The sequence below is a fragment of the Psittacula echo genome, assembly GCF_963264785.1.
Source record: "Psittacula echo genome assembly, chromosome: 3".
NCBI classification, from domain to species: domain Eukaryota; kingdom Metazoa; phylum Chordata; class Aves; order Psittaciformes; family Psittacidae; genus Psittacula; species Psittacula echo.
In genome coordinates, this window is record NC_137736.1 from 100,333,649 (window position 1) to 100,405,645 (window position 71,997).

The 71,997-nt window shown below is 44.0% G+C and overlaps 2 protein-coding genes across 2 annotated transcripts; both read right to left on the minus strand.

The window, feature by feature from the left end:
* Positions 1-306: 306 nt before the first annotated feature.
* Positions 307-32,410, minus strand: DHRS12 (dehydrogenase/reductase 12; the record flags this gene model as incomplete). Its single annotated transcript, XM_080613552.1, is given in 14 exon segments — positions 307-336; positions 338-435; positions 3,074-3,173; positions 3,276-3,331; positions 8,633-8,717; positions 9,272-9,319; positions 9,323-9,382; positions 10,102-10,134; positions 19,838-19,918; positions 27,841-27,884; positions 31,839-31,919; positions 31,922-31,988; positions 32,193-32,267; positions 32,372-32,410. Coding segments are annotated over 14 exon segments (897 nt in total).
* Positions 32,411-43,394: 10,984 nt separating this feature from the next.
* On the minus strand, positions 43,395-64,536 carry TMEM272 (transmembrane protein 272; the record flags this gene model as incomplete). The annotated part of the gene is made up of 4 exons (XM_080613553.1): positions 43,395-43,757; positions 47,786-47,868; positions 57,009-57,068; positions 64,479-64,536. 4 exons carry the CDS (start codon positions 64,534-64,536, stop codon positions 43,395-43,397), a joined length of 564 nt encoding a protein of 187 aa, XP_080469679.1.
* Positions 64,537-71,997: the final 7,461 nt, after the last annotated feature.

The window sequence follows — 71,997 nt, forward strand, 5'->3', positions numbered from 1 at the left end:
CTACTGAGGGAATGCTCCTCTGTATTTCTCTGAGTGTTTTAAATGTTTTTGGGTAACTTCCCAAAGCTTTGATTTTACTCTAAAGCCTCCCCATTTTTCTACCAACTCAAAGAACACAAGTTTATCGTGTCTTGAGACAGCAGGTGCATAGTCACAATGGGAGAGACTCTGCACCACTCTCCCCCATGATGAGAACACCTGAACGCAATTTCTTTTTAACATTCTGATGGCATCCTTCTTCCCCTCAATAGCAAGAACACTGCAGTACTGTGCAATTAGCAGCTTTGCAATGCGTTGGCAATGACACTAAGTTCTTGCACGAGTGGATTTAAACTTTCTGGGAGAACTGTTCCAGCACCTCCATTAGCTTCTCCTTGTCCTCCAGTGGACTGTGGGTACTTGCCAGGGGTAAGTGTGTAGGGATTGGTTGCCTGGCTGGAAGACAAAAAATAAAAGCCCTTATGGATACATTTAACTACATCTTCTATCACAAAGGAGATATATTCCTCAAGACACTATACTGCCCAAATATACCTCATGGTGTTAAAGCTAGGAAACGTATCCTCTAGGGATCTGAAAACACTGTTAGTTAAACATATCTTCCAAAACAGAAATCAAGTTAATTTAAATTGTATTCTGGGAATAGAGTACTTGTCCTTTAGCATGGTATGACTTAGGCTGGGGAGCAAGAGCTCGGTTGTAGCTCAGGGCAGTACAGATAAAGGAAGGCCTTACTGTGGCATTATGCCTCCTGCTCCCCGTCACTAGTGCAACTCCTGCAGACCAATAACTTGAATTTATTGTTACAGGCAGAGGTTGTTTTTGCAGCATGAGACAGGATTTTTCCTTGCTTCCTGAATAATGTTTTTAGTGCTACACAAATTCCCCAACTGGGACCTTGTAGTTTGGATTATTTTCAGTCTTATAATGCTTACTTTCATGCTTAAAAGTAGTGGTTAAATTCTAAATGCTAAAGAACTTCAGCTAATTGCACAATCACCAGAAGTAACATGTATTCAACATAAAGATGTCTGACCATATTTTCTCAATTTGACGCTTTGCTTGGTTTTCCAAATCTCATACTCTTCACTCACTCTGGAAATATAGCTATATCACCATCCATTCCAAGGGATTTTTCTCTAAGGGCATGCTGTCTAGAGCCTGGGAACCTTGTGACAATGCTCTCAGATGTCTGTGCAACAACAGTCAGAGCAGCACTGTTAGTCTGTTTAGTAAGTCCAACTTCTGCAGTAGCCAGCTGAGACCAAAAGAATAAGCTGTTGCAATACTGAGCAGCAGATTTCTCTGAAAACCTATCAGGCTTCCCAGGGGAGCAGAGATGTTTGCTCTCTTAAGAGCAAATGTTGTAACTGGCTGCACACACCACATAACCTCTTTTCATTCAAAACTGAGGAGGGAGAGAAATATGCAAAGGAACATTCCTTTCTCCATCACTGAACATGAACTGCTTCCTACCTAGCCATAGTGCTTCCAGTAGTCTGTGCTAAAGTTTGGAAACTATGTGTGAAAGCCAAGTTCAGCATCATGGAGAAGATGCTTCTAGTCTTTGGAAAGCTGGATTGTGTCAAACACTTCTTATTTATGTTGGCAAATGCAGTGAATCCTGGTTGTAGAAGTCTCTCTTCCTTTCATTTATTTAAAATATTTATTTTAATTTTTAATTAAATTAATTTTATTAATTTATTTTTTTATTTTAAATTTTATTTAAAAATAAAAAAGTTGACTTCGTTTTGCACTCAAAGGGAGCAGAATGAAAGAGAACAGAGGAAACGGAGGGAAGGTGTGACTGATTCAGGAAAAGGCTGTCTAGGGCCAGATGAGCAAAGGGACAAGATGAGGGTCTGTGGCAAGTGCTCCTGCACACAAAGCCCTTTACTGGAAAGGCCTGAAGAGGGTACATACTAAGCTGTGGTTTTCAAAGAGAGAGGGAAATAACTGACTTCATCACTATTTGATAAGCACAGGACACAGACGCAGGATTTCTCTTGCAGCCTTAAGAGCAGTCGTGCCAAGACCAAAGCTCTCAAAAGCCTTAGCTATAGCTGAAGAGCCAAGGTGTGTCCTCTGTTTACTAAAGCTGGGGGTAGAAAAAGGCTAAAGGCAAGAGCCTGGTGGAATTACGGTCCTAGAGAAAGAACAACTGAGCAGAAGCATTAGGACCAGAAGGTGATAGGAGTACAAAAACTGCAAAGTCTGGTTCTACAAAGAAGACTGACGAGCTCAGATGTGGGGTTTCTGCATGCCCCAGATGACAACATAAAAGAGGTCTGGTTAAATACCTGTCAACCAACCTTGGGACAAAGTCAACCCAAATCCAGAAAAGTCTGAACTTCCTGCATGTTCCACCTAGAAATTCAATGAATCAGGATTTGGAAGCCACATCCAACAAAAGTATTGGGCTTGTGTAAGTAATTACCCTGAGCTTTACCCTTCTCCTTCTGCACTGACCTGCATCACCATTAAGACATCTATGCTTCCAACTGCTCCTACTAAGATGCCCGTCGTTTGTCTGGGAGAAAAGAAAGGCTCTGCCCTATTTTTCCATTTGCTATGCTTATAGTGCCAAAAATGCCACTGTGCTCAATCTCCCAGTGTTAGAGAAAGGGGAATTGGCAGTTTTAACTACCATGGAATGGCAAGAAAAGCCTATCAAAGCAAAGCCAATCCCCAGTGCTCTATGAGAAGGATGCTAATTTCTCAGCATCCTAAAAGATGGTATTTGACAGCTGCAATTCACCTTCTCTTGGCACAGTCCTGCTTACAGCTATTTTCATTTTAAAATTCCCAACCCTCCCTAAAGAAAAGCTTTTAAGTATTTATCAGCTACCTTAGAAGAAAAAACCAGGGACATAACAACTTAACACAGTTGCTCTCTGGTTGCACAATGCTCACTTGAACTTTTAAGCTTGGAACGATCTTGAGAAAAACTTTGTCCTTTGAACACCACTTGCCTGGTCTGGCCTTTATCCCCTGCCAAACCAGATGGGGATCCTACAGTTCAGGCAACTTAGGGATCTCCACTGCTATGCAAAGTAAGACACTGCTGCCTTACCTTGGAAGAACAATCCGCTCAGTAAACTCATTGCTTCAGATGATACTGCCATCCACACAAAAGCTCTCTGGGCCTCTGTGCACAGGATATTCTTCATATTCTAATAGAAATGGCTGGACTGTGCAAAGACATCAGATGTGGGAGAAACAGAAATACCCAAACTCAGGTATTCTAACAGGATTTTTAGCTCTTATTTTCTCACCATTTTTACAAAACCAGTTGCAGCACTGCATTTTAAAACTGTGTAGTCATCAGTACCTAAACCAACTACATAATTCATGTTTAAACCCTGGTTTCCCTTTATTTTGTCAAACAGCTAATGACTGAAGGCCCATCCCTCATGGCTGTTTATTCTTGGGGCTTCCAGAGTCCTTGAACTTTAAAGGTGGGATAACTTCTTCAGGCTTGAAATCCACAAAGTCTATGCAACAATAAATGTATTTTAAAGACAAATATGTTTTGTTGGAAAGGGCAGCTTTCAAGTGTAAAGTATATGGGGTAAATGCTTCTGTCATCAGAAGTCAGCTGATCGGAGCTAGCACAGCTAGAGCCGGAGCCGGCACGCTTCAGAGACCACGAGGTTCAGCAGAGATTAGGAAAATCAGAAGGGACAGCGCAGAGACATCGCGATTCCCGACATCTCCCGATCCCCAAAGCCCCAGCAGCCCTTGCGAGAGAGCGGCTGACGTGGCAGGGGGCGTTCCCGCGGTAACGGCGACCGCACCCCTGCCCCTTGCCTTGAAAGAGCCTCTGAAAGGGCAGCGACCGCTGCCCACCAAGCGCGAGGAGGAACAAGCAGGTCGTGTTGTGAACCCTGTTGCTGGTGTCTCAGACTGCTGACCAATATGGTCGCCTCCAGAAAGAGAGCTTGCACTAAGGAGACTGTAGCAACTCAGACAGAGACCCTGCCCCAAACCGTGGCTGTTCAGGTCTCTGGCTGCAGGGAGTGCCAGAGCCTGCTGCTGCTGAGGGAGGGAGGCCAGCATTCCACCTGTGTGAGGTGTGAGCAGGTAGAAGATCTGCTTAGCTTGGTGGCAGAACTTAAAGAGGAGGTCGAGACGCTGAGGACCATCAGGGAGTGTGAAAGGGAGATCGACTGGTGGAGTAACTCCCTGGTGTGCCAGCCAGAACGGTTCCAGGGAGATACCCCCCAAAAGGGGATGGACCCCCTGTCCTCTCAGACAGAGGGGGATGGCCCGAGACAGCCCCTGCCCTGTAGCTGTCGCGCAGAGGTAAGGGACCAAAAAGACAATGAGGGCTGGAAGCAAGTTCCAGTTCGGAACCGTGAGCAACCTTCCTCCCTTCCTGCCCTGCTTCTCCAGGTGCCCCTCCGTAATAGGTTTGAGGCCCTGGATCTTGAAGGAGAGGTAGGTGAGGATGTGGTGCAAGGCCAGCCTACAAGGTCACATAGGAAAAGGCGGTCGAGTTCACACCTCAAGACTGCCTCTGATAAGAAAGAAAGAAAGGTCATTGTTGTAGGCGATTCCCTTCTGAGAGGAACAGAGGGCCCGATATGCAGAGTTGACCCTCATCATAGGGAAGTGTGTAGTCTGCCTGGAGCCCGGATCAGGGATATCACCAGGGCGCTCCCCAGCCTGGTGCACCCGACAGACTACTACCCGCTGCTGGTCTTCCAGACAGGTGGGGGGGAAGCTGCTTCCCGCAGTCTGAGGGGGATGAAGAAAGACTACAGGGCCTTGGGGCGGATGGTGAAAGAGTCTGGAGCTCAAGTGATCTTCTCCTCACTTCTTCCATCTTCCGGTGATGATGTGGGACTGAATGGGAAAATTCAGTCTGTAAACAATTGGCTACGAGACTGGTGCTGCAGGCAGGGCTTTGGATTCTTTGATAATGGCTGGTTTTATAAGGCTCCAGTCCGGATGATGTCACGTGGGAAAGGTTTAACTCACAGAGGCAAAAGGATGCTGGGGCATGAATTAGCAGGGCTCATTTGGAGAGCTTTGAACTAGATTCGAAGGGGGATGGGGTTGTAACTGGGCTTGCCCCAGTGGGGCAGCATTCTAGGATTGATGAAGACTGGGAGGCCTCCTATAATCCTAGGGTGAAATCGGTGAGCTCATCTCCCTGCTTGAAATGCCAGTACACCAATGCGTGCAGCATGGGAAATAAGCAGGAGGAGTTGGAGACCTGTGTTAAGTCAGGAGATTATGATCTGGTGGCAATTACAGAGACGTGGTGGGACAGCTCACATGACTGGAATATAGTCATGGAGGGCTATGTCCTTTTCAGGAAAGACAGGCCAGCCAGGCGGGGTGGTGGGGTTGCTCTTTATGTGCGAGAGCAGCTGCAATGTACTGAGTTCTGTCCAGGAACAGGGGACGAGCGAGTTGAGAGTCTGTGGGTGAGAATTAAGGGGCAGGCTGGCAGGGGCGATACTGTTGTGGGTGTCTGTTACAGGCCACCAGGTCAGGGTGAGGAAGTTGATGAGGTCTTCTACAGGCAGCTGAGAGCGGCCTCACAGTCACAGGACGTGGTTGTTGTGGGGGATTTTAACTTCCCTGATGTTTGCTGGAAGGACTACTCAGCAACCCAGCCACAGTCCAGGAGGTTCCTCCAGTGTATGGAGGATAACTTCCTCATGCAAATGGTGGATGAGCCAACCAGGAGAGGAGCGCTGCTGGATCTCATCCTCACTAACAAGGAGGGTCTGGTTGAAGCAGTAAAGGTTGAGGGCTGCCTTGGTTGCAGTGACCACGAGATGGTGGAATTCAGGATCTTGTGTGGTAGGGCCAGTACAATAGCAAGTAGAATTGCAACCCTGGACTTTAGCAGGGCCTTTTCAAGCAATTGCTAGGGGAAATCCCATGGGCAAGGCTGCTTGAAGGTAAAGGGGCCCAAGATAGTTGGTTGACATTCAAGAATTGCTTATTCTGAGCTCAAGATCAGAGCATCCCGACACGTAGGAAGTCAAGGAAGAGGGCCAGGAGACCTGCGTGGCTAAATAAGGAACTGCTGGGCATGCTCAAGTGGAAAAGGAGAGTTTATAGGTCATGGAAGGAGGGGCTGGCGACTTGGGAGGAATATAAGGCTGCTGCTAGAGGATGTAGGAAGGCAGCAAGGATGGCTAAGGCCTCCTTAGAATTAAATCTGGCAAGAGGGGTCAAGGACAGCAGAAAGAGCTTTTTCAAATACATAGCTGATAAAACTAACACCAGAGGCAAGGTAGGCCCACTGGTGAACGGGATGGGTGCCCTGGTGACAGAAGATACAGAGATGGCAGAGTTATTGAATGCCTTCTTTGTCTCAGTCTACTCTGCCGGAGGCAGTCCTGAAGAGCCCTGTACTCCTGAGACCTCAGATGAAGTCAGGTCAATGGAGCAGTTTGCCTTAGTCGATGAGGAATGGGTTAGAGACCAGTTGAGCAATCTGGACATCCATAAATCCATGGGTCCAGATGGGATGCACCAGTGGGTGCTGAGGGAACTGGCAGAAGTCATTGCTAGACCACTCTCCATCATCTTTACCAAGTCTTGGGAAACGGGAGAGGTGCCTGAGAACTGGAGGAAAGCAAATGTCACTCCAGTCTTCAAAAAGGGCAAGAAGGAGGATCCGGGTAACTATAGACTGGTCAGCCTCACCTCCATCCCTGGGAAAGTGATGGAACACCTTACCTTTGGTGCCATCTTAAGGCATGTCAAGGATAAGAGGGTTATGAGGGGCAGTCAACATGGCTTTACCAAGGGGAAGTCATGCTTGACCAACCTCAAAGCCTTTTATGAGGAAATAACACGGTGGGTGGATGATGGCAGAGCGGTGGATGTGTTCTACCTTGACTTCAGCAAAGCATTTGACACAGTCTCCCACAGCATCCTCATAGCTAAATTGAGGAAGTGTGGTCTGGATGATCAGGTAGTGAGGTGGACTGCGAACTGGCTGAAGGACAGAAGCCAGAGAGTTGTAGTCTATGGGGCGGAGTCTAGTTGGAGGCCTGTATCTAGTGGAGTGCCTCAAGGGTCAGTATTGGGACCAGTATTATTTAATATATTCATCAACGATTTAGATGAGGGAATTGAGTGTACTGTCAGCAAGTTTGCTGATGACACTAAGCTGGGAGGAGTGGCTGACACGCCAGAAGGCTGTGCTGCCATCCAGCGAGACCTGGACAGGCTGGAGAGTTGGGCAGGGAGTAACTTGATGAAATATAACAAGGGAAAGTGTAGAGTCCTGCATCTGGGCAGGAACAACCCCAGGTTCCAATATAGGTTGGGGAACGACCTGTTAGAGAGTAGTGTAGGGGAGAGGGACCTGGGGGTCCTAGTGGATGGCAGGATGACCATGAGCCAACACTGTGCCCTTGTGGCCAAGAAGGCCAATGGCATCCTGGGGTGTATTAGAAGGGGGGTGGTCAGTAGGTTGAGAGAGGTCCTCCTTCCCCTCTACTCTGCCCTGGTGAGACCGCATCTGGAATATTGTGTCCAGTTCTGGGCCCCTCAGTTCAAGAAGGACAGGGACCTGCTGGAGAGAGTCCAGCGCAGGGCAACTAAGATGATTAAGGGAGTGGAGCATCTCCCTTATGAGGAAAGGCTGAGGGAGCTGGGTCTCTATAGTTTGGAGAAGAGGAGACTGCGGGGGGACCTTATTAGTGTATATAAATATATAAAGGGGGAGTGTCACGAGGATGGAGCCAGGCTCTTCTCAGTGGCAAACAATGATAGGACAAGGGGTAATGGGTACAAACTGGAACACAAGAGGTTCCACTTAAACTTGAGAAGAAACTTCTTCTCAGTGAGGGTGACGGAACACTGGAACAGGCTGCCCAGGGAGGTTGTGGAGTCTCCTTCTCTGGAGACATTCAGAACCCGCCTGGACACATTTCCTGTGTAACCTTATCTAGGTATTCCTGCTCCGGCAGGGGGATTGGACTAGATGATCTTTTGAGGTCCCTTCCAATCTCTAACATACTGTGATACTGTGAAATGTGGGAAACTGTATCCCTAGAAAAGACCTAGAGATTGGATTGCTAGTCTGCATCCCAATCTTGGGTGTTAGGGGCTGGTAAGGTATTGTGGAATGCAACATGCGTACTGGATAACTGATGTCTGCCTGCCTGCTGAGCCATGGTCACTGAGGAACAGCTGCAGCTCAGACAAAGGGCTCTCTGGCCAAACATGCTGCTTCCCAACAGCAGTAAATGTTTAGAGGAAGTGGAGAGGAACAGAGCTTGCACAACTGCACATGCCCTCTCAAACTCCCAGTGTCTGCAGGCTGGTACTTACAGAGGCAGAAGCTCTATCTGTGTGTTTAACAGTCCCTCTACAAATGTAACTTAAAGGTTAGCTTAAAGTATTGTGGCTCTGCTGTGCATTTGCGCAGAGCTGTAACCATTCATTGCCCATCATTATTCTCTGGATATACACAAATAGCAGATACTGTGCAGAACAGAGCTACGAAGGGGGTACAAAACTACTTTAAGCACCAATTTGGAGGCAAGAAATCACTGCACCTGTTGGAGACACCCACTTAGAAAGTTTTATTTCTCTTTGCCTTTAGACTAATCCTGAAAAGAAAGAATTATAGTCAATGTCAAGCAGACATTACCTGGAGTGTCTGCCCAGCTGGGGTGCGTAACACAGAAACGAATGTTTCTGTGAGCTTTTCCCCATTGTTCTGTCAAGACAACTTGCTGTCTCCAGGACAGAGCAAAAATAGCCAGACTAGCATCAAGTTCAACAGCCTGTCCACCAAATTAGTTCCCAGGGAAATAAACTACAGCGGATGTGCTGTAAACACCAAGGCATTTGTGCACAGCAGAAATACAGCCTTGTGCATCCTGACTGAATCTATGGGATAATTTTGTCAGAGACCACCATGATCACTGCAATCCATATCCTGACCACAAGCTTACTTTTAAAGTGGTTACAGTGCTTTTACTGACCATGTCTGCTGCTGCAGATTGTAGGGAAGAACTGAGTGGGCAGAAAACGGTTTGTCAGCAAGGACAGTTTTCCCCCTTGAGAGTTTTCTTAAATCAAATGAAAGTCTAGCCATGCTCTCCAGGCAAGATGGTATACGTTTGTAAGCCTATGCCATCCTACTCCTGAAGAGTATTGCTTGTGTGTCTCTGTATAGGTTGGGTGCAATGTGCGAGCAACAGTGAACAACTGGCTTTTTGCCAAGCAGATGGTATAAGCCATCTAGAAAATGTGCTGGGTTTTGTTTTAAAAACATGAACTGTACCTTGGTTTGTGCATGCATCATAGTTCCATCAAATGTCCCATTTCCTGACTACAAGTCAGGTACGTTTAGCATGGTATGTTGAACAAGCATGGCCCCAGAAGAGACAGTTATCTGTAACCAAAAGAATGAAAAGCAAATGGATGAAAAACAGAACCAGGAATTCCCCACAATTGCACTCATGCATGTAATGTGGTCTTCAGGCCATATTTGGAAGTGCCTAGGGAGCAGGATTCTTCGGCATACTCTTTGCATTCTGCTTGTGCTCATGTGTGGGGCGTACCTGGAGGTGAGGTGAAAAAACAGAATGTTTTTTAGGAAGTGATTTTCTTTCAAAGTAGTATTAATTCCTTCAGGCAACTTTGTTCTTCTTCCTTTTGGAAAGTAATTGGGAGAAAGAAAACAGTAGAATTGAACTATTTGTAGTTGATAAGTTTAGCATTTATAGAAGGTAATTAGAAAACAGGAGACTGTACGAAACTTGGGAAATTTCATTTCAAAAATATACCTGCTGTCCTATTTTACACCAAGATCTCTGAGGTTCTGTACTCCTGTTACAGGTATTTTGCACTACACTGCAGGAGATAATTTGCCTCAGAGAAAGTAAAAGGGGAAGTTTCCAAAGGAAATGTTTACTTTGATTTACAATGAAGGGTTGAGAGTAGCAGGCAGGAGCTTTTGCCTTGGAGAAGGAGGTGGCTTTTAGCAAAATCCAAGAGGATTCTAGAGATTATAGCTAATCCTGCATTGCTAGCACAGTCAAAGAAATGCTGTCACAAACCAGAAGGTAAGAACAGTAAACCACTGCTTTTTTTACAGCATCACATACTCACCAGTCTGGCATCAGCTGCTTTTTCCAGGAGGAAAAAAAAGAAGAAAAAAAAAAGAAGGAAAAGCAGAGCAGTTGTCAGAATGTTAAGTACCTAAAAGACAGACAGGCACCAACACTAACTTTTGGGTTTAAAAAAGATTTCTTCTCTCCTCACCCTCTGCAACAGCCTAAACCCCAAAGTCTCTTTATTTCTGACACCTGATTCTAATTTAATGATGATTTTTGTTGCTGCTTTATTTGCAATATGCCAACTCAACTCGTAGCGGTCCACGTTGCTGCACATTTACCAAAAGGCACATCAGTTATTTTATAGACTTTTATGTTTATTGTACTTACAGAGCAAACTGCTCACTATATTCAGCCATGACTTTGAAGGCAAAATGCCTCAGGTACAGATTTCCTTGGGTGGAGGCGGTGCCAGTGAAGAAAAACGGATTTCTCCTCCCTGTGTGACATACATACACGTATCTATGCCAAGTCATGAACAAGAGAAGCAAACTGTGCTTCACATTTGTGTTTCTCTGGGCCTTGCATGTTCACTGAAGACTCACCCATTTTTGCCTTCTCACTGTGAAATCAGTCGGAATACGCTGACACTTTTGATTTGTGCTGCACACAAAAAACGCCTCTTAGATCCCCAGCATGACAATTAGAGAAGATAAAGGAGTCCTTGGCAGGGGGTGGAGAGTGGAATATTAATGTTGTGTGCCCAAGGCTGAGCTAAGATTACCTGGGGAAACTTATTGGGTCCATCCCCATTATAGTGTTCATTTAGCTTAGATTTATACATACCACACAAATATATCCCATTACAGTTGTTACCATGTTTATTATTCAAAACACTGTTCAACATGAGTGTATCTGAGTCAGACACACCTAGTGATGTTTCACCCGCTCAAGTGCAACACAGGGATTTTTCTTTTCTCTCTTCAGGGATATTTTTCTTTTTTTTCCCTTTAAACTGTATTTTAAAAACTGTTTAATTCCAAATGAATCTGGCCCTATTTAGTCTATTGTTTCTGCTTCAAGTACAATAATCCCTCTCTTCTCTTCACAAATGCCTCCAGTTCAACAATTCTGTGTCAGTGATAAACATATTATTTTCCATGAGCTCCCGAGGCCATGTTTTCCACTAGACATGAAGACTTCAGCATGTGTCTTTATAACCTCTCTTCTGCAGAGGCAGTGAGATCACCCAGTTAGAATGCAGCCTGTTTATAAATATGCTACCAAAATCAAATGTGTTATATGCTTGGTGCACAAACTGTTCAGTTTCCCCGTCAGTCACAGCAATCTTCATTTCCTCTGTGTAATCAGAGGGACATCCATACGCACACAATGTATTTAAGCCCCTGGCAGATGAAACAAAATGAATGAGCAGCATATGAGTGAATGCAGCCTGTTTTCAGCGGAAAATGCAAGCAAAGGCAGTTGCTGGTGAATAATGAGAGCCCGTACGTCTGCCCTGGTAGTGGTGTGGGACTGAAGGATGACACATGAGGACAAGAGCTACTGCTGACTGTCATGAGAGACTGGCGCAATGTGAAAACCCCAAATACACCAATTCCTTAGTACAAGCCGAGAACATGGATTAAATTCTGATTTGCTACGGATTCTTCAAGTGCAAAGTGACATCATGTCTTGGTTAAATAAGCTGCATCTCCTACTGGCAGAGCTGCAATGCACCAGCTATGACGATGCTTGATTTTACTGTCCCACAGATTAATCTACACTTCTAACGGGCTTTGTGTTGATTTGTTAATTCTAAAGGGATGCAAAGATGAATGCATTAACATTGCCTCATTAACAACTGAGTTCTGTTTTGTTTTCCAGCTGGATGAGACAAATGTTCAATGCCAAAAATCCTGCTTATAGCAACTACAGCTTGTCAGAAGTGCTTGTCAGAAGTTTATGTGCTTGTTTAAAACCACAAAACAACTGCAAAACCAGCATCTCCTTTCTTCCTCAAGTTTATTAACAATTCAATAAATCCTACAGAGTCAGAGCACTCCATAATTTTGCCCCACAAATCCACATGCTCATTTGCTTTGAGACAGAGGGCAAAAAACCTAGTTTTGATCTCAGCTTCCTATGGTAAGCACTAGTATCTCAAAGGACACACAGCTGGGACACATCATTAGAGAGGCATTAAGACTGAAGCATTTAATTTCACCCAGTACAAAATATTTCACCAAATATTGTCCTTGTTTTAATTGTTTGAACACAAACTCCTTAGTACTTTAACCAATACACTTGGATATTGTGCATTCTTGTTTGATTGGGCTGGTTTGCCAGGTAAAACAGCTTGGACAGAAGTTTAGTATGATATTAGTTGAATAGGTGTACCTTATTAATAAGAGGTATACTGTCAATTGGGATACATAATCAACTGAAACCTCCACATCTTTATTCATATGAAAGCTGGCACACGGTATGGCAGTTACATTGAAACCAATAGGAAGAATGCTAAGCACAGCCAGTGCAGACGCCTGGCACTGCCGCATACCTCATGCCATGTTTTGCCAAACACAGCTGTACTGCAGCATGCAGTAATACAGAAATTAATTTCTAAGTGAAAGGAGAAGCTACAGATGAATGCATTGCCTGACACAGTCCTGCTTATAAAAGCATGAATTGCATTAACAGTGTAAAAAATGAAAAAGGAAAAATTCCTTATTTTTAGTAAAAGAACAATTTTGCAAGGAAAACCAAGACTGATTTGGTAGAAGAAATTCCATTCCCTTCTCCCCCACTTAAGGAAATTATGGTAACATCCAAATTGTACATCCTCCTGCTAATAACTCATAAATTAATATCAACATAGTGGACATTTGCCTCTCCAAAATGAACACTTCAGCATTTGAGTACGCTTCCTTGACACAAAAATCACTTATGTCTGTCAAAGGTGAAACATCCTCCTGCAGAGCTGAATTAAAGATGGTAAAGCATATCAAGTGTGATTAACGCATAATTATCTCTGTGTTTGAACTGTACAGGATTGGCTTTGGGAATTTTTTTGTTTAAAAGACCAAGAGAGAACACAAAGGTGCATATGAAGGGAAAGGTGATGATCAACAGTGATGTGCCTTGCACCGAAAACATTAAGCATTGGGATATCTTGGTGATCCTGCCCCTCCTCTTAGAGGACTTCAGAAATTCTGTCAGAAACAAAGGAAGACCTTTTCTTTTTTACCAGAAAACAAGAACTGCCACTACTCCTGGGGGTTTCTGAGGAAAGCGTGTCCTTGTTTCAAGCAGATACTCTGTGGATGGAGATGCTCAGCCTTGAGGCCACCACATTTCCCAGTGTCTGTTCCCCTGCAGCTGTATCCACGATGGAGGACATGTGGCACCTAGGATCAGGGTGTTTCTGTCTGAAGAGTTCTCCTGGACTATAGCTGATTTCTTGCACAGGTCTGAGTGCCTGCAGGAAAGAGCAGGCTGGTTTGAATTACTCACATGGTGGGAACTTGAGCAGCAGCCTCTCTCTGACACACATCTCAGACCCAGCAGGCAGGGAGCCGTGAGTACACCTATATGGCAGTGCTGGACATACAGCTGTACTACCTGCATCTGTGACTGTGTGACAGAGGCCAGATGCTTGTACATCATTTTTTCCAGCCATTGGAAAGTATATTGTCTACATGGCCTGAAAGCTTGACTCCCACTGGTGTAGTAGTGGGGAAAAAATAATTTTGAAGTGAAACGGTATAAAACATCCCTTTAAAAGCTGTTCCACAAAGGAGTCCAGCAAAATGAATCTGGGAGCTTGCTCAGAAGCAGCAGAAATGCAGAAAAGACTGAGTAACCATCCAGTTTATCACCCCCACGTACAGGATTTCATCTTGCCCTCGCTGAACTCTGCTAGGTGAGAAGTTGACTAGGAAACCTACTGGACAAGCTACAGCCCAGTTCCACATCATGAGGTTTGACACAGAACTTGCTGGCAAAGTTTTCTCTAGTTAAAGAGGCTCCTGGGACTGATGCACAATTTCTTTTAAATGTAAACATCCTCTCAACATTTGCTTTTCTTTGGAAAAATTCCTGTAAGTTGTATGTCTTAAAGCTGAGCTCACATAATAGGAAATCATATATAATAAATACAGTGTAATCAAAACCTTCCTATAAGGATAGAGCAACTCCATTCAACCAACTCTATCATATAGTAGGTTAGACACCGTGGGTTGTCAGTCTGCGCATTACACATGGTAATTCCAGTAAAAGCAAGGAGCATGGCACTTAATGAGAACACGCTTTGTTCATACACATTCCTGCCCAAGTGCTGATCACATGAATGTTTCTTTAAGTTTCATGTTTACTTGCTAAAGGAATTGCACACATTCCCTTGTGGTCTGTTTTGTAATTGCTCCACTTGCTCCAAGATGTTCTCGATTTCTTTGAGTAATGTCATATTGTGATTCAATTAACGACTCATTTCCAAAGCCATACAGTGAACTCCTCTGTCAACCTGTATGAGCAGTAATTCAGTGCCTACACAATCACAAAGTGAAACTTTGATGATGCAAGTGTAGAAAATGAGGAGCTGTTATGGAGATAAACATTCAATTCGTGCGCAAAGTTGTTTAAAACAAAACACTCCAAAAGTCAGCTTGTCAGCTGCATAAACTCCTAAATAAAAGTATGTTCCTTTCGCATCACCTGAAGTAGAAGCTGAGGGAACTCTATAGAATTGGGTTTTGCTGGAAGGTAGCTCTGCACATTCCTGCAACAGTTACTTCTCTGTGGATCTCACAATCTCTACCACAGTATAACCAAAGTGAAAGCTATGCTCATGCAAGGTACAGAAGTCTATGGTGCATTACAGACTGGTCTGTCCCACAGAGGGCTACAAATTGTTCTGTACTAGAACATGAAACTAAGCAAAACATAGAATAACCCTAAGAGAAAATGTAAATACTGCAAAGGCGTAGTTCCAAAATGCTGGTGGTAGCAGGCTAAAGCTGAGTTACAACACCTGGAAGACTTCTGAATATTCGTATTTCAGACTTGGAAGTCAACAGGATATCATGTATAGTAATAGTACATGAATACATACTCCTCTCTGCTTTACAGGTTTAAAGTGACCCCAAAACCTGTACTTCAGAATTGATTTGTAAAGAAAATTATGGTTTCAGCAGAAGTAATTTTGTAAAGCCACTGCCTGTTTATACCATCAAATTAATTGATGATGCAATTATTGCAGACCCAAGTGCCTTGGCGGGTTCTAGAATAATTTTTGCTTGATGTCCTGTTTGGCAATCAGTGGTAAATTGTTGGTGAGGTTTTTAATCTGCTAACATTCAGATAAAGGCAGGCAGCCAGCACCACACTCAGTGAAGTTTCCCATCTGCCTGAGTTTTACAGTATTATTGGGAACAGTGTTATTTCAACTGTGAAAAAAGTGGGAACAGAAAAAAAAATCCTTCCTTTTTATTACACAGATCTCAGTGGCTCATTCATCTGGTAAAAATTATTTAAATTGCCTTCCTTTTCTTACGTTCAAGGCTTTAAAAAAAACTACACACTGACAGTCCTCCTTGACCTGGTTATCTTGTCAAGCCTGCAGTTTATGCAGTTGCAAGCAAGAGACATCCCTAAATCTGCCTGCTGAGTACAAGATCAGGAATGAAGATTTTAGTGTGCTGTCTCTGAGGGCCAATTCTACCCCACTAGCAATAACAGAGTGTACAGGAAGAGCTAATGAACATGAAAGACAAAACAAAGGTTTACATTTTCCTTGAATTACAAAGCTCAGCTCAATAAGGGTTCCTCTGTGTCCTGGGAACCTAGGCTTCAGTACAGCTAGTGGATGTGCAATTATATTTAAACTTATGCTTTCATATCCATAAGTCTCAAAGCTCTTTGGAAAGAAAATTGGTATCATAGTCTCCTTTTCACAGGTAAGGTTGTCTTGCCAAAGATCAGGCAATGACCTTATGGCCGAATGACAGCTGATAGCCAAGCTGCTTGACTTTCAAGTGGTTCAGAACACAGCCCACCAGGCCACTCTGCCTTCTGTGAATCACCAGTTAGATATGGCTTAAGTGTAGGGAAGAGACTGACAAATATCCATAAAGGTTAGGCAATTTGCTGTAGATGGGCTGTACTGCTACTGTTGTAAAAAAGCAAATTATTTCCTCTGGCCTATCTCTTCTTGCACAGAGAGTAAATATATATGACTGTATTATTAAAACATGAGAGCACATTAAACTATAGAAAAGACGCATACTGGGAGCATTATTTATGTATATCTGAGCATGTTTTAGCATCCCTTTGGCTGGTCAGTAGCAATAAAAATATAACATATATGCCATGTTTCCATGTCAAGCAATAAGATGGGTTGAGTAAAAGTAAAGTGAGGCAGGCTATAAAACAAGGATTGTTTCAGTTAAATGTCTAGTGCTTCAATAAGAACATGCTGAACTTGCCTACCAGTGCTCACAGGTTTTTTCCAAAATGACTGAATATTGCCAGTTTGGAAAGTCTTTGTTGGGAGTTCTAATAAAACAAAGAAAATTAAATTAAGCTTAAAAAAAAAGAAGTGTTGGCTCAGAAGTCTGCAAGATCTCATCAGAAAAAATGATTGTTTGTCACTGCCCAGCTCCTGAATATAACCCTGAGTACAAGGTCAGGCTATGGGAGGAAATGTAAGGGCAACAACATGCTAACTAAAGGGTACACATATAAATCCTGCTCATCATGATTGGCAGCTCCCCAGGAAGTATGCCCACATTACCCCAAGACAGTCATTCAGTTTCATACTGATCGTGTGATTCAACCAGCAACGTGCCATTTCAGACACATATCTCACTAGTGCTCCCACATTACAGTGTAAGTGCTACACAGCTATTGTGCTCTCTACACCTTCGCTGAGCTCCAGCAATCAGAGCAACAATTCTTGGGGATTTAGCAAAGATAAAAGGTAAGACATTTTATGTGACAGCAATAACAGAACCACAACAAGCCATGTGGTGTTTGTATCTGAACCCCATTTTAAGTGTGTTAGGCACCAGCACAGATATGGCTGCTGCTGCCTGCTCGAGGCAGTTTGAACTTGAATATTAGACAAACATACAGAGCCTGAACTGCCAACATGCACTTTGCATTTTCATGACCTTCACCCACTTCCATATTCTAACAACACCAGAGAGGACTCTGCCCCTTCTATTTCATTGAGCTGTCCTCAATTAGCCGGTCAGCGGTGTTCCACATTAAGGGAAGTTCACCTTTTAATCTAACCAGTATTTGTTTTGAACGTATTCATCTTATCTACCTGAGGGCTTATGCATTCACTTACCTGATATACATCCAAGAAAATACCAGGATATAAAGTATGTTTCACAAGTCAGATGATCAATTAGAACCAAACTCTAACATCCATTACGCTTGAAAACAGACTAACAAGTCAGCCAAGAGGAAAATATTTATAGACTTGGTTGAAAAGCTCCTCAGCATTTCAGATGTGCAGTTCTACAGTTTATATGAATGTTAATCCAATAGAGAATTCAAAGACTATGCTCTGCATTTAAAGCATGTTGTAGTTCAGAGTCTTATATTCTTAGATAATTACAACCTACACACTCCTTTACTTGACCAGAGCTAAGATCCAGGTAGGAAAAAAAAACCAACAGTGAAAGAAAGAAGGAAGGAGCACATTGCATGTGAAGATATGAAAAAGAAAATAATCACATTATTCCATCTTATTTCTGCAGAAATCAAGCAGTCATGACTTGCTGCTTCCATGCTGCTGATGAGGGGAACAACTACAGATTTTCAAACTAAAATCTTGAGCCCATGTCACCCTTCAGGCTTTAGGTTTTCTGGGGAAAAAGGCAGAGAGAGCAATTTAGCTTGTTCTCTAAGGCCACATTCTAGTTTACAGCCAACTGATATACCAGCCATACCTAATTTAGCCAAGTTTTTTCTCTGGGAACCTATAACCATGGATAGTTACCGATACAGAAATAACTTCTCCAAAGTAAAGCATGCCCAAAGGTACCTAGTTCTTATGAAAATTACTTAACACAGCATCTACTCTGAGAGGTGTTTCTCCATGCAGCTTTCTCCTACTATGAATCCAGCAGATACAGATTATTACCCTATCTCTGACTTTGAAAACTCCTGCACCATTGAGAGCATTGGTGCTTCATGTGTGTCTGACCTCCATGCACAGAAGCTTTCTCTTGCACAGACAGCCTCTTCCAACTCAACCAAGTCCCTCTTGATTCTAAAAACTTCAAAGTTAATCCTTATTGCTGCCTAGAAATAACCAGTCTGAGCTAACAACCCAGCCCTTGCCTGAACTCTGCAGAAGTTGGACAAGTGGATAACTTACCTGTTTTACCTTATCTGCTCAAATGTGCGATCACCTTCTTGCCTTCTCATACAGTCATGCAGCAAGTGATACACAAATGAACAAAGGAGATCTACATGTAGCATTCATAAAAGATAACACAGGAATTCCCCTAGTTCACTATAATCATTATTCAGCTTCCTCTGTGCAGCTGCATCTCCCTAGTGGGGCTGATTCATAGCTGGGAAAGAAGAACTTGATGCTTCTACTTGTGTGATAAAATCTAATTCAAGTGATGCACTAGCACAATTCCTCAACAGTTAATTTCCTCAGTGTTTAAAACTAAACCAAAATGTTTGTTTTACTCTGCTTCTGGAAGAACTGCACCTTTGCACATTGCTGGATTTCTGTCTGAAAGACCCACAGGAGGGTTAAACTAACTTCAGGTGAATACATTTTGCAAGGTGGAAATTTTTGTACTTCTGCAGGCAGGGGAAATTTGATGGCAAAATAAAATTCACTTTAAATTCTGACAATGAGAAACACAAGAAAGTTAGCACAAGAAAATGAATCTGTCCCTTTATATTTGAATTACTTGCCACTTTAATGCAGTCAGACTTGCAGAAAAAAGTAAGCTATATGTACCATATCAGCTAAGCAAAAGACATATCTAAGATGTTAGTTTCCAAAGGAAATAAGATTTAAGGAAGCAAGACAAAAAAAAGGTTGAGTATATAAAACCTAACAAGGGTAATGAGAGTCTAACAGAAAATGTGTGCTAAGAACTTCAAAATATGCAGCTAAAAAATGACTGCCTTTCTCTCTTTTTTGTAGTATTTCTCTGTATATGAATTGAGAATGGACAAGAGTAAACAGACATGGAGACTAATGCAAACACATTTAGAACAAGTTAAGCAGAGAACTGTGGGCCAAAATGTGAAATGTAAACTACCTGTTGGACAAATTCATAGGCTATGCACTCCAAAGACAGACACAGGATTAAAGTATGCAAACTTACCCACACATTTCATTTATAGAATCATAGAATCATAGAATAGTTAGGGTTGGAAAGGACCTTAAGATCATCTAGTTCCAACCTCCCTGCCATGGGCAGGGACACCTCACATTAAACCATGTCACCCAAGGCTTTGTCCAGCCTGGCCTTGAACACTGCCAGGGATGGAGCATTCACAGCTTCCCTGGGCAACCCATTCCAGTGCCTCACCACCCTCTCAGTAAAGAATTTCTTCCTTATATTCAATCTAAACTTCCCCTGTTTAAGTTTTAACCCGTTACCCCTTGTCCTATCTCTACAGTCCCTAATGAACAGTCCCTCCCCAGCATCCCTGTAGGCCCCCTTCATATACTAGAAGGCTGCTATGAGGTCTCCACACAGCCTTCTCCAGGCTGAACAGCCCCAACTTTTCTCAGCCTATCTTCATACGGGATGTTCAATTTTGAGTATTTCAGCAAACTTCCAGATTTCCTTGGGGTTAGATATATCCAGAATATGCAAGAAAATATTCTAAAGTAACAAAAAACATGCTACAGGCAACAGGGACAGTGAAGTGAAGGGTCCCTTCACTGTTAAGACCTCTCTAGGCGAAAAGGTATTCAAACAATATGAAAAGATCTTACCTCCAGAACACAAGTAAAACACTTAAGTTAACATGGAGAACTGGGAATTCTAATTCTAGTCCTTAAAATATGCATACTCATGTTCCTCCAGTGTTTGATCATCCTCATGGTAAAACAAACAAACAAATCCTATCTATCTATCTAGTCAGAATTTTTCCCTGTTACAGTATGTGTCTGCTGCTCCTTTCACTGCAGACCTCCAAAAGAAGCATGAGAATGCCTTCTGTACACTGTCCCATCTCACCCCTGTAGACAATAGCAAGACATATGTCAACCTTCTCTTGACACTGAGCAAAACCAGCCCTCTCAGCCTCTCCTCGGACACCACACATCCATATCCCTCCTCACCAGCTGGACTTGCTCTAGGACATCAATGACTTCCTCACTCTGGGGAACCCCAGACTGGGCACCGGATTCCTGCTGTGGTCTCACAAAGGCTTAAAGGAGAGGAAGATGCCTTTCCCTCAGCCTGCTGGCAACAGTCATTTTCACAGAGCCTGAGGTGTGGTTGGCCTCCCTCGCCCCAGGGCACATAACACTAGGTCCTTCTCTGCAAAGCTGCTCTCCAGCCAGCCCGTCCCAGCCTGTACTGCTCTGTAGGGTTACTCCACCCCAGGGCAGGCCTGTGCATCTGCTCCTGGTGAACTTCATGAGGTTCACATCAGACCAGTTCCTCACCTGTCAAAACCCTCTGAGCAGCAGCCTGGCTCTCCAGCTTCCCCCCGATCCGAGATCATCTGCATTCTGGCAAACATTGCGCTTCACTGCATCGCCCAAGTTGTTAAGAGACATTCAACAGCTTTTGCTCCTGTATTGACTCATCAGGGATGACACTAAAATATTGTTAATGGATCAGCCCTGTACTGCTGATTGCCACTTTCTGAGCCATATGTTCCACATAGTTTCCCACCCAGCTTGTCATCCACCAGTTCAAATCACATCTCTCCAAAGTGACTACAAGGATACTATAGCAGACCATGTAAAAGCCTTGGCAAAGTGAAGGAGAAGTGGTGAGCACTGCTCTCGTCCATAGTCAGAGTCATGTCACCAATGGCAGAGACCAGGATGGTCAGAACAGGTTTGCCCTTGATAAATCTACACTTGTGTTCTCAGTCACCTTCCTGTGTTCCATGAGGATTTGCTCCATAGTTTTCATGGAGAGCAAGGTGAGGCTGACCAGTCTGTACTTCCCTAAATCCTGCTTGCCTTTTCTTGAGATTTCCCTTTTTCCAGGTAACAGGAAGCACCTCCTGCTTTGAGGAGGTTTCCTTTGAAGATAACCACCTTTTTCCCAAGTCCTTTTGCTCTCCATGGCTGTCTCCCATTGGATCCTGCCAACCAGATCCATTAAAAAAAAAAAAAAAAAAAATCAAACTCTGCTTTCCTAAAACCAAAGACTGTAAATTACTGCTCATCCTTCTTGCCTGTGTCAATCTTAAATTCCATAATCTCATGGGCACTTCCATCAGCTATTGAAGACTGCTACTTCTAGCAGGCCCAGCAGAGATCACCTCTAGCTGTGTTGTCCAACACTCATATCAAAACGTTATCTTCGATGCTCTCCAGAAATCTCTTGGACTGTTTATGCCTTTCTGTTTTGCCACAGATATTGTGGTGGTTCAAGTGCTCCCTGAATGGACCCTGAACAGGTCCCAGGACCTGTGACCATGGGGCTTCCCTAGACCTCTAAAAAAGGCTTCATCTACTTCACCAGGGAGTCTGCAAGTAGACACCCACCATGACATCATCCACATTGATCTGACCTCTGTGCCTTACCTGTAAACTCTCAACTGACTCATACATTTCAAAGCAAAGCTCCATGCATTCAAGCTACTCCTTTGCATTAAGCACAACTCCTTCTCCTTGTGTTCCCAGCTTGTCTTTCTAAAAGGGTCCACATACACCCATTCCATGGCAACCGTATCTCTCTAATTGCAGTGATATCAGAGCTCTGCAACTATGCATGGATTCCTGTGTTTCCTATGCTATGCATATTCATGTACAGGCACCTGAGATGGGCTTCAATCATGTTACTTTCACAGGAAAACTGTGAGAGCCTCCTCCATTGTGCTGTCAAATGCTAGAAACGTACTCACTTTTCCCCATGACTCCACTATTCTTGTGGGTTTCATCACCATCCCCCAGTGAAACCAGTTTAAAGCCCTTCTTAAAGACAAACCTAAGCTAGTTGCCAGAGATACTTTTGCTCCACTTTGTCACTGCTGCTCAGGAAGGCTCATTTCTCAGAGAACGTCAAAGAGGTCATAAAGGCCAAAGACAAAATGACAGAGGTCAAAGTGACACCAGCGGCGTACTCAGGTGTTAACCTGCAGGGTACGTATGCTGCTACCCAAGCCTTTCTCTTTCATTGGAAGGATTTAGGAGAGCACTACTTGGGCTCTCATGCCCTTCACTCTCTCTAAGCACTCTTGATGAACTTAAGGTCACCTCTCACAATGCCATGGATGCCTATGTTGGGCAAGAAGAGGTCCTAGTCTCAGGTCCAGAGAAGCCTCATCAGACTCTCCACAGTACCCTAGATCTGACTGCCCAGAAAGAGACAAACACCCCAAGACATCAAGCCAAGACTGCAGATGGGTGCCTCCCTCCCCCACAGGAGAGAGCCTCCAGCCATAATCACCCACCACTTCCTCCCAGTGCTGACAACCTGGTTCAGGCTCATCTGTCTCCAGCACCTACCCTGACAGAACTTGTTCTTCCTTATCTGTTACCATGGCACTCTACCTATCTTATAAATGCACATCTGCAGGCAGAGAATGAACCTGCCTTCTGTTGCCAGCAGTCCCAAGCTTCCATTCCTCCTTATCTTGGGAGTCTCTATCCACCACTTATATGAGCATAGCTTCTGTCTGTCCCTTCTTGCATGCAATGTGAGCTTTGTGCTCTTCTATTCTCTGCAAAGATCCTGTCAATCTCCTGTTTCTGTTCCCTATGGCTATGCAGCCTGCTCATCTCCTGCTGCCACTTCACCTGGCAGCCCCACACTTTGATGGCAGCAGAACCCAGCAGATGAGGCCACCATCATGCTCTGCCCCAGGTTCAGGAAGAAGCACCAGTCACTCTCTGCTGACCAACATCTGCCACATTATTCCTCTGGAGCTCTGTTTGGGCCAGGATTCCAGATTGCCAGGGGCAGTTGCTCCAACCATGGCAGGAAAAGCACCCTTTCAGGTGCCCACTCCAGCTGCCTCGGAGTGTTGAGTGCCTTCTGCACACCCTTTCATGCTGCATTAACTTTTAAGTCCTTGCTAGCCACCCCATGTCACAACATCCTTGCAGTGCTTTTAACTAGTTTGGAAAGGAATGTGGATGCAATAGAATAAAAAAAAGAAATTTAAAAGCTTGACACAGAGCAAAGTTATAATTTTCTAAACCACTAAAGCTAGAAATATTTCCTCTCTCCAAACACCAAAAACCTTTTACTGTTTGTTAAGGCAATTCTCTCGCTTTTTACAGATTTGTATTCTACCCAGTACCAGCACAGTGGTATTTATCAGCATACAAAAGGCATGTCAACTCCTACTCTTCTCTTAGATAGCACTTAGCCTCAAAGACTCTCCACAGATAGTCCTATGACGTATCCCAGGAAAAGGCAGTTTTAAAATAATTATGCAGAGGATGTGTTCCCATGCAAAATAACAAATAATCATTAAAGTGCCTCCTCTCTTTCCAAGTTGCTTCTTTAAATACTCATTATACAAGCAAATGAGGTAAGAGAAGAAGCTGAGAAAATTGTAAGGCATTATTCCCTGCCTATAATTCTGCTTGCCTGAAGATAAAAACCACATGATTTTTTCTCTCAAGCCATTGGATTTCAGCTCCTTATTTGAGTTAGGCCAGAATTTTCTCCTTGTAATATTCATTTCTGTCCAAATGCTGCTCTGCTGTTTCTAATTCAAGACCTCTCCAAGAGCTTTCTAGTTTTAAAGCTACCACCATTATCTACTGGTACAGAAAAGCTGAAGTTTTCTGGGCAAATGTTCAATATTACAAGTGATTTCAGAGAGTGAAAAGGATGTCAATCAACACTTATCTGCCTAAGATTGTCACATTGGTTCAGAAAAAGGACACACAGGCTTGTTTGCTATGAAAGTCCTGGATGGTAGCAAAGGTTTTTTCAAAATGAGATCTAATCTCAATGAGTAGATCTACTTTAACATATTAGAAGAACTTTCTAGTTCCCAGTGCATGCCAAATAACTCCAGTACAGCACTGAACTTCAGCATGTGTTGCTGTGGAAGACGGAAAAAATCTTTGGTGTATACTACAACAGGATCTCTGTCCAGATGATCAGGAAGAGCAAGTTAAGTCTGGATACAGCTTGTCAAGCTGCAGATAAAGCATTTTATTATCACCCTGTATTGCTTATGAATAAGCACTTATAAAGAAGGATGCTGTTGTACAGCTTGTCTAGCACTTCACTGAAGGCTTCCTATAAAAATGCCCTGTCCCCAGGGTCACGAACAAGTTCTGCAGTGCCCTCATACTCTTTCATGACTAGAGAAACTACAGGTTTGCAGCCTACCAAGAAGTGGAAGTGTGGTAATTGTGCTGCTTTTAGGGGAAGAAAATTATTGGCCTCAAGTTTTGTTTCACCAAATGACAGAAAACAGAACATGAAGGAGCCTTCAGAGGTCAGACTCACCCCTCTTCCCAGGCTGTCTGACTGCAGCTAGAAAAAGAGATAACACAGATAATCACTAGTCTTACTGTAGCCATGGGATTACATAGTTATAGACAGCTGGAAAGTATTTATTTCTACTTAAGGACTGATCTAATTCACCTTCATTAAAGAACTGAAGTGTAATGCTGGTTGTGTCACACTAGGGAGCTGAAACCAATGAGCAGAAATTTAGTCAATATGGTATCTCTAACCATAAAAAGTCTTCAGAATTTTTGATCCACTCAAAATACTATTACTGGAATCAAAATACTGTGTTCAAGAGCCAAGTCACTACTTAAAATGATGACAGCTCTCCATGCAAGTGTTGTGGGTTGACCTTGGTAGGCAGTTCAGCCCAAGACAACAACTCACTCTCTCCCCTTCCAGTGGGATGGGGGAGAGAATCAGAAGGGTAAAAGAGACAAAACTTATGGGTCAAGATAAAGACAGTTTAATAAGTGAAGCAGAGGCGTGCGTGCAAACAAAGCAAAATAAGGAATTCCATTACTAATTTTCATTGTCATACAGGTGTTCAGCAATCCCCAGGAAAGCCGAGCTTCGTCGTATGCAACAGTGATTTGGAAAGCCAAACACCATAACTGTGAATGTTCCCCCTTCCTCCTTCTTCCCTCAGCTACTATTGCTGAGCACATAGAATCGTAGAATCATAGAATAGTTAGGGTTGGAAAGGACCTTAAGATCATCTAGTTCCAACCCCCCTGCCATGGGCAGGGACACCTCACACTAAACCATGTCACCCAAGGCTTTGACCAACCTGGCCTTGAACACCGCCAAGGATGGAGCATTCACAACCTCCCTGGGCAACCCATTCCAGTGCCTCACCACCCTCTCAGTAAAGAATTTCTTCCTTAGATCCAATCTAAACTTCCCCTGTTTAAGTTTTAACCCGTTACCCCTTGTCCTGTCACTACAGTCCCTGATGACTAGTCCATCCCCAGCATCCCTACAGCCCCCTTCAGATACTGGAAGGCTGCTATGAGGTCTTCACACAGCCTTCTCTTCTCCAGGCTGAACAGCCCAAACTTTTCTCAGCCTATCTTCATATGGGAGGTGCTCCAGGCCCCTGATCATCCTCGTGGCCCTCCTCTGGACTTGTTCCAACAGTTCCATGTCCTTTCTATGTTGAGGACACCAGAACTGCACACAATACTCCAAGTGAGGTCTCACAAGAGCAGAGGGGCAGGATCACTTCCTTCGACCTGCTGGTCACGCTGCTTTTGATGCAGCCCAGGATACGGTTGGCTTTCTGGGCTGCGAGCGCACACTGAAGCCGGCTCATGTTCATTTTCCCATCGACCAACACCCCCAAGTCCTTCTCCGCAGGGCTGCTCTGAGTCTCTTCTCTGCCCAACCTGTAGCTGTGCCTGGGATTGCTCCAACCCAGGTGTAGGACCTTGCACTTGGCATGGTTAAACTTCATAAGGTTGGCATCAGCCCACCTCACAACCGTGTCAAGGTCCCTGTGGATGGCATTCCTTCCCTCCAGTGAATCAACTGAACCACATAGCTTGGTGTCATCAGCAAACTTGCTGAGGGTGCACTCAATCCCACTGTCCCTGTCACCAACAAAGATGTTGAACAAGACCGGTCCCAACACCGATCCCTGAGAGACACACATCATATGGTCTGGGATAGCCCTTTGGTCAGTTGGGGTCAGCTGTCCTGTCTATGTCCCCTCCCAGCTTCTTGTCCATCCGTAATCCACTTGCTGGTCGGGTGGGGTGAGGAGTAGAAAACGCCTTGACGCTGTGCAGCGACTGTTCTTCAATAACTAAACCATGGTGTCATGTTTTAAGCCCAGCCGGCAACTCAGCCTCGCAGCCTGCTCTCTCACTCACCCCCCTTTCCTCCCCCAGCTCCTAGAGGCATGGAGAGGTGAATCGAAAGAATGTAACTCCCACGGGTTGAGATAAGAACAGTCCAGTAACTAAGGTATAACACAAATCACTACTGCTACCACCAATAACAATAATGATAAGGGAAATAACAAGGGAAGAGAATACAGCCGCTCATCACCCACTGACCAATACCCAGCCAGACTGAGCAGTGATCTAGACCTTCCGGGTAACTGCCCCCAGTTTATATAGTGGGCATGATGTGCTGTGGTATGGAATACCTCTTTGGATAGTTTGGGTCAGGTGTCCTGTCTCTGCGTCCTCCCGGCTTCCCCTCCTCCCTGGCAGAGCATGAGACTCAGAAAGTCCTTGGTCAGAGTAAACATTACTGAGCCGCAACTAAAAACATCGGTGTTACCGGCACTGTTCCCAGGCTGAAAGTCAAAAACACAGCACTGCACCAGCTACTAAGAAGGAGAAAAATGACTGCTGCTGCTGAACCCAGGACACATGGGTTCTCAGCATTGCTTTGGTCATAAATCCAAATCACAGCACCATAGGAGCTGTTATGAAGAAAATTAATTCTCTCCCAACCAAAACCAGTACATCAAGATAGAAAGACAGCAACTGCACTTCTCCATAAGCACACCCTCCTGAATAAGTAGCAAAAGCAGCAATGACAGCCACAGGGGTATAATGCACATTGATATACATGAAAGCAAAAAGATCTTAAAGAAGGGAGGAAGTAAGGAAGTGATACATGAGAAAAGGAGATGGGAAACTACGTAGAACATGGAACTAGGATCACACAGAGGACTTCACAAAGCCGCCAACCTTAGCAAATCAAGAGCATGTTATTCAGGCACATAAAACCTTCAACTCCAATGCTATAGACTCATAAATGTTGTTGTAAGAGTGTTGTAATGGATTAACTTTGGAAAGCCTCAGCCACACAGTTAGGAATAATAAGACATCACAGAACCTATTGACAACAAAAATTAAATAAAACAGCATGCTGGTGGTGATGTTATTAACGACAGAAAACATCACCCAGTGAAATTAAATCACTTCAAACCATATGGATGGTAAACTACTAGATGTTTCTATGTCCTTATGAAAATACCATTATAAACAAAACAGCAAAATGATGAAACAGAATACCTCAAGGCCTCAGAAGTCTTTAATATTAACAATCTATTCTAAAAGTAAACAACAGACTAACAAACAACTCACCTAGTTGCTTGTTTCCATCTTTCTCTCCTAAAAAACCGCTGCTCTTTCTTTACTTCTGCAAACCGGCTGAACCGTGCCACCTGGTGGATTCTGACCAGAAACACAGCTGATCGTTCATTACCGACTGTTCCCGTCAGCACAGAGGGAAGGCCACACAGCGGTGTGCAATTTGCAGCCCTTCTTTGGAGTTAGTTTTTGACACAAACCAAATGAAACAAAAAGCCTTTCATGATTGAGTTCCAGACTGCAGGGAAGCTTACACCCTGCTAGCAGCAATAGCAGTACTGGTCAGGTGGTCACTGCAATACCATGGGAGCTTCCCAGCAGCAGAACGTTCCTGAGCTCTGCACAGCTAACAGTCCCATTCCTTTTCTGCCAAGAGCCGAGTGGTGGCTTTTCATCAGTGCTGCTGGTGCTTAGGTCTGCGGGTTTCTCAGGATTCCCATGTCTCCTGCTGATGAACTGGAAGCAGGGAGCTGGTTAGAGCCATAGCAACCCAAATCAGTCCCGGGTCCACCAGCCTTGGGCCATTCTTGGGAACAAATTCCCCCTAAAAAGCACTGTTTCAGCTGTACCATCAGGCAAAGCAGACACACCAAAAGTGCCAATGAGGTCTGTCCAGAGACTTCAAACGAACAATTTAGGACACAAGGAGTGGATACAATAGGAAAGCTGTGAGATTTCTGCTTTCTGGTGAGACGAAATTATTTCTCCCCATAGCAGCCCTCACAGGGCTGTGCTTTTATTTTCTCCCCACCTTGTAGTGTTGGGGAGGGGAGTGATAGAACTGCTCAGTGGGCACCTGATGTTCAGCCAAGGTCAGCCCACCACAGTCTTTTTTGGTGCCCAACGTGGACCTTGAGGAATTTCAGATTGGGATAGTAATTGAAAGAGGTAACAGGCAAAACAGAGAATCATAGAACAGTTATAGTTGAAAAGGAGCTTAACATCATCTGAGGAATTTCTGTTGTAATTGTGGTGAAGGAATGAGAGATGGATTGCCCGTATATATCGTCCACTTCTGTCCAATGTTATGATGATGTTATTTTGACTTTGGGGTGGGGAATTCTGTTTTTTTGGCAGGACCCATGGTCCCATGGAGAGAGAAGCCCACACTGCAGCAGGTTTTCTGCAGGACTTGTGGCCCTGCTAGGGACCCACACTGGAGCAGGTTGTGAAGAACTGCAGCCTGTGGGAAGGATTCATGTTGGAGTTCATGGAGGACTGTATCCTGTGAGAGGGACTGGAGCATGGAAAGGTGTTAGGAGGAAAGAAGCAGCAGAGACAACATGTGATGAACTGACCACAACCACCATTCCCCATCCCCCTGTGCAGCTGGGGGAAGAGGTAGAGGGTTCAGAAATAGAGTCAAGCCTGGGAAGTGGGGGGGGGGGAGCGGTGCTTTTAATATTTGGTTTTATTTCTCATTATTCTACTCCGATTCAACTGGTAATAAATTAAACTCATTTCCCCAAGTCAAGTTTGTTTTGCCGATGACAGTAATTGCTGAGTAATCTCTCCCTGTTCTTTTTTCAGCCCATGAGCCTTTCATTATTTTTTAATCCCCTGTCCAGTTGAGGAGGGCAGTGATAGAGTGGCTTTGGTGAGCACCTGGCCACGGTTAACCCACCACAACTGGGCATGCAGCTGATAAAAGCAACCAACCTCAAGGTTCTTCTGAAACTCTCCAGTTCTCCACTGCACTGCCAGAGTTGGCTGGGTTACTTTTACCAAGTGCACGACTGCAGGCAGTGGTGGGAAACTCCCAGATCTGGGATAACCATACAGATAACCCTAACGAACGTTTGTGTTACACATACACTGTACATGGAAGAGACCATGCGCTGACAGGCACTGAATATATACAGATCAGAATGAAAGACAGTCTTTATCCAAGGGAAAACAAACTTCATGAGTGAGAGAAAAGGCAGGCAACCAGAAGGTGCAGTGTCAAATGCTCACTTCTTTGGACATTCTCACAGTAACTGCAAGCTTCACTGCAAAGGAGGGCTTTAATTACAGATCATACAGCAATTCAGGATGTGTATTTACAAGTGTTTTAGAAATACCTCCCAAATAACAGGGCATAGCACAAGTTATGCATGCAGGTACAAATTAAACACATGGAATCTGGCCTTCAAGCTGACCAGAAACATTCTCATAGAATCATAGAATAGTTAGGGTTGGAAAGGACCTTAAGATCATCTAGTTCCAACCCCCCTGCCATAGGCAGGGACACCTCACACTAAACCATGTCACCCAAGGCCTCATCCAACCTGGCCTTGAACACTGCCAAGGATGGAGCATTCACAACCTCCCTGGGCAACCCCTTCCAGTGCCTCACCACCCTCACGGTAAAGAATTTCTTCTTTATATTCAATCTAAACTTCCCCTGTTTAAGTTTTAACCCGTTACCCCTTGTCCTGTCACTACAGTCCCTGATGAATAGTCCATCCCCAGCATCCCTGTAGGCCCCCTCCAGATACTGGAAGGCTGCTATGGTAGTCTGGTATGTATAATCTACAGCAGAAAACATTCTATGAGAAGAGGTGGGTTTTAAGGTCTTTGAGTATGAACTCTTCTTGCTGTTAAGGAGAGAAGACAGTTTTGGTGTGACCTACGGGCTAAGAAATCGATATAAATTTATTTTCCATGGTAAAGATTTAAATTATTTGAACTTTAACAATACATGGGAATTGTCAAAGTGGCTGGGAGAAGACTGCATCAAACTGGAAGTGCAGTTCACAGACATACAAGAGAGCTCAAATCTGCAATACCATGAGACACCAATTCAGAGAAAAGTTGAACTAAAAAAATTGTCATCAAGACATCATTATTTACAGAGATATGCAGTGCTTGAAGGTAAAGCCAGCATAGCTTGGTCATTCTGCTGCTGAATCAGAATTTCTTATATTCTTGTCATGATGTACTTGAAGAGATTCAATGAGAAGACAGAGACCCAAAAACTGATGCTGAGTTTCAGAGCAACACGTTCAAGGACAGGATCAGGAACATATTGTTAAGTCATTTTAGCTTTATATGTACAGCAACACCCACAAAAGGTAACAGACAACCAATTTGTGCCCATTGATGTTCTTTGAGCTGCTGACATGAGACATGGTGACTAAAACCTATACAGATCCAGTCAGCCTGACAGCTTGCAAAACCTGGCAGGCACATTCAGTCACCAGACAAAGCAATAATTACATAAGGCTATTACACGTAATAGCAGTATTGGGAACCTGAAAATCAGTCACACCCTGGCACTGATGTGGATCTTCAACCCAAAGGCTCTTTGATGCTAATAATTTTGAATTAGTTTAATTTAACTGAGTCACCACTTTCCTTCATAATATAGTTACGAAACCTAAGCAGGCAAAGAGAGCAAAAACCCACAAGCTCCTCCTTTTATTCTACATGCCAAAACTCCTATCACTCTTTCACAACAGGAATTATTTTGTCAACTCTGAAAGAGATTAGTTTTATCCTTCAACAGTAGCTAGTTCCAGTTCATACCATCTCCTTGGTTACAGTGAGCAACAAAAAATGGTTTCATATAATCAGTTAAAGTGCACAAACTGCAGGTTATCATCACGATTGAGCACAACTATGTTGTTTCTTTCATACTCTCCCATCTCATCTTAGCACAGCCAATTGTTTTGTTTCATCATAAGATACATTTGTAAGTTCTTCAAAACAGTCCAAATTCATCCAAGCTGCTGCCTGTACCAAATCGTCCTAAGTGGGCCTTGATCCATCACCAGCATCCTTAGATGCCACTATAACACAGTTTCAGTAAACATGCACTTGAGAAACACTTTGCAGATCCTTTCCACTAACTTGGTTTCATTGTTAGTTTTCATTGTACTGCTTATGCTTAAACCTCTAACCCATGCTAACAACCCTGCAAAATAACACACCTGACCCCTCATCCCAAGGAGTTGTGTCTTTGTGTTTTCACTGGAAAGCCAAACCCACTTCCTTCCACCTTCTCCATTATGGCCCTTCAGGCCCCTCGTTACAGCCTGGCTCACCTCCCCTCACTATCTCTTTGGCTGTGGCCCTGCCAATGCCACTGTTTGCACCAGTGACCAGAAAGGACCTTCCAGCCACATCACCTCCACATCAGCTGGACTGAAGTGCTTGGAAGCAGACTCATAGCTGGTTCTGAATAAATCAGTTACCTGTGAGAAACAAGAGTACTTCCAAAGAAACCCAGAGAAGGATTGAAAAGCACCTCCCCTCACAGCTCAGCGTATGTGAAACACCTCCCCTCTCCCCATTACCCTCCATATCCATGGGACAGGTCAGGTATAGTGCCAGGGACACTAAGGAATGACGTAGTAACAACTGAAGGTGTTTTGCCTTCCACAAGCCACCACCCAAACGCTGACAATCATGAGGGCTATGGGCTCTCGCAGATAAAGTGTTGAGATCAGCCCGCTCTGGTAGGGCTCGGCACGCTTTGATTAAGAACACTTAAAACACCAGGACACCTGGAAGTGATTCGATGCCCCCGGAAACACAGAAACGCCCCAGCCTGGCCGCAGCGCCTGCCCCATCACACCCCCTTCATGAACCACAGGGCGTTGCGGTACCAGGACATGGTGGCACTGCCACCACAGGGGTGCTGGCCCCTCTTCTGCCCTTATGTAAAGCAGCCAGTCCAGTCCAGCCCTGCCCGCCCACCACCACTATTGCTGTCTGGTCTCATCAGCAAGAGATGGTGTGAGAGAAGGTGGTGTGTGTCTGTGCAGGGAGTTGTGCCTCCTTCCTCCCCCATAGCGGTTTGTGGGCTGGTGTCTCTTATCCCTCCCATTTCCCTCTTTCTTCATTCAGCAGCAAAGAAAGGGGTCTTCTGCTAACCACCCAACTTGGGTGCCTCCAGCCAGCCTGGCATTTGGCTCCTGGCTGCATTAGCTCATACCATGCTGGAAACTGCTGTGCCTGGTGAAGGTGGTGGCTGAGGAAGGAAGGAATGAGAGTTTTCCAGGGCTTCTGCTAGGGACAGATGCTACTGTCAACCAAGTCAGGGCAGGAAATGGGGTGTCATGTTTTGGGAATGGGGAGCAGTGCTACAGGACCTGGGCCTGCACCTTCTGCTCTGGAAAGCTGTCAAAGCGATGCCCTTGCAGAAACATAACCAATCATGCTGGGCCACACCAAGTAGCATTTTGTGTAACAAATAAACCTGTTAAATTCCTGGCTCTTACTAATGGGGTTAAGTATGCCAGTAGGAAAGGGCTATTGCATTAGAGGGAGTGAAATCTAAAATGTTGTTTCGATTCCTCTGGTATGTGCGTTGGAGCTACAAAGCCGAAGAGTATCACTTAGAGTTGCACATCTGGAGAGCACATATTAGCCATGAGAAATTGTCGTTGTAGGTATAATTATGTTTTAAGTACATTAAAGGACTATGCATTTAAAAAATTCAGTATGCAAGCTGGATAAATTAATGTATTTTACATGGTATGCAGGGCAACATGCAGAGAAGCTACTTTGGGAGCCCTAAGTTCTCAAGAGCTGAAGTTGCCAGGTTTCAGTAGCAGAGATAGGGGAGGAAGGAGAATATTTGTCCTTTTTGACCCTGTACATTAGCCTGATACTTCTTTTTTCTAAATCTCTTCACGATGGCAAAGGCCTCGTACTAAAGTCTTCCACTTTCTCAGCATGTTGTGTGAGTACTAGGCTCACACAAAAGGTACTTCCCACTATGAAGTTAAACCTTTTGAACTCATCACTGTCCACTGGTACTGAGTATTCCGTGAGAAATCAGTTTCCAGAGGGCAAAGACACACATTTTCACAGTGATATTTTCTTCCATTCAGAGACCATCCAGCTAAATGTCACCTTTGCATGAAACCTGAAAATGCTTGTTCTTATTCAAACAGTTGAAAGAATTTATTTAAAACCAGCAGCCTGAGTCACTTTAAACTGATTTTGTTCTTGGAGTTCTTGACTGAAGTGTTCCTAAACAGTTCATCCTGATTCTGATGTTTGAAATGGAGACTTCTGGCCCAGAAAGGAACAGCTTGGAAATAGTATGAGTGGCAGAATGTTATATGCTATAATGGAAAATGAATGGCAGCCTGAACTACAGGTACATTCTATAATGTCTGTAAGTATATAACTGTGGGTTATAGGAGCTATATGGAAATGGTTTTGTGATCATCATCTACAACATGCAATTAGCAACCTAAACTGTGCAGCCTAGGCTGCTATAATGATGTTAGATAATCACACTCAGTGTGAACAGAGCAGATGTTCAGCTTGTGTGAGTCCTGCATACAGGCTGAGATAATATTCCCTCTTCCTATTTTCAGTCCCTTGCCCTGCTAGCCCTTCAGCTTCTCCTTTTCCCTCACAGCCTGTGCAAGTCTGCCTGGTTACTTTCTTCGAACCCTGGCTCAGGGAAAACACACAGCAGGGAAAAACAGATAATTCTGTGGGCATGCCTGCTGCTATGAGTATCCAGGCAGAAAACTGCAGTGCTACCTTGCATTTCCATGCTAGTTAATGTCTCACCTTGGGCTTTGTAACCCTTGGTGCATCTCAGTGTGCTGTTAGGAGAACAACGTTCCACAGTTGCTTATGCCACAGAATTAGCTGCATTCCTTACAGGAAATGTGGTTTTAGCTTTAGAAAACATTAGCAAGCCCCATACAGAATAAAAACTCTGTGGAAGTTCCTGTGAATAAATGCAATAAGCCAGGTTGTGCTTTATTCCCTTGTCATTTCTGCATTTACCCTTTACTACATTTCTACATTTCTTTATCATTGAGATTGTGGCTTAGTACAAGCAAGTCTGTCATTTCAGTCTTTTTCTCGTAAACTGGGGGTACATCCCTGCAGTCTGCTGACCTCTGAAAGTAAATGAGGTGTATGCAGACACAGAATTCCTTACAGGCTAAACTGTTTGGTCTGTAATCAGCAAGGTGTCAGTGCATCCCTGAAGTGCTAACCAATGAGTATGCATGGCAGAAGTTGGCCATGAGTCAAACATAAAAATACATTACAGCAGCTCATAATATTGGGGGGTTTAAGCAGTAATGGGCAATTACACCATATTACTCTTATTAACATTAGAGAAGATAAGATTATTAGGAAGACATCTGAATGTAGGGTTGAGAACCAGCATCACCCTGGTAAATACACAATTTTCTCTGAGAACATTACATAAGTAGTGTAGCACCACTACCATGATGTTAGCCATATCCTTCTAACAAATGCCATTTTCAGGAGATTTTGTAAACACTGAGAAATGATGCCCTTGCCAGAGTGCAACATTCCCTGAGCATGCTCAGCTGAGAGATTTCTGCTTAGAAACACTTGCTTTTTCCATAATGAGAGCGTAAGCTTGCACCCAGAAAGGAATCATCACAGCACTCTCTCTGAACAGAGCCACATCAAAAGCATGCTGTTGCAGACTGCCCTAACAGCTAGATGTTTCTGCAACCTCTTTTCACCCTCTGTGATGTTTTGCTTTTGTATTGTTCCAGAGGCAGGAGACTGTAGAGTTTGTGTGAGTGCTCTCTGCTAACCCAGCCATAACAGGGAACAGGCAGTACGGCTTGTGTGCAGGAGGAAGGTAAGACATAGTTTTGTGGGCCTGCCTCACAGTACTGCTACAGGCAAAATTTCTGCCTACATCAAGAATTTTGGCTGCACATTGCCTTTTGCACTGAATCCTCCACTGATACACCCTGTTAGCTGGATTAGAATCCATTCTGGAGCTTTGGAAATTCGCAAACTTACAGCTTTTGTTTTCTTTCATGATTCTTACTTGCTTAGCATCAAACTCTGACAGGACACTGCTCTGAATGGCAGGGATTCTTTTAAACAAGGAATTCTCACGGACTGGCAGCTAAAATCTCAAATAGTTACCACAGCCAGCAACTGACATATATGTGTAGCCTGGCTTCCCTACAGAAGGAGCTGGATCAAGAGAGCCACAGTTCTGTTGAGCTCCTGGCATTTCCCTCATCTGAGCACAGAACAAAATGGCTTCACCCTGGCTAAACACAACCCAGTGTTCAGCCCTGATAAAACATACTGAAGTTAACTGTTCCCCTTGAGGACTATAACACTCCAGGTGTATCTATGCTATCAAATAACTCATAGCATATTCCCAGATTGCAATCCTCTTATTGCGTATAGTAGGCAAACAAATGTTGATGCTTAGGCTCTCCTGAAGTATTAAACAGATGGTTCCGTCCAAAAGAAGCTCAAAGATCCTTGGGGGGATAGTTTGCTCAAGGGATCGTTGGTTCCCAAGCACTGTGGATGAGACTGCACAGCTTGACTTCGCACTGGTGATCCTGCATTCAGGTAGATGCATTTACCAGTGCAGAAATAGCCCTGAAGTCTGTTATGCAGGCTGTCCATCAATGCAGATAATCCTCAAGGCAAATCAAAAGTCTGGAGTGTTGTGACTGTGAGCCTTCAGATATTATGATTTTTCATACAGTAATGAATTGTGAATCTCAGTATTTTCTTAAGATACAAGCGCTGATGAAGAATCCCTCTCTGGCCCCCAGCTGGACTAACGTGAAAAACACACCTCAGACTGGATCCATCTTTGCACCTGTCAAAGAGCAAGGAGTTTTAAGAAAGTTTTAATTGCCTCCCAACACAGAAGTTGAAAATACTGATTGTTGTCAAGGGCTGTGTGTTTCAGCATGTTTCGTATTTTCTTCCCAGGGGACAGATCTAAAAAGGTAGAGTACTTGAGCTGAAAAGCAATTATATATTATACAAGATTTTTAAGAGCAGCTTCAAGGCCATCTTGCCAATCTCTTTTATTATCCTTTATTTAAGAGAGAGTAGAGGCTAAGATCTCTGTCTTAAGGACAACTGTTTCCTTTGCTTGCCTCCTACCAGAGAACTGGCAGGCTGTTGTGCATTCTCTCCTTTCCTTGCAGTTACCAATTTTCTAATTAAGTCTCTGTGACTACCCCCATTAAATCAATAAGAACATCACCACTGATTGCAGTGGGAAGAGGATTTAAGGGCCAGATTTGCAGGAAAGCTCAGCGTCCATAATGGCGGCCAGGTTTTCAAAGGAAGTGTCAACCATGTGCAAGCTGCTGTTGCTGTGAGAGCTTCTCCCAGCCCTACATTTGCCGTGCTGGCCTCAGCTCTGGGTGGAAAACACTTGAAACCTCCAGCTTTAGAAGCTAGCACTGCCCCAGTGAGTGCAGTAGCAATTAAGAGCTGTCAGCAGCCTGGGGAAGGCAGTCGGCACTCCTCCTTTCCCTGGCTGAAGCAGAGGGTTTGGCAAGTGGTTGAAGAGGAACATCCAGGCCCTGAGGTTCCAGGGACATGCCTGAAGTTTTTCTGTTAGGAGCAGGGTTAGAGAAGCAAAAGCTGCTCATCCTGAATGCAGAGAGGGGTCAAAGTTCTGGCATGTGTGCTGTCTTTATGAACAGTAGGGTATTTTCTTTGTTGTGTGCTTTTACACCGAAGTCATCACTACATCTGCCAACCACTGTCATCAGCAGTGTTGTTTCCAATGAACAGTCAGGCTTTCCCCAGACCAAATAGCTTTTTGTTCTTGAGAAAAAAATGTGGCAGTATGTCACCAGCGCAGCTCAATCATTCCTTTTCACTAAGGGGCCAGTAAAAGGAATGGCTTTACTTGGACTTAACAGAAGTTTTCCTCCATCGAATGCTGATGGCCCTGGTCTCTGAGAGCCCGCAGGGCCTTCCAGGGACAGGCATATCCTGGCAAGGAGAAGAACTGCCGAGTGTCCTCCCAAAGCTAAACCTGCTGTTAACCTATTTAATCTTCAATATATCAAATAGTTTCTGTATGCTTTAGTATATAACTGTTTTCAAAGTAATAGTTTTATAGTTGATTTTCATCTTAGAAAATATTTAGTCAATAAAAGAACAATTTTACTATTCCCATGACTGAAAAATTATCTTTATGTCCTTACAGTAGGCAACATGCTTGAGTGCACACATATTTGTCACTGGGCTGTGACAGTAATGCAGTTATCTGTACTAATATTTTCTTCAACTGCCTGTTTCTTTTGTTACTGGGCTTCTGCTGGTTTTTACTGTTGTTACTACCAGCTGTTGGACAGAGATACTCATGCGTTTGTTGACTTGGGTGAGTTCTGCTATACTCCATTTTTTTTACCTTATTTTGCTTATTCTTCTGCAAATCTTACAGCTTATTAGCATTGATTATTCTAGCACAATTGTTACCAAATTGCAGATACGATCTGCATGTATCCACCAAGAGATAACTACAAGGAGGGCGAGAGACACACCTCAGCTTATATGGTTGCTGTACATTGTGTTCCAATGCCAAAGGAATGGACTGAAGTTTTGTGTCTGCACACAACCAACATGCTGTAGTAACAGAACCCACAGAGATAGCAAAAATTACTACAGTAAGGCTATGGAGGCAAACCCTCCCCTAAGCATCAGACTGGTTTATTAAGTCTTGTGTCACCTGTTGTTGGACACATTTTTTAAAAAGTCCATTAAAAGTAGTGAAGCAACTCTTTCTTTTTCTGATATATTCTGAAAATAAGCAGAATTTATGAACTAGTAATGGAAAATCCAGGTAGAAGTAGAGTAGAAATACAAAGAGCAAAAAATAAGCAATGATAATAAAAATGTGTTGTCTATAACAACCTGTGGATAAGTGTGCACAGTGAATTTTTGTTCTTCACCATTTGCATCCTATGTACTCATTTCCTATTGATACTGAAAAGCTAAATTATTTTTTTCCAGAGGACTTAGAATCAAATCTATGAGATGTGCAGGTACGTGACTCACATGCGCATCAAGAGGACCTTGTTAAAAACAGTCTAAAAAACTGCGTAGGTCCACAGTCTGCATCTCAGAGCATCTCTCACATTTGAGCTGCTATATTGCAGCAGGGAAAGGTAACCAGATTTGCTTCAGTATTAATGATTGTACAGGAGAGTCAATATGGCTTAAATTCAAATCCATGGGTGAAATTAGCCTCTGATGTAACTATTCATCTCAGTGAAATTGCAGCAGGGTTGATTATAATTAGCATGACTGGCAAATGTAAAGTACCGTAATTTTTAAAGTCCAATCACATGGGCTCATGCACTTACAGCGGTCAGTATCTGCCTCCCTGCATTTTTATTCAAATGAGACATTTGGTTGAAATTCACTGTTACAAACATGTTTATGTGATTTCTCAGAACTTCGTACAATTTTCTCAGAAACCTGTTCTTTTTAGCAGTTTTCTTGTACTATGCAATATCAGATGCCATTTTCAGCTTTTTTTATTTCCCTCAAATATTAAACTTTCTAAAGATGTTTTCTTTTTCTTCTTACGACTAGGACCTGTGGGACTTTCCTGTACTCCAGTAGAGAACAGGAATCTCAAGAAGCGTAAGCCAAGAAACTGCAATTTCAAACTGAAGTCATGATGCAACAGTCCTTTCTATATTATATGTAGAACATATGTTGGTTGTCATCGTGATGCAAAGTCCCTACCAAGTAGAGTCTGGGGAGAATGAATAATCAGAGATAAGATTTGAGATAATTTACAGAAACTGAGCTGGTTTAGAATGTTGTACAATGTACCAACAGTTTAATCTTCCTAGCCCTTTGCCTGTAAAGTCAAAGCATTTAGGCTCATTTACACCAACTGTTCACATTGCAGGGTCTGAGACATTCAGAACAGCTCTTGACATAACCTATAATAGCTCTGCTTCTTGGGTTTTTTTCTCTGTGCAGTCACTTGTAGCTTTAAAGCCTGATGTCTTGGGACCTCATCAAGCTCAGAGAGAGTGCTGTGTGAGAGAGATCAGCAGCAGCACATTCCTGTTTCTGCTCCAGAGGAGATGAGGTCTGTGATGTCTGATGCTCATCTTCCCTCACTTTGAGTCAGCAGGCAGGAGCTGTCTGTGTTCAACATTCGGAACGAAGGAAAAAAACATTTGCCTGTCTGGCTGCAGCTTTTAAAATCGCTCTGGGAAGCTGCTCCCTATTGCTTTGGAATATTTTGCCTATTGCTAAAGAAGGTGGAGTAATGGGAGGAGAAATATACTGTGGGCAATAAACTCTAATAAGTGTGATTTATTTCATGGCTGCTACCATTGCATTTATGATGCATATACGTCTAGAGTCTGTATTTGCATGCAGAAATGTCTTTGTGTCCTTACACTACTAGATTCCTATAGTGCCCACAGCTAGCAGTGAGCAGGCTATCTAGTCCATTGAAATAATGGGTGTTTTTTTCCTTTAAAAGCTAGAAATAGACCTTTTTTTCTCAAGATAGAGAGAGGACTTAACTGAAACAGTTACAGCTGTTTTCCTGCATGGTAGTCAACACATTTCTGAGTTCATAATAGTTAGCTGAAGGCTGTGTTTTGTCCAGTTTTCAGAAGGCATATATATTACCTTGGGGAAAATAATGAACATTTTCAATTTGTAATTTAGTCTACTGGCAATATATGAAACATTTTTATACCAAGGTGTAGACTGTATTTTCAGCCATTTGACTTTTGGGCTGTATGCTGAGGAAATGTGCCCACTTCTCCAGGGACTGAGTATTTGTCTGGGACACCATCAGTTTGTGGCAATTTAAAAAGCTGCTGCTTGCAAGTTAAAGTGCTGTGGCCCATGTACGTTTCCTAGATTAGACCAAAGTGAGAGAAAGTGCCTGCAATTAAATTACTTTCGTTTGGGTTTCAGTGCATTATTTAGCCATTTCAGCAACTCAAGAGAAAGTATGCTGCAGATGGCAGCACAGTAACTTAGTAAGTCACTGTGACTCAGTTGTATTTAAACCTATGCCCAAAACCAGCTGTCCTTGCTCTACACCTGCATGATTCTAGCCCGCTGAAGGAGGTGGTAGCGATCAAAGTGCAGAAGGCAAGCTCAGACCTTGCTGGATACAGAACTCATGGCTCCAGCACTTTTGGAGGTGTTGATGTTCAAGCTTGCATGTGCCATAGCTTATCGATGTACACAAATAAATACTATCAATTCAGAATTTTCCTCTCCCAGTTCTAACAGAGCTTTTTGTTTACTCTTGACACCTTCAAAGTATTTCACAAATGCCTTTTGCTTCGTTAATACTTCCACTATCATTTACACTATCATTCTGTGTTTGTGCCAAGCAGGTACTGAACACTAGCACTGTGATTTGGCAGCACTTTCCCAAGATGTCAATGAATGCACTGGGTTGTCACACTTAAAGAATTAAGTCTCCATGGAAGACTGCAGAGAGTCAGTCAGTCTTAGTCTCCCATGAATGAGACACAGGCCTCGGGCTTACTGTTGTGTGGCTGAAATTTGACAAATCATTACACATCTGCTGAGCTGCTGTAACTATGCTCACAGAGGCACACAGAAAACACAAGGGAATGTGACTCAGCTTATACCTCCTCAGGGCTGAACTAAAATGACCTTGTGCTTGCTCAGGTAGGAGAGCACACATCATCACAAGGTCACTGGATAGCAGTGACACAGGAATCAATTCAGGCTTAATCAGGAGTATGAGCCCTTAATTCTTTGTGATCAAGAATGATTCTAATGGCATTTTGCAACAACAGGGAGTTGTTGCATTAGGCAGAGTCCTATGGGTGGAGCGTGTGTAGCTGCTTCCTTGTTAAAATTCTTTTGCAGTATCAACTGAGTATAATTTTCTTTTTTATGCTAGTTCCAAGCTTTTGGGTAAAGTTCATGTGTAATGATAAAACAGCTGCTTTGTTGCATTTGAGTGATGGATGGATTCTTGGGAAAACATAGCCTGTGATTTCTCCCAAACACAATTTGAGGCCTATGAATAAAAGGAAATACTTCCATTGGTCACGTCTCCCTACATACAACTGTGCGTGGCCTAAGTCAGCCAGCAGTGTTAGTAATTCCCATCCCATGGATTTCTGATCAGGGACAGCCTGGCTGTGACTTCTTCTGAGTGGCTGCTGCAGAGGCGAATGCTACACTGATGCTGCTCTCTTGTCAGAGTATTTCACCTTTTATCTTGCTTTCAATCTAACATAAGTTTTCTGGAAATAAACAATTCTTAAAGCCAGAGCCTGAGTTAAAATCTGTATGGACCGAATGCACCCTTAGTTATCTATCCAATAGCCCCTGACTAAATGTTCATGGTTCAAGACAGGTGATTCCCACAGATGTTACACTGTGTTCAGCCTCAGTCCCAGGAAGGATGGTTGGGCAGAGCCTCTTTAGCTGTAGCATATTGTTGAGATTCTTTTACAGCTCCCACCCTTCCACAGACATCCTATAACTCTTCTAATGTTTCTCTAAAATGTAGGTTTCAGCAGTGTGGGTTTTAACAGAAAAGGTACCCAAAACATGCACCCTCTTGCTGTGCTGGGGCCACCCTTGTTCTTGTATAGAGGGTACCCTCTCTGCTTTGACCATAGTAACAAAAGTGCATAAAAGCAAAAGCAGAAAGAGCACTTTTACACAGCATTCATCAATACATGAAGAAGCAATCTTCCAGGACCAGTTACAGGCCTTGTTCCATTACATGCCACAAAACAGTTGACTCTCTGCATGCTGGTGCTTTTAAAACTGATACTGCTATTGACTTAAAAGCTGTTTGTATTACATCTGCCTATTAAATATAGATTTCCATATGTACAGCACCAAGGTGAACAAATCAAATGTACACTCGCACCGCTGGAGTGCTGCTTTAGTGAACACATCTACTTGCAATTTTTATATCCCTGCCCATGTATTTTTTTATTGTCTTTTATATTTAAAACACCTACATAAAATCATCAGGTTTTCTGTGGATGTGGTCACAATGGTTTGACAACCACCTTTGCATTGGTGTGGTACTGACAAACTACTTCTATACAAAAAATGGAGAAGAGCAGTCTCCCCAGGTTGGAGAATGCTGAGCATACGTTATTCTGCCAAAGATCTGTATTGTGGCCTTGGCTCAGTTTGAATGTTTTGGATATATATGGATATATTCAGACTGTTTCTATCTGCTTTCAAGTCCAAGTTCAGAAGATACCTGGGGGCCATATTCAGGCTGCCTTTTATGCATGCTCATACTACTGTCATAGCTACTTCGTGGCTGGTCTAACAGTAGCACTGTAGTGAGCATCTAAGTTGCTGTCAAAGTCCATGCACCATGCAAGGTGGTCTGAATACAGGGCTTTATCTCCTTGTCTCTGCTCCCTCATTTGTAATGCAGGGGCAGTAACATACCTCAGCAAGGCTACAGAAATGTTCAGATCCATGTGAAAAGGACAACATGGCTGCTTTTATAGGCAAAGATGTACTATGCTTGAAACAACGTTAGGGGGCCCGGTTTTAGAGGATTTTGCCATCTGCAAGAGCTTGCTACAGAAAGCCTATCCAAGAGTTAAAAAAGGGATGTAGAAGTCAGCAGAAGTGCACCCTGCCATCCATAGCAGCAATTTTACATTGACTATGCTGAATTCCAGCATAGCTTTTACCAGATGGCACTGTATTTTACAATTTCCTCTTGCAGTTGACTGCTATTGTACATATATATAGTACAACAAAGATGTACACAAGGGTGAATTATTGCCTATTCTTTGTTATACACTCTTTCCCAAACATCTGGGGCTTTATTTGTGTGGCATTTAGGCTTCCTCAGAAGAGTATCTTTGCCTGGAAAAACAATATATGCAGCAGCTACAAAAGATAAGGAGGAAGAGAACAGTATGGCTAATGATGAGAACACCAACAGCAAAAATGTACAGGGTTTTGTCACAGTAATCCTGAGGCTGATGGAAAGGTGGGATAAAGTTCGGCAGGTACACAGAAAAAACCCAGTAGTTCCCAAGAATGAACCAAAGAAAGAGGAAAAGGCTGAGGGTTAGATGGATGTAGTACTTGTGAGCATTCTGCCTCCAGGGATATTCATCATCATCGTCGTCATCAATCACAACAGACTTGGAAAGCAGCTGCCTCATCCTGGTTGAGTCGTACAGCAGGAGGGTCACCTGGAAACATTGGAAGAGAAAAGGGAGTAAGTCAATTGGCTGTGGAAAGTCTCAACACATTCTGGTCGTTGCCAGCATTTGGGCCAAATTAAAATTGGATGTGGGAAAATCATGTAGGAGAAAGCTGAGGAGCCACAAACAAGGCAGATCCTGCTGGAAAATAATGTGTTTTTCCTCTACAGTTTATTCACCAGTGAGATTTAGGCCAGACATTGGAAAAAAAACTGCCAGTGGTGAGGATGGAAAGGCGTGAGAACAGATTGTGTAGGGAGATGGCAGCAGCTCCCACACTGGAGACTTTTAAGAACAGATTAGAGTAACTGCTAAATGACTTGAGTATTTCCTGCCTTGTAGTGGGTGGATTTGTCTCTCCTCATTATTTTTCATGGCTATATAGGTTAATCAGCTTAAGTAAAATTATGAACGGTCTAGACTTTGACCTAAACCCCAAATAATTTGCTTCCAATACTTTAAATGATTCTGTCAAGTTTTCTTCAATTAAGCATCACTTTCTCAGATTGCACCGTTCCTATCTTCAGTCAAAACCAGCAGAGAAACAGGTGGAATGCCATGATACTGTGGGCACAGGAAGGTCTGATCTATAGGGAAATGCAGTAGGACACATCAGCAATGCTTAGAAGATTTCTTTTTCAGTCTCAGAATACAAAGTATGTCAGTAGGTTGACTGCAGCATAGAGAAGCTTTCAAATTTCTGTCCCCTAAATGACTTTCTTAATTTTGGTAGATTTATAGGAGAGGTATATATAGGGCTAAACAAGGATTTGGGCCAAACATTGTGAAACTTGTATTACTTTGCTATACTTGAAACACTTGGCCCAGTCCTCAAGGCACTAGCTATTGTAATTGCAACTCCCCTTCTTAGGTACTTGTGTTCCTGTACAAGCCTCCCTGCAGTGAGCTGTGTGTTTGGGAAAGGAACTTTAAGAAACCAACTGAGCAGGAAGTTGCCTTGGCCAGCCAGGAATGAAACTCAGAGAGAAAGGTAAAAGATGTGGATTTATAAATGGCTGAGGGGAGGGACATACTGTCCAAATAGGGGTTCTCAGCCATGTTCTCTTTCCCAGAGTTATACTCTGTGCTCATTTTTATGCTTGAAATGAGAAAGAAGAGCATCATTTTACACCTTCTTCATTAGTCAGTGAACAATGGTGAGAACACTGACCAAGAAAAACCCGTTTGGGTATATATTCTGCCAGATTCAGGTTTTAGTCCATGTGCCCCATTTTTTACAGGCAAGGCTTAGCAAGAGGATGCAGGAAGAGGATTCTCTTGCTCTTCCCTGTAAAACTGTTCAATTATGTATAAATGATTAAATGTTTTTTCACAAAACTAGCTTCTCTTTTCTGGCCCAGATGTTGGCACCAGTTTATGAGAAACAGAGATTAAAGTCCCAGTACCAACTCATGCAAAAAAAACAATGTTTCCACTGAATGTCTGGCATCCAGCTGAACACTCAAACAGGTAGGCTTGTTCAAACCAGGAGAGCATCTTCTTCTCAGCTGAGCATTTATTTTAGGCAGGCTCATGACACAGAGGAGGGAAAAACCTGCCTGGCCAGTGGGTCTGAGATTTCTGCGCAGGGATCTGTGGCTTGACCTGCAGCTTTGTAGATTTGAGGTTAGCTCAGCACATAGGCAGCTGCCTGAAGTCAAGCTTCACCAAGCTCAGCAATGGGAATGGGGTTAAATGGCAGATGAGCATCAGCTTTGGGGAAGTCAGAGAAACCTCCCAGGTGGATTTATGGATCTCAACTGCATCTAACCAGTTTATGGAGAGTGTATTTCATTCTTACAGATTATTGCCTTACCAAGTTGTGATTGAAGCAAATTCTAGCAGTTCTCACATTGTTAATAACTGCTGAATATACATTTATGGAGCAGCATGACATGAATTCAGCAGGCATCCCTGGATGATGTGGAATGGCTCAGTTGCCTTGGTGAATATCTGTAGGTTACCATTGCCTTTTAAAAGACTGGAGGTGGTAAAAAACTCAATGAGGAGCCTACAGATCTGGACCAGAGTGACTTGCCATTAAACAATGTCCATCACAGGACAACATTCATTCAGACTTCATCCTATACCCACTCTCTGACCTTTTAACTTTCAGAGATCAAGCAAATGTACTGCTCAGTGGAGTTGGTGCAGTCTGATGAACTTAAGAGAGGCAGAGTTGGAAGAGGTGGAATTTGGCTACAGATAAAGCACTAGAGGATGACACATGAGTTAGATCAATCAAATTCTTACCAAATGTATTGTCAGACTACAAAATGATCAGTCCTGCTGTCAACTGAAGCCAAATTCAAGTCATTACTTGATGTCAGCATGAATATTAACTGATCCACTTACCATCTTATTTAGGGTAAGGAAAACTGACTTTAAACCAGGAGTAGCTGAGAAACAGTCAACATTTTTGATGAAGGCTTCAATTCATTAGCATGAAATTTTCATCTCAATTCTGCTCTAATCTTTTCTAAACTGTTATTAAATGAACCTTTGAGTACACAGATAAGGCCATTGGTGTGATCAAATGACTAAGCATTTGCCAGTAGAAATCATAGCACAACAAATTCCTTGTAACATGATTAAGCACTTTCTTTTTTTTTCTCCATTTACTTATTTACTAACCAAAGGTCCTCAGGGGAGATGATTCATATCCCAGTGATGCACTGCATCTTGGTTACCACTGTGAAAGAGTGCAGGGGAGGCTGAGACCTGCAGAAGAATATTCTTTCCCCTGTTTCGATCCTGGCAAAGAAAAGGGTCTAGAGACATTATCAAAGGGGACTGTGCTAGCTCCTGTTTGGAGTGTCTGCTGTTTGCAACATGCAGTGCTGTCAAGTGGGAGACTAGCAGGTTCCCTTTAAAGGGCCAAGCTGCCTATACTCAAAAATTAGGACACAACCAAACCATCAGGTCCACCCTGTCTGTTCTGTTGGTGCTGGGCTCCTGGGAACGTAGGTGAGTGCTGGGTTGCTGCTGCCCCAATTAGCTATGCAGGCCAGGCAACACCACCAGTGCAGATATTCCCTCCCGCAGTAGCACTTGCTGTTCTTAGCCCCTCATGCCCCAGCATTGCAGTTCCAAAGCTTTTCCTTCCCTTCCACCCCTTTTCCTTTGGCAAGAACATCTTTGGGACAGCAGAAAATAGTTCTGCTTAATCCTGCTGAGAAGCCTTAAAGTAGCTCTGTAATGTGTTGTGACAAGTCTCTTCATGCCCACAAACAGCCAGGTAACGCCATTTGTGAAGGAACTGTCAGAACGGGGCAATCCTTCACCCTAGAGCCAGTGCAGAATCATCTTTATAAAGACCAGGCTGTAACACAGACATGGGGATGTCTCTACTTGTCAAGCAGCCAGGCTCAGGTTCAATAAAGATGTGAGTATAATCCACTAGAAGACAGGTAGCTGTAGTTAGAAGATGCTGTGGTTAGAATATACTGTGCCTAGATTAATAAGCCCTGCTGTGATGCAGAGATTTATTTACTCTGGAAGGAAGCAACGGTGCTGCATCTGTTGCTTTTCAGTCATTCTTTCTGGCAAGGTCAGAGTGGGAGTAAGTAGAGCTTGTGAAGGGCTGTGCACCGACACCTGTATTTTTATAGTATTCCCAAAGCTAGGAGAGTAGCTTCACTTCTTGTCCATCCTGTCTTTGAGAATGAAGGAGAAAGGTTTGGCAGGCTTGGAGGATCTCTTGTGGAAATACAACCACATTTACCACAGGCATCCATGTTATGTAGTCATTTCCCTCAGCAGGGATTGTAGCAATGGTAGATGCTGTGGTGTAGGAGAAAGTCACACCACAGTGTGTGGGACAGTGCTAAGTGCTGAACTCATTAGCATCTCACTTCACTGATGGGTGTTTTAGGTGCTGGAACAAGCACAGTTCAGTCCTGAAAGCTCTCTTCAATACTGCATGCACATAGCTGTCTGGAGCCATCATTCTCTCTTAACCAGCAAGTCAAAGTCTAGTCACACAAAGTATTTTTCACACATAGAAGGCACATTACCTTTAAGCTGCCAATCACGCCACCCACCAACAGATATAATGGAATTAGTGGCTGAACTGGGCAATCTTCCAAAAACTTCATTCCTGAATAGCAAAAATTAATGTTTGTTATCTCAAGTGATTAAACAGGGCAACAAGCTGTACAGTGAAAACTAAAGATGCTGTAAATCAAATGCTTAAACCCAAGACTTAATCCGGTGTCTGTTGAAACAGGGGATGAATTAAAGGAGGTTTGCATCTCCGGCTACAGGGGTGAGGGGCAGGAACAAGCAAAAGGCAGGAAAAGGAAGAGAGAGAGAGCAAAGGTAATAACAAGAAAGGTTGTTCTGGCATTACTGATTAGATCCGTGTACACAGGTCATTGTCTTCAGCCGCTGCATCTTTGTTTAATGAATGACTGACTGAGCCGGACAGGAAATTTTCATCAGCAGTAGAAAAGTAATTGAAAATCAAAACTGTGAAAAGAAGGAATTCTGGTAAGCTTCTCTCAGGCCTTTCCTCCTCATTAGCTCCCATGAGTGTGACATGTTTCCAACTCAGATGCCTCAAAGCTTGGGAGCCAGTGCCTGTGAGAGTGCCCGGAACCATTTTAGCTTCCCAGGCAGCTGGTAGGAAAACACAGAAGCAAAAGTTTCCAAGATGTTTGGGTTGCTGGAGGCTAACAGCATTGGTTGTTATGGAGCTGGGGATCCTGGCAACCCCCAAACCTACTGCTAGAAACCTGGGTAAGTTTTAGTGAAGGGAGCGCGTGGCAGTATAAGGATGTTGCTGGCAGTAGACACTGAAGCTTGTGATACAGGTCTGTGGCAGTGAGACTCATCTGTCCAAATATAGATGTCTGCAATGCAGGCATGCATATCTGAACTAATTTCCTAGACTCTATAGTCAATAGGGAGAAATAGATACTTGTAAAATTCAATTCATCTCATCCTAAGATAGGCATTTGAAATAGGTCAGATGAGTTGGGCTCTGAAAGTGCCTCTTTCTCTCCATGGCTATACAGGGAATCTAGAGAGCCATTTGTAGATATCTAAAGTTAGCTGGGATGAAACCTCTGCCCAAATTTCTTACCCAGTGGCATTTTTAGTCAATTTTAAACTGTTCATTAAATTATAATTTTATTGTGATTGATCTTGTCTTTCAGGGTTTCAACTGATCAGTTGCAGAGAACAGAAAGGATTTTCTGTTTTCTTCATGTATATGTCATTTTCAAGGAGAAATTTTCACTTTTCTCTAAATAATCTGGGTTATTGCTGATCCAGAACATTGCTGATGTCCTAAACCTCTCCTGCACTTTCCTTACAGCATTTATGCTATATGTATTAACAGGTCAAGGTTGCTTTAAACTAGATGTGTTGGGGGAGAGGGCATCATTCCATCCCAACACACCCAGTCAGTTGCCAACACCTATAATAAATGTTCAGAGTGATGTAGAGATATTCCAGCCACTCCAGCCAATGAGCCGGCTTCATTTGGAGCTCGGCTCAGATGCCTCTATACAAATGCCCATAGCATGGGGAACAAACAAGAGGAATTAGAGATGTGTGCACGTCTATAGGGGTATGATATAACAGGCATCACAGAAACATGGTGGGATGGCTCCTACGACTGGAGTGTTGGAATGGAAGGTTACAGGCTCTTTAGAAAAGACAGGCCTGGCAGGTGGGAGAGTTGCTATTTATGTTAGGGATAGGCTGGAGAGTATGGAACTCTGTCTGGGGACAGGTGAGCAGTCGACAGAGAGTTTGTGGGTCAGGGTAAAAGGGAGAACAGTGATGGGGGACATTACTGTGGGGATCTGTTACAGACCGCCTGATCAAGAGGTGTCTGTGGATGAAGTGCTCTATAGGCAGATAGAAACAGCCTCACGCTTGCAGGACCTTGTTGTCATGGGAGACTTCAACCACCCTGACATCTGTTGGAGTGAAGGTACGGCCCGGCACAAGCAATCCAGGAGGTTCCTCGATTGTGTGGAAGACAACTTCCTTCTGCAAGTAATAGAGGAGCCGACAAGGAGAGGTGCCATGCTTGACCTCGTGCTCACCAACAGGGAAGGGCTGGTTGGAAATGTGACGCTCCAGGGCAGCCTTGGATGCAGCGACCACGAGATGGTCGAATTCGAGATCCTCAGGACAGTGAGAAGAGCGTGCAGCAAGCTCACTGCCCTGGACTTCAAGAGAGCAGACTTTGGCCTCTTCAGGAACCTGCTTAGTAAGGTTCCATGGGATACAGCCCTAGAGGGCAGGGGGGCCCAAGACTGTTGGTTGTTATTCAAGGATCACCTGCTCCAAGCTCAGGAGTGTTGCATCCCAACTAGAAGGAAGTGCATCAGGAGGGCCAGGAGACCTCCTTGGATGGATAAGGAGCTGCTCAGGAGAATTCAAAGGAAAAAAGAGGCTTATAGAAGGTGGAAGCAGGGACAGGCGGCCTGGGAAGAATACAGGGATGTTGTCCGGGAAGCTAGGGACCAGGTGAGGAAGGCTAAGGCCCAGTTAGAATTGAACTTGGCTAGGGATGTGAAGGATAACAGGAAGGGATTCTATAGGTATGTAACGAGTAAAAGACAGACTAGGGACAACGTAGGCCCTCTCCGGAAGATATCAGGAGAACTGGCTACCCTGGATTCGGAGAAGAATGAGGTTCTTAATGACTTCTTTGCCTCGGTTTTCACTGGCAAAGTCTCTGGCTGCACCACCCAAGTCTTGGAAGGCGAACGCAGGGACTGTGAGAATGAAGACCCTAGGCCCACTGTAGGAGAGGATCTGGTTCGAGACCATCTTAAAAACCTAAATGTACACAAGTCCATGGGACCTGACGAAATCCATCCATGGGTCCTGAAGGAGCTGGTGAATGAAGTTGCTGAGCCACTGGCCATCATAATTGAAAAATCATGGCAGTCATGTGAAGTTCCCGATGACTGGAAAAAGGGAAATATAACCCCCGTTTTCAAGAAGGGGAAAATGGATGACCCGGGGAATTACAGACCAGTCAGTCTCACCTCTGTGCCTGGCAAACTCTTGGAGCAGATTCTCCTGGAAGGCATGCTAAGGCATATGAAAAACAAGGAGGTGGTTGGTGGCAGCCAGCATGGCTTCACTAAGGGGAAATCCTGCCTGACCAATTTGGTGGCCTTCCATGATGGGGCTACGGAACTGATGAACAGGGGCAGAGCAGTTGACGTCATCTACATGGACTTGTGCAAAGCCTTTGACAGTGTTCCACACGACATCCTTGTCTCTAAATTGGAGAGACATCAATTTGATGGGTGGACCACTCGGTAGATAAAGAACTGGCTGGATGGCCGCACGCAAAGAGTTGTGGTCAATGGCTCGATGTCCGGCTGGAGACCGGTAACGAGTGGTGTCCCTCAGGGATCGGTGTTGGGACCGGTCTTGTTCAACATCTTTGTTGGTGACATGGACAGTGGGATTGAGTGCGCCCTCAGCAAGTTTGCTGATGACACCAAGCTGTGTGGTTCGGTTGATGCACTGGAGGGAAGGGATGCCATCCAGAGGGACCTCGACACATTTGGGAGGTGGGCTGATGCCAATCTTATGAAGTTTAACCATGCCACGTGCAAGGTCCTACACCTACGTCAGAGTAATCCCAGGCACTGCTACAGGTTGGGCAGAGAAGAGATTGAGAGCAGCCCTGAGGAGAAGGACTTGGGGGTGTTGGTCGATGAGAAAATGAACATGAGCCGGCTTCAGTGTGCGCTCGCAGCCCAGAAAGCCAACCGTATCCTGGGCTGCATCAAAAGCAGCGTGACCAGCAGGTCGAAGGAGGTGATCCTGCCCCTCTACTCTGCTCTCGTGAGACCTCACTTGGAGTATTGTGTGCAGTTCTGGTGTCCTCAACATAAAAAGGACATGGAACTGTTGGAACAAGTCCAGAGGAGGCCACGAGGATGATCAGGGGACTGGAGCACCTCCCGTATGGAGACAGGCTGAGAAAGTTGGGGCTGTTCAGCCTGGAGAAGAGAAGGCTGCGTGGAGACCTCATAGCAGCCTTCCAGTATCTGAAGGGGGTCTACAAGAGTGCTGGGGATGGACTATTCATCAGGGACTGTAGTGACAGGACAAGGGGTAACAGGTTAAAACTTAAACAGGAGAAGTTTAGATTGGATATAAGGAAGAAATTCTTTACTGAGAGGGGGGTGAGGCACTGGAAGGGGTTACCGAGGGAAGTTGTGAATGCTCCATCCTTGGCAGTGTTCAAGGCCAGGTTGGATGAGGCCTTGGGTGACATGGTTTAGTGTGAGCTGTCCCTGCCCATGGCGGGGGGGTTGGAACTAGATGATCTTAAGGTCCTTTCCAACTCTAACTATTCTATGATTCTATGATTCTATAACCTGGAATAGGTGATGTGGATTGTGGTTACTTGCATAGTTCTTACATCAGTCAAAGTACATGGTGATCTGCTGTGTGTAAGGGCTGTGGAGTCCAGTGCACTCTTCTACCCTAAGTGTCTATTACCAGCCATCTCATAATTGAAAAGGGCTGGACATAGACGGATTTCGACTCTGTCCCTTTTCGTCCACTGTTGCAAGGCTGTAATTTTTTATCCCTTTTACCACTATGTAACAGTGAGACCTGCTCAGGCTCCCAGCTTTACAGGAATGGGCAGCAGGGAAATTATCTTGAATTATATCATGTTCAAAAAGCTGCTGCCAGGGTTTCAAGAGTCCTTGACCTTGTAATAGCCTGCCACAAAAGCAGCTGGCCAGGGATCTCAGGGAATACATTTCGGTTTAGGAACCTCAGCAGTTACTATTTCCAGCGTGTTACTGAGATTTGAGTTTGAGGGACAAAAAAAAAACCATGAAAATGAGTGTGCTGATTTGGTTTGGTTGGGTTTTTTCTTTCTTTTTTCATGGAGCTATGATTCTGTTTTCAGATAAATCTATTATGAAGTCTTTTCATATACGTAACGTGACATCAGTCGGTCTTGGGAATTTTAATGATAAGCAGCGGCAATCTGTAGATTTTGGGGGGAATATTGCAGGCAGATACGGTATCAAAAGAGGGGGGGAAACAGGGTAATACAGTAGTAACTTAAAAAATACAACACTATGGGTGAATAGGACCTACTGTTGACACATGGGCACTGATATTTGTTAGAGTGAAGTCTAAGCGCATCATGTGCCAATCAGTTCGCACAGAGCATAACATGTGCCTGATTTATTCGGGAACACTAGAACTAGTAGGAGAGCACTGGTGCTAGCTCTTCCTTCTCATGAGCAGCAAATATGTTTTCCTTGGACTGTTAAGGATGGGATGTATGGACTGTGAGAGATCAAAACTGTTTCTAGTGCAATGCTCCCTGCAAGCCAGAACAGTCTGCGGTTTAGAGTGAAGAGCAATTGAACCTGACCATGACATAGACCAGCGTAGAAGTCCAAATGAACAAACCAGCAACCTTTGAGAACTCAGACACAACAAGGATGTCCAACAGTTTGCATGTGTCCAAAGGAGAAAAAGAGATGGGAGGCTTGAAGGAGCAGAGGTACTTGCACATTTTACCTCTTTGTTACCACAGAGCAACACTTCAGTGGGATCCAGGACAAAAAAGTCTAGCCTAGTGAAAAGAACACTTGTGAGTGATCAGGGTATGAGTGTCTCTAAGGACACCATTTTGGGCAGTGTTGTGACAACAGATCACTACTAACCAAGTGTCCTTGTGACTCATGATTATCCATGAGGTGAAGGGTCAGGATGAATGAAAGGCAATAGAGCACTGGCCTCATTCTAGCTGCTTTGCTCTTCTCGGGAAGCTGAAAATGACTGAGTAAAGGTATCACTACCCTATAGTAAAGAAGAACTGCTGTATAGCAAGGCTAATCTGATGTCTGGTGCCCACTCCCCTACTTCTCTTTTAATAGGAGGCAGAGGACAAAACATGCCAAGCCATTTTCAGTTGTTCCTAGTGGATGACTGCAGCTGCCATCACGTAGCACAGACCTTAGACAGGCCCTGGACTGTGGGCTTCACACTAGGAGCTATGTGCTGCAGAGGACTTTTCTCAAAATAATTGCTTTTGGGCACCATTTTATCAGAAAGCACATGAGCAAATCAGAGAAAACTTACAGAAACGGTGAAGGACTGAAATGCAATGAAAGATTATGTTAACAGCTGCTAAAGGGCAAGACTGGCCCTCACATGAAGCTACAGAGTACGAGAATAGGCATCAGACAACTATAGGGAGCACTTGAGAGCTGAGGAATTATTTGGTGTAGATACGAGCATGAGGAACAGTACTGGGATAAATTTGAGCAGGGGAAAATTTAGATTGCCTTTTGAGAAAATGATGTCATCAGCTTTCAAATGTGATTTAACTACCCCTGGGGAACACTGTGTATGAAGGTAGCCTAGACAATGTACAAGAATGTGATTTTGGAAGCACACTGTCCCAGAAACCAAAAAGCAAATTCTCAGAAGTTGTCCATGAGGTCCTTCCATATCTCTATTTTTAGAGTGTTTAGTGAAAAAAGGGGATCATCTCTACCAGTGACAGTTAGAAAGCTGCTAAACTATCTGTAGCTTGAATGATGTCACAGGTTTGGAGCCTGGAAAATCTACTGAGTCCTTTTCTTGTATCTTGATTTCTACTGTGATTTGCAGTACTACCAGATTTAAAAGCGTACAATGTCAGTGTGTTAATGTTAATTATTACTGGGGTACCAGTTATTCATCTCTAAGTTTTAACAAATATTATTATAATTTATTTGTTAACTTTTGAAAATATTTCTCAGTTTTCCTCTGCAGAAAGAAAGAGCCAAAATGACTGGTGGCACATCAACAAGTTATTCTCTGAGATCATGGTAACAGATTGTTATCAGAAAATCAGAGGCTTTTGCTTGGATAATAAATATCTGCATTTTGCTTGACATTTAATTTTCCTAGAAATGCCTCTGCAGATCTGTAGCTGCAAGAAACCAATATCCTCTGACAACAGTATATTACAGTGACATTATCTTTTAATTTCAGTAAATTGTGAAAAAAGGGGCTCTATATCTGATGCAGGAGACACCCAGAGCTCCAGGCTAATATCTTACCATACACTTTCCACTTCTCACTGATCTTAAAGGTGTTATGAAGTATTCCAAGGAAATTATAAGTGATCAGATTCCAACCCTGGATTCATTTCCAGAGGGTTGTCTGTCAATATGCATGCAAGCTGTACCACGCTTTGAGTTATACCTTCCCACTTCTTTTCCATGGCTCAGTCATATTCAGCCTAGGGAAAAGCTAAAGCTAAAATCCTCTTAAGGGATTAATAGCAATTTTAAGTCATGAATAACCGTAAGAGCCTAAGTGTTGAGATGGAACAGTTCAGTCCATTTTCCTACTTCCTAATAGCTCTTTAATCCCTCATTAGAACTCCCTAATTCCTTTTTAGGACATCCTAATCAGAATCCTTCCACAGTCATCACTGGTACTTGGAAGGCCCCAGAAAAAGGAAGCAGCACCAACCTTTAGCTGAACACTTTTTTTGTGAGTTGGGCCAATTATACCTGCTAACAGGCTAGGTGTCCTGACTCCCCTAAAGGTCATCTCAATGCAGACACCTAGAAGAGGGAATGGGACTTTCACAGTCAAATGCAAGGGCAACACATGGCACTGAGCTTGGTTACAGATGCATATAGTCCAAATCTAGGTGGGATGCATCTTGGCCATAGCATCTGCATGTAGAGTTCCTTTGTATCATCTTTCATGAACAAGGCAGAAGGTGAACAGCTTCTCAAGGGCACCCATCTGGAATGATAGTAAGCACTCCTGAGGACAAGACTTAAAAATCAAAGTGGTTTGGTTACATTGGAAAAAGACATCAAAAATCCATGAGATGGCAGCTGATAAAGATGAACACTGAATATAGGAGAGAACACTTCAGTGAAAATAAAAAACAAGAAGTGTCTGATAAGAAGCAGCACTGCCAAAACCTGTCTGGGCTTACAATGCACCATAAACTAAATTGGAGCCAATGAGTTGGTGCAGAGAGAGCATGTTTCTTTTTGAGGTATGTTTACAGGAATCCTGCATGTTAAACAGAGGAGCTGATTATTCTGCACTCCTCAGCTGCAGTCCTGTGTTCCATCTCTTTTTTGGATGGGAGGAAAAGATAGTTACCTTGGCCAGAGACCAAAAGAGGGAGGCAAGGGGAGGTAAAAATGAAAAAAAGAGGCTACAGAAACAGTGACCTGTGAGGTCAGGATCAAAGAAGCGGGTTTTGAGATCTCTGTTAAAAAAGAGAAGATGGAATGGTGTTATAATAGCAACCTTCAAACAGTTCAAAGGTTCTCTTCACAAGGATGGTGACCAATCTGTCTTTGTGACCACAGTAGGTAAGACAGGCTGTAATCTGTTTAATTTGCCATAGGGAAGACTTAGGTTGGATATGAGGGAAAATATTTTGTCTGTGAGAGTAATAAAACACTGAAATAGGCTCTTTGGGAAGCTGTGGAATTTCCTTGAGCAAGGGCAAGTCAGACATCTGTCAGGGATGCCGTGAGCATGTGAGCCTATCTGAAAGCAGGGGTGGGCTGGTGTCTACCTACGTTCCTCAAGTGGGGGTTGCAACCCTGTGGAGGATGTGAAAGGCCCAAAGCGAGCAATGAAGCGTAAGAAGTTGCTCAGTTAATAAATAAATGAATAAATAAATAAATAAAATCTATGCTAATGGCAAGGAAAAGGTGATGCTTAAGAAAAGAAGAGCCTTGTGCAGTTTAAAAATGTATAAAATTCTGCAGCTCAAAGGATTTTCTTTTCCTTTCTTAAATATTTGATCTTGAAATGCTACTCACAAATCCAGCCTTTGGGGGGCTAGAGAGAGACAGAGCAGCTGAAAACCAGGTATCACTTACAAAAAGGTGGAGAAATAGCAAACTAGATCATCTCTTCTTCCCTTCCAGCCCTACACTTCTGAGGTTTTTGCAGTGCAGTTAATACAGAGGGATCCTGATTAATGAAATCTTCTCATGTGGCAGATTCTGAGCTTCCCCCCACAGACAGAGCCCTGTACTGAGGTAAGACACTCTGGGGTGTATTTAAGACAAATAGGGTCAGAATTCAAGCACATTCATTGTGGGCTGCGATTCTGTCTGAAACTGAAGTATCAACACTCACATTCAACTAAGTTTCCCGACTCCCTTCTCCCTCTGGATGTGTTAACCTGCCATGCAGTGCTGGGAAGTTCCTGTTTTTAAATTGCTTTAGTAGGCAACTTACCTATAAAAGTCATGGACAGTGGTAAGGCAAGGAAAGCAAGAAGCCCAAATATAAAGCATGCTGTGGATGAGAAAAGAAAGACAGCGTTACTGGGACTGGTTGAATTTCAGAGACCAGCAATTCCATTCAGTGCTTTGTAGATGCTGTTTGTTCATGAGATTGTGTAGCAAGAAATGCAGTGCATTTGGTGGGGTGGGAATACTGTTTTTGGTGCAGCGTTAGATATGATGGGACCAGCAAGTGGTTTATCACTCTCCCAGAGCTCAAGCTTCCATTTTTTAACTCATACATTATTAGTTCTTGTATCAGTAGAAAAGCAATGAGAGGCACAAACTGCTTTTGTTGCTACTACTCCTAGCAAGGGCAAAGTCTCAGCCACCACTACTACCTTAGCCACCCTCAGCTTCAGAGGCACTGCCAAGTGACTGTGCAATAACAAGTAACTTTGCATTATCTAATCCATGGCAACTGATGAGCCGTATCTGCTAAGCAAATAGCAGCTTTAATGTCCTTTCACTTAGTTTTCACTGATAGCTAAATAAACTGTCTTTATTGTACATGTGAACAGTTTCTGGCTGGTCTAACTCCCTGAGCCAGCTCACCTCATGAAAACAAAGGCAGCAGCTCCACTGCAAGGAGCGGGACTTGTCATTGTGATAGATCAGCTTAAGCTGCATGGAAGGATGCTCTTAGGGGTGCACATAGACTGTTCTAGCAGATGAGTGGATCTGAGGTGCTTAGTTACTCCCCAGAGGACTGCTGATGTATCTGAGCCCTGATACTTTCCCAGCACAGCCTGATGCTGCAGAGAATGAATGCTTACCTTTGCAGAAAGAGAGAAACAATACCATCAAGAAGAGTGAGCAGCCTGTCTTACAAGAGCTGTCACCTTTGTGCCTAATCATGAACACTTGGCAATATTAAAGTGAAACACTGTCCTGCAAAATGAGAGTAAAACATAATGAGGACATTCTGTGGCCAAGCATCCCTGCAGAGCGCTTCTGCAAATGGCTTAATCTGCAAGTAGATGCCTAAGGAGGCAAAAGGGCAGTAAGCGGAGGTGGGCATAGATTGCAGAGAGGCCAAGAAGGGCATGGCCAAGAAAAGGAGTGAGATATCTCCTCAGAGGATTATGAAAAAAAATCTTTGAGCAAGCATTTGGGGTTGGTTTGGGACAAGATCTTCCACAGGCAAACTGTGTCACACAGTTCCCTGTGCCAAAGAACTGCAACCTCTGCAAGGCAAATGGCATCCTCCTCGCTGCACAGGAGTGGGGACACTGCCAGCACCTTGTGTACAGTGCCACTCTGGGAAACTGCAGCAGTGCCAAAGCATCACCCTCAGCATGCCTTAGAGAAAAAGGGAAACATCATTGCCTCCATTTTACAGAAGGAAAAACAGACTGGGGACACAGGAGCAGCATCAAAATTCAGGGCAGATTCACCAGGCTTTCTGATTCGCAGACACTTTTCATGGAAACACCCATTCCTCACATGCTTTCTCTCTCTGCACAGAACAAGGATCCTGCACTCCAGCGTTTGAGAGACATCCTTCTTTCTCAGAACTAACATATTTGTTATCACTATAAATTGGTAGAGACTGAAGATGTTTTGAGTTAAAAAAGCATTTCTGTTCCTTTATGCCACTCTCTTCCTATCCCCATCAGCCTATCTGTCTCTCTCCCACAGTTTTTTCTCAGGCTCTCCTATCTCTTACGTGCAGTACAGTACAGGAATTCTTCGTCTGCTTGAATAGTGTCCTACACTTGACTAAGCTATTTCAAACACCGACAGCCTCTCATTAGAACAACTCAGCCTAGAGCCTCCCTTTTCATCACGTCACATTTCATGCTAAGTCCTCTTGCTTTTAAATTTTCTAGACTATTATTTTCCTATTCAGAAGCAATGCTATTGTAGCTGACTTGGGCTACCAACACACCCATGAACATCACCTGCACATACTGCCCTCAGCCTGGGCAACTCATTTGTCTGGTACCCAGACCAGTGCAGTTCAGGTCTGCAGGAACTGCATCAACTTCCTGCTGTTGCCAGAAGCTGTGTCATCACGGTGCAGCTCTAGCGGTGTCACACCTCTGCCTGTGGTTTAATAGCCACCTTCTGCTTCTGTCCTTGCTGCACAGGCAAGTACTCAGGACCCTGGCAGGAGGAGGCATCATGTAGTTTCTTAGTCATGCGGTGCTTGGTCTGTCTGACCCCTGGGGAAAGATGGATAGCTTACTGGGTAACCTCCGTAAAATGCTTGATGAGGCACATGTATGTGTGTGGCTACACATCTGGCACACAGGTGTCAGTGTTTGCCTGTGTCTAGCATCTACCCAATAGCTTTATTTTGAAGGGGAGAAATGGGAGGTAGGGACCATTTGGAGCTCAAGAGAAAGAGATAATGGTTCATTAATTCCCCTCCCAAAGCAGTTGCTGGGAATGTATTTACTCATTATCTCCCCATTCAGCTACAGCCTCTTCGGTCTGGAATTGGAGGGGCAGATGTATAGTCTGGGAAGGCTTCCAGATCCATGTTTAACAAAGTGAGACTCTCAACAACTGATTACACAACTGGCAGGGCTCCGCAGCCGCTCTCAATGCCGCTAGAGGCACTGAAGACTGTTATCCCCAAAAAGTGTGGGGTTTTCACAGAGCTGCTGCTCAGTCAGGACACAGCCCCTCTCTGCCTGGGTTTGTCTGGGTTTTGCTGCTCCGTCCTGGTTCACAGACAAATTGCTCAAGAAAATGGTGTTTGCCTTAGGGTAGCACAGCTCAGCAGATAGGACCCTGCTGTCTGTGCAGCTTCACATGTGGGGCTCGTGGTATTTTTAACTTGGTGATATCAACTCACAGAGATGCCCCTGGATCTTACTAGAAAAAGTAGCAAAAACTAAAACTAACTTTGTTAGTCTCTAAAAACAGAACAGGATGAGGGAAGTGTTTCTAAGAATGACTTAGGAGAACATTCTGCTCCACAAAGCTGGTGTCAGGGCATCAGACAGGAAAGGCTCCTGCTCTGTACCACCAAGGCAGTGCATGGTGGGGCACTGGTGAAGTCCTCCTGAGGGAGGCATTAGCCAGTGAGTTCTAACGTGCCAGGAAACAGATGAAGGGAAGAGCTCATGTCTGGGATCACAACAGAGGAAGAGGAGAGCAAGCGACTTTGTATCATGCACTTTCCTTGACATCTGTGGGCACAGTGGGTGCAGATTTTGTCTCCTTCCCAGCAGAGATGATCAGCTGATACAAATCTGCTATTTAGCTGAGTTACTCCTGCCAGGGTCTTCCCAAAGAAGTAAATCAACTTGAAATCACCATTATAGTCTCTTTTCTATGTTATCTTACGGTTCCTCTTCTACCCGGTGCCTGACCCATTATATCTTCAGTAACCATGCTTGTGCAGTGCAGCTCTCCTCCTCTCCTCCTGCTACTCCCTTGTTTTCTGTCCCCAGTTCTGTACCTGGTTTCAGTGCACACAGCAGATGAGCTGTCCTCTGGCATGTGGGACAGATCAGGAGGCAGTATTGGAGGTGACAACAATTCACCTGTGGGCCTTCAGGCTTTATTTTGCTGCCATGATTTTTCAAAGCATTTGGAAGGTTCAGATCATCCCAGGCTGTCTCTGTTTACTTTGAAGACAGAGAAAAGTTTGTCTTTTCAGGTAAGAAGAGTTCTCATGGGATTTTCAGGAGTGATTTATGAGTACAGATCTCAACCTACTCACTCTTCTTAGGTAGTATGCTAATACAGCTGTAGTGCAACCTACTCAGTAGAGTGTGTGACAAGGTCTCTGATAATAAACACAGTAATAAATGAAGTGTTGTGTACATTACCATCACTCCCAAATGCTGTTTGGTCTATAGCTTGTAAGGTTCCTGACAAAAAAGGAAAAAATATATATATATATATATATGTATCTTAAATGAGATGCCACAAGCTTCCAAAAAAATCTGCAGTTACCTCAGGATTTATCTGCATAAGCAAGCTGAGGGGCAAAACTCTGTGTGTAAACTCACATTACCCCCTTCAGACTCCCCATAGGAATGCTGCTGTGAAGGGGGCTGACTCTCAGCAGTGTGGATGTGAGAAAATTCGGGTCAATTGGTGCAGCCCCGGGACTGATCATGCCCCAAGGCAGATGCAGACGGTAGTGCACTAGCTTAGTAGCAATGTCACTTGTCACACAGGCGTGCTGTGCAGCAGCATGGACAGTGTAACAGGCTGGAGTGCAGGCTGGTAGCAGATATTTTCATCCACATCTTATTCCTCCACAATATCTTCAGGCATCCCCTGCAGTATTGATGGGGACTTGGAGAAAAGGAAGGACGCAGTGGGTGTGGGTGCTGCAGTGGCAAAGCGAATCTCAATGGATCTTCCTGGGGATCCAGGTCCAGCAAGGCCATATGTTTTACAGATCAGGGAGGAGTCTGCCCAAGGGTTTGGTAGCTGTGGATACTGCGTGTCTTTCAGGGATTTTGAGTGACAGGAAATGTCACTACATCAGATGGGATATGCAGAAAAGGCTTGAATGAACTAACTTTGAAGGAAAACAATTAAATCTGTTCAGCCTGGCCAGCCAATGGCCAAATGAGAGAAAATAACCACAAGGTTTGAACACTCAAAAAGGACCTGTAAGTGATGCACAGAGCTAAGAAGGCAGAGATATGAAATGAACTTGGGCAGAAACAAAGATTGCTTTGTCCATGAGTCTAAGTGCCATAGCAAGGAGATATATTGATAGAAGAGTCTCTTGGGACAAATGGCAGTAATCTCACCCCTGGGGTAGTTTCATCTCTGAACAAACTAGATACTCAGCAGATGGAGGATTCAGTGTAAGGAACAGCTATTCCCATGAAGGTCTCTAGTCCCAGTGCAAAGCCACTGTAGAGAGCAGGGAAAGTGTGATAAAACTTACTTGAGACACAATCCAAGCTCGGGGTTTGCTGTCTGTCATCTTTCTTTGCTTAGACAGGGTGTGTTACTGTGAAATACTTTGGTACCCAGATAAGCTATGCCAGCGTCACACCACCTAAAACTGGAGGTTCCATCAGTGACACCAACAATGCTTCCCTCATCAGAAATGGTGTGGAGTAAGGGGGTGCCAGTAATCTGGAAACCTTCAAGACAGGAAGGATGTAGACAGAGATGCAGATGTAGATGGAGGTGGTTTGGGGTTAGGTAATATTGCAGGGTGGGTTGTCTGGATTTTATGCCATGTCTCTAGCTACTGAACTACAATTATGGTCTAGGTCTAGATTCTGGATTCAGCCCCTTGTGATTAATTTGGAGATGTAATCGTAAAACAAGATTTAGGCATTCCATAAAGAGCCACCAGTTTGCTTTGCAATACCCAGGGAAGTGGATTAGCCGTCTTTATTTTTGGTCAGTTAATTAAAGACTGCCCTAATGTTCTGAACTTAAATTGCTGTACCAAGAATGAAAAGAATTCAAATGATGCTGCACAGGTAGGTTGACTCTTTGGAGTCATTTAAATATCAGGAGACCACAGGGACAAATGTGGGCTGTGCTGAAATGCTCTTTGAAAACTACACACAAGATGATGAGAAAAAGTGAACTCTATTGTCACCGTGCTTCAGGAGGGTTTGCATCCTAATGAACAGAAAATCAATTTTGGATGCTATAGCTGATCCATAGCTAAAGCTGAGCTGATTCTGAACTTAAATGTAATGAAAAACTAAAGCTAGTGAGTTTCCTGGAGCAGTATTTCTGGGTTGCCTTATTCATGGGCATCTTTTTTGGTAACTGAGAGAGTGCTTCCATGTAAGAAAGTATACATGAGATCAGAACTAATCCCTTTCTTTCAAAAACAGTGTCAGAAAGATCATTTATTTTCTCTGTCATAATGACAGTCTCAGTAGCAACTTAATACCAGCAGGGAATTGTGACGTTTTGCTTGTAACAGGTAGGAACAAAAATCAGAGAAAATACCACTTTTGCCTTTTTTCATTGTGATATTCATCAGCTTGCCTAGATCCCCCCTGCTCATCCTTTCTGTGGCTTGTGAGGGAGCCCACACCAGTCCAATCCTATTCCCAAGGGCTTCCTGGAGTGCAGTGAGAGCACTGCAAGCTCTGCATCCCTCAGTGTTTGTCTCTCCCAAGCCCTCCTTTCCCCTGGGGCAATGATGAGCATGAACAAGTGGGGCAGAAAATACCCTCTCTTTCTCTGCCTGTGCTGGCTTCCTGAGCATGAGCCTGGTTTGAACCCAGGCCAGAGCTGTCTGTCCCCCCAGCTCGGTTTTCTCTGAAGGGTTGTAAGGCAGCAAGGATTTTAAGGGGCTTAACCATTAATAGAAGGTCATTCTGAACTTTGAGAGATTTTTAATTGAAGCCAAAAGCAGGACTATAAAAGACCCCAAGGTAACAGCCCTCCACTGGTAAATACAGCAAGTGTGGGTGAAGTATCAGTTCTGGTGAATGGTCAAGGGGTTTTCTTCTTCTCATATTTGAGTGGAATTAGAAATTGCTACTGCCTACAAGCAAAAGCAAAAGGCACTTGCAACTCAGAGTTAAAGGGAGGTGCAGCCAACAAGAGTAAGCTGCTTTAAAACCGTCGGATTTTAACCTTATGCCAATGATACTTCTTTGGTCTTACAAAATCCTGCCTCGGAAGCGTACGACTCCTGTGCCTCAGCCACCAGCCTAGGTCAGCTTTCTGCTGCGTCTCCTCTCAGAAAGCAAGAACGAGCTTCTTCTCCCAGTCCAGGAGCTGTTGGTTTGTTACATCTCTCTGCATCCTCCACCATGTGAGGGTGAACCTGTTGCTTTAAAGCCTGGATGAGCCTAGACTGTCTTGTGAAAAACCTCCATTTAGATAACTGATACTTCCTACCCACAACATGTGCCACTTCTGATGGCTACCCATGCCTGTGTGCCAGGGACTGGGCAAATGGAGGGAAGAAGACCCTGCTCCAAATACCTCTGAGTAAAAGGGAGCCTATTTCTGACCATATTCTATTGCCAACCTCGTGTTCCCATGTCAACACATAGTCTGGCAGCAGTTTTGCTTTGCAGGAATTGATTCTGGGGGACTTTGTTCCCAAGCTGGCCGCACTGCTCTTTATCTGGTGTTTTTCCCTGCAGATAGTTCGGCTGGATTACATGTAAGATACCACTTGAACCAGGAGATGAACACAACATATTGCTTAGGTTGTCTGCTGCAGCCCATATTTTAGTACTTGGTGGTGTTTGTATTTGTTTGATATTTTATGCTGGTCTGCTATAATTCAAATACTGCAGCAGGGAGGCACTGCGGGGATGGAGTTACTATTGAGCACTCCAGCAATGCCCAAAATTGCCTAGGAAGGAAATTCCTCAGAAAGGAGGGAAGAAAAGGGAACTTCAGTAGAAGATTCAGGCAGGACTTGTTACCATCTGAATTCCTTCATATACCCAGCTTAGCAACAGTGATACTTAAATACAGAAGGTTACTACCAGAAGTGCCTTACCATTGCTGGCGACTTTTGATATGCACCGGTGGCAGGCTTTCTCCAGGCCAGCAGTCATTGTGAAGAGCCTTTTCGGGTATCTGTGGGGATACAGGAATTAATATGGTTATGAAAAGTGTCTTTAACTTACCCAGAGTCACTCAGGAACTTTGGCAGGCTTTCACTGCCCTCTAAAATCTCAGAGTATCCACAATCCAGACAGCACCCATCATTGTCAGCTGTGCCTTTCAGCAGCTTTGTGCTTGCCTGCTGCTGATGCTAGAGCTTTGAGGTAACAGGAAAGCTGGGGAAGAAGTATTCATGTGGGCTTTCTGAAAACTGTAAAAGGTTCTATCTTGATTTTAATTGGGGTTAGGGCAGGACAAAGTGTATTTAACTGTTATGAGAAAATCCTGTGTAGCAGATAAGGTTCATTACACAAACCTCAGCAAAAAAATATTTAGTGAGCAAAAATGATTTCAAAAAAAGGGGAGGACAGAGTATGAAAATACTTTTAAGATCAAGGAGGATGCTGAAAAGGAATATAGAAGAAAACCTGCAGACCACAGGGAGCCCAGAACAAGATGCCTTTGATAAAAAAGCAGCTGGACTAGCAAGTAGCTCTTTGTAAAGCAGAACTTTTACAAGGTGGGGTGAGGGGTGAGCAAGCAGCTAGGCATTCAAGGCCTGGGCGTCTGACAGCGCCAGACAGCTCAGTAGCATCCAGTGTCAATGGGAGCATGGAAAGCTCACACACACACTCCAGTCCTCAGCCTCTGGCCAGGGTCACCACAGGTCTACCACGAACAGCAACTGTGATAGATGAAGGTGTGTGCAGAGGATGGGACAGGGGAAACTGCATTTCTGCACATACCTCAAATTATCCTTTTTAAATTTCCTGATGATGAAAGAGCAATATTTTAAGCTTAGCCTTATTCTGTTCTAAGCTGACATGAAGCCCACCCCAGTGGGATTTCTTGTCATCCAATGCTGAGCCCAGCCTGGCCCAGAGCCTACTAGGGATCACAGGCCCCCAGACCTATGTTGAAGATAAGGACAGACTTGTCCCACTCAGCCTATATATGGCCAAACACCCCTCTGAATCCTGTCCAAGCCCTACCAGACATGGTTGAGCAGAGCTGAGTGTCTCCTGGGAGTCTGCTTTCTCCTGCAAACCCAGAGACCTATGAGTTGCAGCAGCACAGGACCGTATGCCGCCAGGAGGAATGGATTGGGTTTGCTCCTCGCACACTGGCATTGCAGTTTCTGTTTCCCAGCAGAGGCAAGTATGGCTTTACCTTTTGATAAGCAGCCAAGCAAGTAGCAGGAACTGAAGCTTTTGCAGGCACCCCACCAGGTCAGTAACCCATGCTGAGATATTTGCATGTGGCAGCCAGGCACCAATATATACGTATCCAGGTTTCTAGTGCGCATCATCACATCAGGCATCTCATGAATTCTAGCTCTCCTTCTCCAGCCCTCATCTTCATACTGTGCCACAAGCCTCATTTAATGGGTGTTACTGCCATAATAAGCCTTGTAAATCCCAGTGGACATCTCAATCAGTAGTGAACGATGGACTGGAATGGAGATTATATGTGAGTGCCTGACCGCTGAGGAGTGCATACTCCTCATCCTGGTCACCTAGCCTTCTTTAGAAGAGCAAATACTGTGCTTTTGGGCTGCAAGTATTGACAAATATTTTAAGGAAGGAGACAAGCACTGTTGCATGCTCAAAGAAAACAGGAAGGAAGAAGGAACTGTGGCAGTTTCCACAAGCTAATGACACATTAATTTTCAACTTTAAAACTTTTGGTGCAGAGTTGTTCCTACAAAGAACACAAAAAGGCATTCATTTTGAGCATACCATTGACTGCTCACAAATATATTCCAGATTATGCAGACAGCAGTAATATTTCTTTACATAAATGTTCATGACTAGAATTACTTTTGTAGCAGTAACTCTTACAGAAACTGTGTTAACAAAACCAGTGCCATATTAAAAATTGGTTGACTACCAAATTGTGCTGAGCAGAATTGCGTGTGGCTGGGAATGCTGCATTTCTGTGAACAGAGGGTAAAACATACGTTTAGTCTAAATTTACTCTTATTTTGTATGAAAGGAAAAAGACAAACCATGGAGGACTCTGTATCTGGGAGCATGTCACCATCTAGTGATGGAGCCCAGAAATTACTGTGAATCAGAACCGTGAGTTTTAACATGTGGGATGAATAAAGCACATTCCTGATGGCTGCACAAAACGTGTTCACACAAGGACACATCACACATAACTACCAGGTGATGGTTTCAGTCCTCCTCAGACATTGGCTTTGACTCCTACAGGACTGAAAAATCCCTCAGAGAAGTTATGTTTGCTGGGTAAATTGGCGTTGCCCCTTCCCCAGTCCTTCAGACGTTCTGCAGAAGCTGCTGGTGGTGTTAAAGATGAGTCTTTTCCTGGGTGATGAGAGTTTAAAGTGCAGTTCAACAGCCAGGTGGCTGGGGAACAGCTTTGTTCCCCAGCTAAAATAGAGAAACAATCACTGAAACTCACAGGAAACCGCAAGCAGTGTAGCATGAAGGCTGGTAGCATGCAAAGGGAGGGCAGAGGTCCCGCTGCCCAGTGCCTGCTGCCGGCTTGCTGATGAGTTGGGAAAGTCACAGGCAAAGTAGAAAACTCAGCCACAACTAGGAAAAAAAATTAAGACCAAAGCCAGCTTTTGTACCTCCCCCATTAGTCCTCTGGGGTCATTTGCCTGAGGTGAAGGGACCCACTCTTGTGCTACAGGGGTCAGCAGGTGGGGACAAGTTTCTGAGCCCCTTGCAGGGGGCTGGACCTCTCCACACTGCCGTTTTTTGGGGTGGCAGATTGCAATCAGCCACAGCAGAGCCACAGCACCCCTGTGCCTCCCCCAGCCTATCCAGCACTTCCCCACTCAGTGCCCTCTCCACTGCTGGCCGGTGCCCAGGTCTGCCCCAGAGCGCTGGCTGCTCCCCGCCTGGCACTCATGCTGTCCCCCACACTGCTGCCTCTGTTGTGACTCAGAACAAGCAGCAGTGCTAAGTTCTAACACAGAGCCTCCATCCTGATTCCTTTGTTATTTCAGCCAGTTTTAGCTGTGAACTGTTTTTCTGATCATTATTCTCACTCTAAATATTTAGGTAACAAAATTCAAAAGAAGAGGAGCAGTAACCAACTGTCGTATCCCTGCCCCACAGCAAACCCGAAAGGGAGCTTCACACTAGCCCCACCATAGGTCAGCCCAAACAAGAGTCACCTCCACACTTGTCCTACAGTGTTCAATATTCTCAAACTGAGCTCTGCCCTCTCCCAGCTTCAGGTGCCCCACTCTGCACTGGTGAACACAGCAGGCAGAGTTGCTGGGGCTTCCTAAGATCCTGGTTCCCACTCAACGGCTCCCGACTGCCAGTGGGTTGTGCTAGGAGACAGTAGGTGTGCGTGGGCCAGCAAGCCCCTCTGGAGCAAGGTGCCTTCTCCAAAGACTGCTAGAAGGAATGGTTTCTTTTTATCTTTCTGAAATATTCAAAGTCCTCTTCCAGAGATGATTTCCTAACAAACCACAAAGCCCCACTCTGGTTTTTATCCCAGCACTATGTCCACTTCCCAGCAAATCCCTCTTACCTGAGAGTGCCAGGGGTGCCAAATCCGTTCACCTGTGTGTCTGGGAGACTAGGCAGAGGAACCACAAAATCCAGCCTTCAGAGAGAGACGTCTGGGTGCGTCCGCTCCGGTGGGACCCCAGAGCTGTGCTTGAGGTGCAGGGGGGACTCAGCTGCTTTTATTGCTCCTGTCCGCCCGCTCGCACACCTCTCGGCAGCAGCACCGGGGGAGCTGTGGGATGAAGGAGCTCTTGCCGACAAAGCCCGTCCTCATTAGTTTCCCCACTCCCACGGTTGGCTGGAGCCACAGCCCACCCTGTGCCGTTGCAGGGTGTCAGCAGGGGGAAGCAAAGGACCCCACACATTTGTGACTGTACCAGAGGAAGGAAAATAGAAATTTCTTTTTCAAAGTCTTTTATTTTGGAAACAAAAATAATTCATTTATTCAGAAATCAGTGCTGAGTGCAAAGTACTTGGTTCATTCTTCATGCAATTTCCCCCCCTTCCTATCCATGCAGTTGATAGAGCTCTTTGCAAAGTGCCACATATGTGACGTTAATTGTTGTCAAGTGTATATGTCTTATGTCACCCTGGCAGAGATCTGTTAAGTGGTTACTTGCTAGGTCACCAACCCGCCAGCAGGTGACAATTTGGTACCTTAGGTCTAATTATAGGTGTGGCATCAATTTTTGGAAAGCCCTTGCTCTGAAGCAGGTGAAGTGGGTTTGAGAAGTGGGAGAGCTCTTCTGCCAGAGGAGGGACAGCATTAATAAAGATTGATGTGCATTTTGAATCCTTTTGGAAAGGCCCCACACAGAAAGAAAAGGTTACTTGCTGCATTAGTCATTGGCAGGGAGCTGACAAAGTGCCTGATCCAGCTCAGGAGGAACAGCTCTGCCTTCAACTGTCAGGTTTGCACAGTTCAGTGCCAGTATCATTCCCAGTGCTAAAGGTCTTGCATTAAAGAAAGGGCATCCACACTGGGGTCAGCCAAGGGAAGGAAGGTGATGGTGTTCAATGACTTACTGCATGCCACTGGGTAAGCAAAATGTATGTGCATGTGCACAAACACAAGCACATGCTGGTTTTTGTACTCTCCACGCTTTTCCCTGCTGCATGGTCATCTGCACTAGAAAAAGCACTGACCACGTGGTTATGTGACTGCCTGTTTTCTATAGCCTAGCAGAGTGACAGAGGTGAAATACTAACTCATCCCTGCTGCTGCATCCCCTGGATGCTCCTATTCTGAGCACGGGTAGCACCAGAGGCAGCAGAGAAGCTTGTACTGCACCTACAGTGCTGCCTGTTCAATCCTTGCTCAGTCCAAACTAAGGTTTTAACGTATAAACCATATCACAGTCAAAGTCTTTGCTTTTCTGGTTTGATTCTTTAGGTCATATCTTTCACACACAACGTGAGGCTTCAGAGTGGGCTCTGTGGCTCAAGGAGATGCACTGCAGGGCATGGCACTGTGAGAATGCCACCAGATACTGTTAGATCTTTTTGATAAAATGGTGAGAAACATCACTGAGCACTGAAAGCAATGGATCAGAAAACAAGTCCAGCCTTCCACACCAGTGGCTTGGCTGTTCCAAGAGCCTTCAGCTCCATGGGAAGAGGTAGCAGTAGCTCATAGGGAAGGCATCAAATGCAGAATGTGGGATGGCAGCAAACACTGAACAGTGTGAAATCCAAACTGTGCCCACAGGGTGTTTCTACAGGAAGCCAGGCTAAAACATAACACTGGTGCACGAAAAGTTACTAATGAAACTCTTTATTTCCTTAAGATTGTTTGCTGGTTTCTTACAGGAAAAAAAAAAAAAAAAAGAAAAAAGCTTTATTTCTTTTTTATTGAATGCCATTCATCAGAGATTGTCTCCCACTGGTAATTCAGGGGTGAATCTGTGCGTGCTTCTGTGTAAAGAAAATTTTCCTTGAAAAAATAAATACATTTATTTAAACCAAGTCCTCTGTTTCCTTGCTTACCCACTAAAGTAACAAACTGCCCTAATTAATGTGAGCAAAATTTATCCATAAGCCCAGAATATTGACCAGAAAATTCCAGTGCTCATGAAACTTGTGATAAGAGAAAGTGGAATTGCTAAAAGTATAAAAGCCAAAGTCCCCGTTGAGATCCATGTATTCTTTGTTTATGCCACTACAGAGTGTGCTGGGCAAACATGTAGAGTTTGTAAAATCCTTTGGGAATCCCTGAAAAATGAAGTGGGGATTCACTCCCCACACAAGGGCATAATAAAACTACTGAACATTTCTGTCCTGTGTTTCATGCTAGAGTAGAAGGGAAAGTTATCACAGCTGAATAAAATGCTGAACTCTCCTAGCAGCAAAATGCCTCCTTTAATGTAATAGCAGGAATAAACCTCTCACTTCTAAAATACAGTTGACAAAAAAAGCTAATAAATCATAAGGTTTTACATACAGTAAAAAAAGTCAAAGTCTGTAAAGTTACTATAATGAAATACGGTAATCTAAATCAGCAGTTTAATTTGCACTTCTGCAGATCAGAGCTAATACTCCCATTGCACACAGCCGCAAGAAAATGCACTGCTCCACTGACAACAGAAGAAAACATTGTGTGTTTTCATTTGTTTATTTCATTTTCTCACTCATAAAATGTGCCTTTTGCCACCTGTCAATGCATTTATCCTCTGCTGGAGGATAGCAATCTACACTTGACATGGTATCTGTTCAACAGAACTGAAGATATGAGTTCTCCAAACATGAGGACCAAAATCCCTACCTGTAGCCTTAACTCATGGGAAACAGAACCATATGTTTAATGTAGAGTAATTGTGGTAAGTGATAACAAGAAAAGCTGCTGAGGGGATTTCAAAGCAGGAGATCTGCGGAACAGTGAAGGACTGCGGATGGGTTAGGACAGAGTTCAGTGCAATATTGACATACATGGAGTTAGGAGCTGTCTACCCATGAACTACTGTCCTGGGTTCAGCAGTGGCAGTCAGTTTTTTGGTTTTTTTTCTCCTTCTTAGTAGCTGTTGCAGCACTGTGTTTTTGATTTTTGGCTTGGGAACAAAAAACTGATAACACCGATGTTTAGACTGACCAAGGATTTTGTGAGTCTCATGCTCTGCCAGGGAGGAGAAGGGGCCGGGAGGAAGCGGGGACAGGACACCTGACCCAGACTGGCCAAGGAGGTGTTCCATACCACAGCACGTCATGCCAGGGGATGGAACTGGGAGCTACCCGGAAGGGCATGTCCCCTGGTCGGTCGGGCTGTCTTTTCCGGCGGGCGGTATCGTATTCTCTTCCCTTGTTATTTCTCTTGTCGTTGTTATTGTTGGTGGCGGCAGTGGTGATTTGTGTTATACCTTAGTTATTAAACTGTTCTTATCTCAACCCGTGGGAGCTGCATTCTTTTGACTCTCCTCCCCGTCCCTCCAGAAGCGGAGGGAAGAAAGGTGGGGGGGGCAGTAGACTGCGTGGTTCTGATTTACAGCTTGGGCTTAAACCACGACAGTTCTATTTTGGCGCCCAACGTGGGGCACGAAGGGTTGAGATAACGACAGATCTGACCGGAGTGTGTCTAATCGTATTTGTGATAAGCATTCAGTGTTTTGGATTGATAGTCACTTGTCACAATGCTGATTTATTGGCTCTCAAAGTTGTTGTTTTTGATCTCACAGTCTCAATATGCCGTAGGTTACTTAGAGCCGGTATTTGCTGTGTTGGTGTTTTTCAAGTGTGGGGCTTGGGCTAAGGTTATTGTCTCATTATATTTTATGGTAATGACTTGTAATACAATAGAAAAATTGATCATGAAACTGATCTGGCCTATGTTCCCTGTGTGGTCACCACCTTTATACTTTGGGAGGTATATAATACAAATGCTTAGCAACTATACATCTTTTTTCTCCTTCCTGGGTGGTCAACCTATGA